This window comes from Biomphalaria glabrata, chromosome 1, assembly GCF_947242115.1.
Source record: "Biomphalaria glabrata chromosome 1, xgBioGlab47.1, whole genome shotgun sequence".
In the NCBI taxonomy this organism is placed as follows: domain Eukaryota; kingdom Metazoa; phylum Mollusca; class Gastropoda; family Planorbidae; genus Biomphalaria; species Biomphalaria glabrata.
In genome coordinates this window covers 8,458,379-8,530,467 of record NC_074711.1, presented here as the reverse complement: position 1 = coordinate 8,530,467, position 72,089 = coordinate 8,458,379, and the positions used below count along the sequence as shown (strand labels likewise).

General features: G+C 35.3%; 4 protein-coding genes across 7 annotated transcripts in view; 3 read left to right on the top strand and 1 right to left on the bottom strand.

The window, feature by feature from the left end:
* The window catches only part of LOC106077095 (uncharacterized), a 27,614-nt gene extending 746 nt beyond the window's left edge, over positions 1 to 26,868 (top strand). Inside the window, exons 2-9 of one of the 2 annotated variants that reach the window (XM_056020473.1) lie at positions 2,788 to 2,997; positions 8,764 to 8,784; positions 9,898 to 9,918; positions 11,043 to 11,063; positions 13,415 to 13,432; positions 15,828 to 15,848; positions 24,198 to 24,566; positions 26,772 to 26,868. In XM_056020473.1, coding sequence (XP_055876448.1) covers positions 2,788 to 2,997; positions 8,764 to 8,784; positions 9,898 to 9,918; positions 11,043 to 11,063; positions 13,415 to 13,432; positions 15,828 to 15,848; positions 24,198 to 24,559 — 674 coding nt within the window. In that variant the 3' untranslated portion in view covers positions 24,560 to 24,566; positions 26,772 to 26,868. The remainder of the gene's footprint in view (positions 1 to 2,787; positions 2,998 to 8,763; positions 8,785 to 9,897; positions 9,919 to 11,042; positions 11,064 to 13,414; positions 13,433 to 15,827; positions 15,849 to 24,197; positions 24,567 to 26,771) is intronic. The other variant, XM_056020479.1, reaches the window with a different exon arrangement.
* A 5,287-nt stretch (positions 26,869 to 32,155) lies between these two features.
* LOC106077094 (ankyrin repeat domain-containing protein 50-like) lies at positions 32,156 to 35,795 on the top strand. The gene is made up of 2 exons (XM_056018532.1): positions 32,156 to 32,220; positions 34,334 to 35,795. Exons 1-2 carry the CDS (start codon positions 32,156 to 32,158, stop codon positions 35,415 to 35,417), a joined length of 1,149 nt encoding a protein of 382 aa, XP_055874507.1. The 3' UTR covers positions 35,418 to 35,795.
* Positions 35,796 to 37,380: 1,585 nt separating this feature from the next.
* On the bottom strand, positions 37,381 to 51,063 carry LOC106077096 (uncharacterized). Of its 3 annotated transcripts, none has more exons than XM_056020426.1 (5): positions 51,045 to 51,063; positions 44,791 to 44,854; positions 42,969 to 43,334; positions 41,248 to 41,317; positions 37,381 to 37,994 (listed from the first exon to the last, which is right to left on the bottom strand). In XM_056020426.1, the coding sequence occupies exons 2-5, from the start codon at positions 44,810 to 44,812 to the stop codon at positions 37,946 to 37,948; spliced, it is 507 nt and encodes a 168-aa protein (XP_055876401.1). In that variant the 5' UTR covers positions 44,813 to 44,854; positions 51,045 to 51,063; the 3' UTR covers positions 37,381 to 37,945. The 3 variants fall into 3 exon arrangements, with proteins under 3 accessions (XP_055876401.1, XP_055876391.1, XP_055876394.1); XM_056020416.1 differs by lacking the exon at positions 51,045 to 51,063 and adding an exon at positions 50,874 to 51,016 and having other exon boundaries at positions 42,969 to 43,337; XM_056020419.1 differs by lacking the exon at positions 51,045 to 51,063 and adding an exon at positions 50,874 to 51,016.
* A 2,494-nt stretch (positions 51,064 to 53,557) lies between these two features.
* On the top strand, positions 53,558 to 66,995 carry LOC106055803 (uncharacterized). The gene is made up of 4 exons (XM_056020411.1): positions 53,558 to 54,047; positions 63,836 to 64,189; positions 64,862 to 64,931; positions 66,304 to 66,995. Exons 1-4 carry the CDS (start codon positions 53,975 to 53,977, stop codon positions 66,350 to 66,352), a joined length of 546 nt encoding a protein of 181 aa, XP_055876386.1. The 5' UTR covers positions 53,558 to 53,974; the 3' UTR covers positions 66,353 to 66,995.
* Positions 66,996 to 72,089: the final 5,094 nt, after the last annotated feature.

Sequence of the window (72,089 nt, the reverse complement as noted above, 5' to 3'; positions counted from 1 at the left end):
GCAGTTGGGAAAAAGTGGAACTGAATAGATCCACATGGAAGAGCGAGCATAAAAGCAGGGTCCCGGATTGCAGAAAGGATTAGGAAGTAGGATGCAATTACAACAGCGCCTGGTGATTACAGATGAATAACCTTTGACAGCAACTGTGTATCAAGGATTGGCCTCTTTAGTCAGACAAGAAGTTCCAAAGAAGATATGCATTGCACCGTTGCTCGGCTCCTGCTTCAGCATAATATCTTAGAACTGGTTTCTTCCACGTCTCCATGTAGGATCCTTTGGTGATTGGAAATAGACTATCTGTCCAGTTCACAGCTGACTCAGATTTCTTGACCTCTTATCATTAGATTTCTTTTTCGCTCATCTGACTTTTTTCTTTCTATCTCATAGAGTTCTCTTGACATGTACAAGACTTAATGTTGCTCGTTTTGTTTGGTATCAGTGTTTATCTGAGCATCTGATCTGGGCTTAAATTTGTGTTTTGATTTGGAGTATTTCTAAGTTCCAGGAGAGTTTCATAAGTAACTGATTTTGCTTCTATTGATTTCTTTATTATGTTCTTCAAAATTGTATCTGATGATTCAGCATTTCCATTGGATTTATGGTGTTCTGGGGAGTATTTCCATCAGAAATTTTGGAAAATATTTCGACTTATATGCAGTCTTATGGCACCAAATATCTTGCAAATAAAACTTTCATTTTCTTTATAATTGCGTGAGTTTTTTTCGACTGCATGTTTTCTAACTCTATGAAATTTAATTAATAGTCCACTGTAGCTAAATATTATTGGCGACACATATGAACCAAATCAATTCCATTATTTTACTATGGATTAGAACCTATTTCGTGCTGTAATATTTTTTCTCTCTGATTCGCTCGTTGTTTTTCTGACAAATGTAACATGAGTTGGCTATTTCCTTTATTCGAGCTGATAATCCAGGGCAGAAAACTGTTTCTTTTGCTCTTCTTTTCATTGAGTCTACTCCCAGATGTGCTGCATGGAGTTTTTCTTCTATTTCCTTGCGAAGTGATATCGGTATGATTGTTGTACTCCTTTCAACAAAAGTCCGTTTTTTGTATGTTAACATGTCTCTTAGTGAAAACTATTGTTTAAGCGCAGGTAGACTATTATGTTTGTCTGGACATACATTTATGATATACTGTATTAGTGTTTGCATAGTTATTTCTTTCTCTGTCTCTATTCTGACTTTCTCCAGCACTGCATCTGGTATTGCCCGTCCGACTGTATTGACACAAACATCTGGGATATCACTCTTTACTTCTGATGAGTCTCTACTCAACGTATCAGCTATGAACAAATTTTCGCCATTGACATATTGAAACTGGATATCGTAACGTTAATGGCGCATCATAAGACTTTGTAGCCTTCTCGGAGCAGAACTGTGTGGTTTTTGAAGGAACTTTTCTAGTGGTTTATAGACATTCTGGACTATAACTGTCCTGCCATATGTATACCAACAACCACTGCCAACAATTCTTTTTCAATCTGTGCCCATCTTTTCTGAGTATAAGCTAATAATCTAGAATCTTATGTTATTTGAATGTTATCTTGTAATAACGCTGCTACCAACCCATTTTGGCTAATATCTGCTTGTAATGAAAGATCTTTGCTAGGGTCAAAATATATCAGTATGCCATGAGTCATAATTGAGAAAACACTGTTTTTTTTCACAAAGGCACTGATTAGCAAGATTTTTTAGTTGTATTTTTTAATGCATATAAATGGAATATAATTTAAAATAACAATTAATAATACATATATAATTAACATATATAATAATAACATACATAAAAAAAAACAATAAACTAAAATGATTTTTCGGGGAAAACCTTATTTTTAGGTCTTTGAATGATAGTTAATCTTTAAGTAATATCTGCTAGGTCCAGGTTCACATTTAACTTTAACCAACACCTATTCCTTAGTCTGTTGAACAGTCTGGGTACTAAGGCAGATCTCTCAAAGATCTTTATTCATTGCTGACTTTAAACTTTAATATAATTTCATTCACTGACAGGCCTTTCCATTCTTTGATCTTGTCGTCCCATCGCCTTTTTCTGTCTTCCTCTTTATCTTTTTCTAGGTATTGAAGACAGGTCTTTGCAAGCCCTGAGCATCTTGTGATGTGGCCATAGCCATAGAGTTTAAGTTTATGGGAGGTGAGGGGTTGACAGTGGTTAGCAGGTAATCATGGGGTCCAATTGCTGCATTAATCCTGTTTCTAATCTTTCATTCGTGACGCGGTCTTTGTAAGTGACACCTAGGATTTAAGTGTATCTTCATAACTTTCAGTTCATTGAATACATATGAATATTAACAATGCAAAAATAATAATAAAATTAATAAATATCTATATTCAGTGGCATAAGTCTTAAGTCGAAACAACAACACAAGAGTATCGACAATACTATCGACACAATCAGGTCTCTTCTTTTTGTATCGATGGATACAGGGTTGTAGTTGTTGATAGTTTGTAGTTCTTAGTTTCTGATATTCTTTCTGAAAATATTGATACCTGGCTTTTTACCTGGGTAAGTGAACCACTTTGGGTGCCGATACTTAGTTTGTTTCCACACAAGCTGTCTTTCTAGCCTTGTGTTTTTTTAAAGATTGACGAGAAAACAGGGATTAAAATTCATGTTTTGCGCAATGGTTCCCAGCAGCTTGCGCTGATGTTGTGTCCGGTGCATTTGAATGTAATTTATTGAAATAACAAAAACCTATTTTATAGCATTAATATAACAGTAGTATTTACCTTCATCTATCATTAGTCAGTACAACAGACGGATGCGGACGAGGAGATTTGAGAATTTTGGAGAAGTATTGGTTAGACGAAGAATTGTCGGAACTGACGGATATGAAAATGGCTCCAGAAGTGCTCGATATATTTTTAGAAGTGATACATAAGAAAGAACAATACCGTAAGCTGCAAGACGAAATAGATCGATTGAGGCTTACAATGGAGAAAGAACTGGCGGAAAGTAAGATTTTTTTTTCCTTTCCAATTAAATCATTGAATACTATCAAACGCTCTGAAGTAACATTTGAATGAAAATGTGGAAGAACGTGATTTGCTATTTAAATATAGATGTGTTATGTGATATGCTTAATTTGCAAATCCTTTACGTGAAAAAGTTATTATTATTATTATTATTATTATTATTATTATTATGTTGGAAACGGACGAGTATTCATTCTCTGGCTCTGCTAGGTTTAGGTTTCACGAAAGAGAAACAAAATTCATTGTAGTCCCTTTATCATTTTCCACCTAAGAATTTCGGGTGATGTGGTAGGTCTGCAGCAGTACCGCCTTCTGACAGTCAACGAGAATTTTCCTACGAATGTTAAGGCTCTTGAAAGTATCTATGAGGACAGTTGCTATTATCCCCTCGGTTGATATAACAAGGGGGTTTGTTTTTTTTTGATAACTTCCATAAACGCTTAATCTTCCAGCCTAGGTTACATTATTTTCTTTGTTTTTCCATTTTAATTTTTCTTAAATTATGAGAAAGTAGTATGATGATATCAATAATGATAGCGTTTTTTTTTTGTTGTTGTTGTTGTCAATAAACAGAAGATCAGGGCGATAAAAATCTTCAGTTTTGTCAAAATAGGCCTATCCTAGTACAGCACATGATTAGTAGACTCAAGAACCTCTTCTGGCGAGTATTTACATAAGGAGGAGTATCCTTATCGATCAAATTGTAAAAATGAATTTATTTTTATTCTCTTGCACTGCCAGGGTTTAGCTATGTTTAAAAAAACAAAACTTATGTAGGCTTCTCAAAAGTGTCCACTGAGGAACTTTCTAATGGTAGGTCTGCAGCTATACTGCCTTCTGGGAGGTTTCGAAGATATTGTTAAGGCTTTGAATGTGTTTGTGAGTTCAGTAGTCACTATCCTCTCTGTTGATAAAACAACAAGGTTATATTATTTTAGATAACTTCCGTAGTCACCAGATATCTATGATAAATCTTCGTATTTGTCAATTTACATTTTTAGCGGCCCCCGAAAGGGGATAAGACGCAATTAGTTTTGTGCGAAATGTCTGTCCGTCTGTCCCGTTTAGATCTCGTAAACTAGAAAAGATATTGAAAAACAGACATCACAATATTTTAGACCATTCAAAGTTCTGATGCAACGGCTACTTTTTTTTTCTGAAAGCGAAAAATCTAATTTTTAAAATCAGTTATGCAAGCAGTTTTTTAAAGATAAAAATCTAATTTGTATGCATTATAAGTTGGACCTTATTGAAAACGAATAGTAATCTTGTAAATTTAATTTTCCTTTATTATTATTTATATCTCGGCAATGTTTTTATTTTGTTTTGAGGATTCGAATAAGTGATCGAGGCTTTTCAAAACAATTAGATCAATTTTAAGACATCAAGGGAGGCGCGGTGGCTGAGCGGTTAAGCGCTTGGATTCCGAACTGGTTATACCGGGTTCGAATCCTGGTGAAGACTGGGATTTTAAACTTTGGAATCTTTGGTGGCCTCTGAGTCCACTCAGCTCTAATGGGTACCTGACATTAGTTGGGGAAAAGTAAAGCCGGTTGGTCGTTGTTCTGGCTACATGACACCCTCGTTAACTGTGAACGTTAAATCATCTGCCCTATAGACCACTAGGTCTGAAAGGGGAACTAGTTAGACCAGGTTCACATCTAACTTTACATTCACTTTCACCTATCCTTTGATCTGCTGGACCGTTGGGGCACTACACACGATCTGTCAACCTTCTTTCTCCATTCTTATCTCTCATTTGTCTTTGATATAATTTCATTCGGATGTTCTTTCTGAAAATATTGAAGCCTGGGTGGACCACTTCGGGGGCCGATTTTGAGTTTGTGTTTACATAAAAACTGTCTTTTGTAACCTTGTTATATAGTGTTATTGCGATGTCGACAACTATTGCAGTGTTTTCTTTTGATCAGTAAAAAAAATATAAATTCTGGTTGGTTGAAATTCAACGTCTTCTACATCAAAATATGTCTATCTTTGTTTAAAAAATAGATCCCCCATCCTACTTTTATTATGACCAATTTTGCCCATACAAGGTGATGAGGGCTCTGCAATGGGATTTTGTGCCTTTTCGTGTGGCTGGTAAGACCTGTGTGAGCCCGGAATGTTTAGCCTCACATTGTGCAGGATATTTCTGCTGGAGCTAGTGTCATTGGCATTGCTTATTATTACACTGACGCTTTACTTTAGTCAGTGTTGTTCTCTTGTCCTCTACTGTTCTAGACATTGGCTTTGACGATACGCAAGTCAATTGCATTATCGATCTTTCTGTTTCTGGAGAGTGTGCTGCCAAGATAGAAGAATCTTCCCACTGAATTAATGTCATGTCCATTTCTTTTTATGCTTACATCCGAGTTGGCTTCCCTTGGAGCGGGCAAGTATAGGACGTTAGTCTTTTTTTTTTTTGCATTTAGAGTGAGGCTGAAGTCTGAGCATGCTCTTGAAAAGTCACTAACGATGCTCAGAGCAGGCATTTAGGGCACCTAAATCTTATTCAATCAGGTCATTTGTCAAGGCCAAGTACGGTCTATTATTTTCTTAACTTGAATATGGTGATCTAACAAGCTAGCGTTAAACAACCTGCCATTATATGTTTTATTGACTTACCTACCTTCCCACGATTTAGTCAATAACATCGTGTTTTATAATGTGCCTTTCAGAGTTTCTTTATATTGTTATAGCTATATTAACAGGCAAAATATAAAAAAATGAATATGTTAGTCATTTAATTCAATTTGTAATAGATCTAAACTTAAGATTATAAATCTATGTGATTAGAAATAATATTTTACAAATTTTTTAGCGCAATTTCTGCATTTAGCTGTCTCAAAACGCTATAAGACTTTCACTTGTCTGAACCAGTTGTAAAAAAGGGGGTGGCGAGAAAAAGAATGGAGTATCTGGATGATCTGTTTTAAATGCTTTTTTTTAAGGGAACGACCTGAATTAGACTTGTGAGCTTAACCTTGCTCAGACTCCTCAAGCCAACTTGGTAACCACGTAACCCATGGGCGTAGCCAGGATTTTTTTTCGGGGAGGGTTTTGGGGGGGATTTTTTCTCCCCCCCCCCCCCCCCACCAAGCCCCCCCCCCCCCCCGAACAAAAAAATATATTTATTTATGTGTGTGTGTGTACATCATCTTTATTACATTCTGACCATTCATTCTTTCGGAAGACGTTTATTGTGCCCTAGAATAGGTTCTTCCTGGAGTTAGTGAAAAAATTGTAGATTTCCCGCCTTAGCCAGCAAGGGTGTCTGGGGGAGCGCTAGGAGCTTCCCAATCGCGGGGCGGAGCCCCGCCGCCAAACGCGATTTCTGGTATTGAAAGCCAACAAAATGCATATTCTGAGGTATCTACCGTGTATTTTCCTGCTTTTAAAAAAGTTTTGTTTTCAAAAAACTAATTTGCTATTCTTACTGACTTAGACCCTCCCGCGCCGTTCGGCGCATTTGCAGTCAAGCTGTTTCCATACAAATCTGTCACTGGTAATGTCTGAAGCCTCTTCCCACCTGCTCTGAGGACCTCCATGAATGTGTGGCGCTAAGTTGTACTAGGATGTCATCGCAAATCTTCTTATGCGTAATTCATTTTGTCGGAGAACATGGCCCGCAAACCTTATGCGACGCTCTATCACAATCTTACTAAGGGGTCGACTCCCACTTCGGCATAGGTTTTTATTGATTTAGACCCGATCTCTATAACTGACTCCTAAAATCTGTCTTAGCCATCTTTGTTGAGCCACATTTAGTGTTTTTCAATTTCGGCAGATGACTATTCACTGCACTTTATTAAGGAGCCCCGCCACTGGTAGAAATGTGTAACTGTAGTTTGTTTTAGAATAATATTGAAGATAGAGGTTTTCCACATCAAAACACTCTGTAGAAGAATTTTAAACTCAAAAACATCAGGAGGGGTTTTAAACTTTTAAAAAACCATATGTAGGAGAGGGGTTTAAACCTAAAACCCCAATACGCTACGCTCAAATAATTTTGGTGTTTAATTTGCTTTTTTTTTATATTGAAGAGGTATTTTTTAGCATCAAACCCCTCAAGGGGGGGGGGCTAAACTCAAAACGTCTTTTGGCAACGCTCGTAGCATTTTGAGTGCTTAATTTGCTTTTTTTTCTTACACTGAAGATTTTTTTTTAGCTTCAAACCCCGCTGGCGTGGGGTTTAAACTGAAAACTCCTTTGGCTACGCTCATAGATTTTAGAGTGAGTAATTTGCTTTTTTTATATGATGTAGAGGGGAGTTTATAACTCAAAACCCCTTTGACTACACTCATAACATTTTGAGTGTATAATTTGCTTTGTTTTTATTATTAAAGAGGTATGTTTTACCTTCAAACCCCGCTGAAGGGGGGTTTAAACTCAAAACTGATTCAAAACCCATTAAGCTAAGCTCATAACATTTTGAGTGCGTAATTAGCTTTTTTTTTATATTGAAAAGGTATTTTTTTTTAACTTCAAAACCCTGCTGAAGAGAGGTGGGGGGGGGGGGGGGGTAAACTCAAAAAGCCTTTGGCTACGCTCATAGAATTTTGAGTGTGTAGTTTGCTTTTTTTTTATATTGAAGAGGGGTTTTATCGTAAATTGTAATTTTGGAATTTGGGGATTGTCGTTTGCATTTTTTGTTGGTTTTGTTTTATAGAAGAGTGGGATTTAACTGCAAAAACCCCTGGTAGGGGGTTTTAAATTCAAACCCCCCTGGTAGGGGGTTTTAAACTCAAACCCCCCTGGTAGGTGGTTTTAAACTCAAAACCCCATGGTAGGGGGTTATAAACTCGACCCCCCTGGTAAGGGGTTTTAAACTCATAATCCCCTTGGTTGTGCTGGGGCAAGTGATGGTTTAGTATTAAAATCTCACCTAAAATAAACAAAATCAAAGCAAAAAATCAGTCACTAAATTCCGATCCCCCCTCCCGCAGGGGTGGGGGGATTTCATTTCGGGGGGGGTTTGAACCCCAAGAACCCCCCCCTGGCTACGCCCATGACGTAACCACTCTACTAGCGATGATTGTATAGCTATAGTCTATTGTCTCTATTTCATGTTTAATTAATTCGTTATTTTTTAACCATTGATTTTTGTCAGGTAGAAATAATAGTGCACAATTTCAGCTTGATCCGAGATTGGGTGTCGGGCAAATAATGTGTACAAACTTTTGGCCAGACAGCCCGACATATAAGCTTTGTGGGACTAAAGGGCGTATCCTCTGTTGAACTGGATGGGCATGTCCTCCTGCAGTTAATGCTCATGACCAACTTCTCTTAGTATGACGTCAATATTTGAAAATGCCCAAAAAGCTTTTTCTTAATTATCACAGATAACTGCATAACTATGTATTGATGCAGACAAGACACAATCTAAAAAAAATTAACCAATTAGATAATTCATTACTGGTGATTCATGATTTGTTCAATAAAAAAAAAGGAAAACTATATTGTCAGTATTCACAGATATGGCTAATTAGTTGGGTTTAGACCCCTGTTTCTCTCTCACACATTCTCCTACCAAGTTGATACTGTAATGACTTAATAGTAAGAAATTGGGTATATATGAGTTAATTAGTAAATTTATTATTGGTAATTTATTACTTGTTTCATAACAAATAAAGGAATTAACTTGTACATTATTGGTAGTTATAGGTTTAAGAATGTAGTTCTTCCCCTTTATAAAAAGCCTTTTTATAATTTTTTTTTAAAATTTTGCTTGTATTTTTTTTTCTAGTTTACCTATTGGAAAAAGATGGTATGTATTTTTTAATTAAAGTAGGTATATTTTAATTAATTTATGTCTCCCAACATATATAAATACATATATAATATAAAATACAAAGGAAGGTTTAAGTAAAGTAAAGTAATGTATGCATTACCATGTGTCTACCATAGTAATAAAAGGCGTTGGACCAAACTTAATAAAACTTACAAAAAAGGTTCCTTGGATACTATTTGGAACAGTAAAATATGTAATGTAGTCATGAAAGAAACTTAAAAACCTCCAAAAAAATGTTGCCCAACCCTATATAAGTTTGACTATTTCATGGATTGAGATCATATGTTTACATGAGCTAAGACCGAAATGCCACGCATGCGCAGAAAGAAAGTCGCGAGAAGAAGAGATCTACTATTCGCAAAAACATTTTTTTTTATTTAACAGATGAACATATTTTACAATATGGTACATTCATTAAATTATTTTATCAAATCATCCTTCAAATTTGTGTTTCTAATTTATTCACTATAGCTGTGAAATGTCACTTTAGCCTTCTCTACATATATTCCAATAGCTCCATTCACTTTCTGACGCATATCTTTCATTTCATATATTGTTATTATATATTTTTAACAAATTTTATATATAAGCTCACATTGTCTGTCGGTCTGGTAAAAAGTATGTTCTCGTTATTTCTCCAACACTCATTTTTTAGATGAAACTGAAACTTTGCATAATTATGCATTGACATAGACAAGACATAAATAAATAAATAAAATAACCGATTAGATAATTAATTACTGGTAATTTATTATTTCGTTCAATAGCAAAAGGGAAACTATATTTTCAGTATTCACAGATATGGCTACTTAGTTGGCTTAAGACCCCTTAAATTAATTGTTCACGCTATTTCTCTCTCACGCATTTTCCTACCAAGTTCATACTGTAATGACTTTATAGTAAGAAATTGGGTATATATGGGTTAATTAGTAAATTTATTATTGGTAATTTATTACTTGTTTCATAACGAATAAAGGAATTAACTTGTACATTATTGGTAGTTATATGTTAAAGAATGTAGTTCTTCCCCTTTATAAAAAGCCTTTTTATAAATTATTTATTTTAATTTTGCTTGTATTTTTTTTCTAGCATACATAATTGAAAAACAAAGTATGTATTTTCTTATTAAAGTAGGTGTATTTTAATTAGCTTATGTCTACTAACTACTACATATATAATATAAAATATAAAGGAAGGTTTAAGTAAAGTAAAGTAATGTATGCATAACCATGTGACTACCATTGTAGTAAAAGGCGTTGGACCAAACTTAATAAAACTTACAAAAAAGGTTCCTTGGATACTATCTGGAACAGTAAAATATGTAATGTAGTCATGAAACAAACTTAAAAACCTCCAACAAAATGTTGCCCAACCCTATATAAGTTTTACTATTTCATGGATTGAGATCATATGTTTACATGAGCTAAGACCGAAAGCCACGCACGCGCAGAGCAAAGTCTTCACGCAAGCACAGAAAGAAAGTCCTAAGAAGGATAGATCTTCTCTTCGCAAATTTTTTTTTAATTTAACACATGAATATATACGATATAGTCCATTCATTAAATTATTTTCTTAAATCAACTTACAAATTTGTGTTTCTAATTCATTCACTATAGCTGTGAAATGTCACTTTAGCCGTCTCTACATACATTCCAATAGCTCCGTTCACTTTCTGACGCACATCTTTCATTTCATATATTGTTATTATATATTTTTAACAAATCTTATATATAAACTCACTCAGTGTGTCGGTCTGGTAAAAAGTTTGTTCTCATAATTTCTCCCACACCCATTTTTTAGATGAAACTGAAACTTTGCATAATTATGCATTGACATAGACAAGACATAAATCAATAAATAAAATAACCGATTAGATAATTAATTACTGGTAATTTATTATTTCGTTCAATATCAAAAGGGAAACAATATTTTCAGTATTCACAGATATGGCTACTTAGTTTGCTTTAGATCCCTTAAATTAATTGTTCACGCTATTTCTCTCTCACGCATTCTCCTACCAAGTTGATACTGTAATGACTTAATAGTAAGAAATTGGGTATATATGGGTTAATTAGTAAATTTATTATTGTTAATTTATTACTTGTTTCATAACGAATAAAGGAATTAACTTGTACATTATTGGTAGTTATATGTTTAAGAATGTAGTTCTTCCCCTTTTTAAAAAGCCTTTTTATAAATTATTTATTTTAATTTTGCTTGTATTTTTTTTCTAGCATTCATAATTGAAAAACAAGGTATGTATTTTCTTATTAAAGTAGGTACATTTTAATTAGCTTATGTCTACTAACTACTACATATATAATATAAAATATAAAGGAAGGTTTAAGTAAAGTAAAGTAATGTATGCATAACCATGTGTCTACCATTGTACTAAAAGGCGTTGGACCAAACTTAATAAAACTTACAAAAAAGGTTCCTTGGATACTATCTGGAACAGTAAAATATGTAATGTAGTCATGAAACAAACTTAAAAACCTCCAAAAAAATGTTGCCCAACTCTATATAAGTTTGACTATTTCATGGATTGAGATCATATGTTTACATGAGCTAAGACCGAAAGCCACGCATGCGCAGAGCAAAGTCTTCACGCAAGCACAGAAAGAAAGTCTTGAATAGGATACATCTATTCTTCGCAAAGATTTTTTTTTTATTTAACACATGAACATATACGATATAGTCCATTCATTTAATTATTTTCTTAAATCAACTTACAAATTAGTGTTTCTAATTCATTCGCTAAAGCTGCGAAATGTCACTTTAGCCGTCTCTACATACATTCCAAAAGCTCCGTTCACGTTCTCACGCACACCTTTCATTTCATATATTGTTATTACTCTTTTGTTCCCCTGGCAATCAAATCATTAAATAAGAACAATCTGGTATAAACTTTGTCACATGTAAATTATGAGTGCGTCTGGTGTGAATGTACACTTTGGTTTCTTACAGTTATAATGTTTTTGTTTGGTGTAATGCACAAATTGTAAGACAAATTTCCTTACGGATAATAAAGATTATTATTATTATTATTATTATTAAATTTTTCACAAATCTTATATAAAAACTCACTCTGTTTGTTTGTATGGTAAAAAGTTTGTTCTCGTAATTTCTCCCACACCCATTTTCAAATCAAACTGAAACTTTACATAATTATGCATTGACATAGACAAGACACAAATCAATTAAAAAATTAACCAATTAGATAATTATTTACTGGTTATTCATTTTTTTGTTCAATAGCAAAAGGGAAACTATATTTTCAGTATTCACAGATATGGCTACTTGGTTGGATTTAGACCCCTTAAATTAATTGTTCACGTTATTTCTCCTTCACGCATTCTCCTACCAAGTTAATACTGTATGTCAGGATTATTTGTATTAATTACTAAATATTAATTTATAATGTGTGTATGTGTTAAAATTACTTTAACTTGTAATATTATAGGCCCAAGTTAAGTCCGACAGAGTTGTTCATTAACTAATAAACGATATGTATGATGATTTAAAAAAAAATTATGAATTTAATTCAATAATATTTATACAATGAACTGATATATGTATAATGATAATCATATGAATACCAATAGATATATAATATGGTGTAGTATAATATAGTTCAGTTTAATTTTAATGGACTTTATAATACAAACAATATAATCACCTTAACTTATAATATTGAGCACACAATCTTTCAAGACGACAACTCCATGAAACAGCTCCTCAAACTGTATGTTCAAATGTCAGGACAATTCCGAATTATCTTTTGTCAATATACTTCTCACCGACACCTAATATCAGAGTTCAAAGTAGCACCGAAGCTCACAACTTGAAACTGTTTCACCAGGTCTGGACACAGCAACCCGTAGTCTGGAATCCAGAACCTCAGACTAGTAAATCAAACATCAGACAGAAAACCAGAGATGAAAATTTCAGTACTGTAGCCTAAAACTGATACCCTATAGAAAGATGAAGAACAGATTCTTCTAATTTTTATTTATCTATATACAAAATGCTAATACAATCGAATCCATATACAAAATTAACTAAACAATATGAAATAAAACTCACCCTAAACAGGGGTCAAGATAATCCTTTCAGAATATCTACTAGGGCCAACGATAAGGCTATCCAATATCAGATCCAAGGAGAAATCAAGAACTGACCAAAATATAGCTTGCTTCAGTCTATCAACATGGCGTGAATGCACCAGACGAGCTAAGACAATATACGTCATAAAAAATTATGACGAAGCGACAAGGGGAGATCAGTTACAACAGCCAAATAAAATAACGCAAATTGCGTCATCAAGAGTTGATGAAAGCTGCGCTATTAAAAAGGAAACGATTTTACTAAGCAACTAATTCAATAGGTGCGACACTGTAGTGACTTTATAGTAAGAAATTGGGTATATATGGGTTAATTAATCATTAAATTTTTGGTAATGTATTACTTGTTAGATATCGAATAAGGGAATAAACTTGTACATTATTGGTAGTTATAGTTTTAAGAGTGTAGTTCTTCCCCCATATAAAAAGCTTTTTTTTTAAAACCATTTTTTACATTTTGCTTGTATTTTTTTTTCCCGTAGACCCAAAGTTAAAGGAAGGTATGTATTTTCTAATTAAATTAGGTATGTTTTTAATTAGCTTATGTCTACTAACTACTACATCTATAAAAAAAAAATAGTGTAAGGCGTATGTTTGTATGTATATACATCCTGACCTGGTGTAAAGTCCTGATAAAACTTAGCATATAGGTTTCTTGGATACTAACTGGAGCAGTATGGACATATATACAGTAACCATGAAACAAACTTAAAACCGTAAAAAATTGCCGAACTCTATAAAAGTTTTACTATGTCATGGATTGAGCTTATATAGCTATGTTTAAGACTAATATAAATATCTAGGCGTTATCATCAATAACAAGCTTTCACGGGAAGACCACCTTGAAACTCAGTCAAAGAAAACAGCCCAGAGACTCGTTTTGTATACAAACTCAATAGCTTTAAACTAAACAAAAAGATCCTTGAGACTTTCTAAGGCGCGACTATACAAAATTTGCTAACATACGTTTTAACTTGTTGGATCGCCGTCTGGAAAACATCATAAAAAAGGCATCAAAAATTACACTCACAACTTTATCACATTTAAAGAAACTTTTTGAACAAAAGTGTCTAAGAAAAATCTAAAAAAAATCTTGGAAGACAACGGCCACCCATCCATCAGAACTACGCCAGGTCGTCTCGAAGTGGGCGAATGCTGTCAATCAAAACAAGAACAGAGCGGTACAAAAACTCGTTCGTACCTCACTCGGTCAGGCTATATCACCGCCACTCGTTGAACAGGGAACATGAAAAGTACCAAGATGCCTGTGTGTAGTCGCTGAATGAACTCTTTATGTTGTCTGTTGTATTTAAGTGTATGTTTCTGTTTTGTTTTCTTTATGTGAGAAAAGAGTCCTTGTAATCACAGCACATTTCCATAAGGATCACTAAAGCAGTCTTAGTCTTAGTCTTAAAAGTATAGAAGTATTACTATTTAATGGACTGAGATTATATAGCGATGTTTACGTGAGAGAAAACCGAAAGGTCACGCACGTGCAGGGCAAAGGCTTCATGCATGCGCAGAAAGAAAGTCTTGAGAAGGCTACATCTACTCCTCGCAAATAATTTTTTTTTTAATTTATCACCGAAACATATTCAATATGGTCCATTCATTTAATTATTTTATCAAATCTACCTTCAAATTTGTGTTTCAATTTTTTTTTTACATAAATTCATTCGCTATAGCTGCAAAATGTCACTTTAGCCGTCTCGACATACATTCCAATGGCTCCGTTCACATGTCATGAACACCTTTCATTTCATATATTGTTATTATATATTTTTCAAAAATCTTATATATAAACTCACTCTGTCTGTCTGTCTGTCTGTCTGGTAAAAAGTATGCAATTTTTATTTCTCCCACACCCATCCATTTTCATATCCAACTGAAACTTAACATGATTATGCAATGACATAGGCAAGACATGAAACAATAAAAATCATCAGCAGCATAAAACTCCGTTTGAGTGAGGGCTCGAGAGGCTTACATCCTTTATTGCAAAAGCCTCGGACAGAACCCGTCTGTTTTGTGTAGTGCAAAAATTTAGAGGATTTTTGGTTTCCCAGACCTGTCGAGACGGAGATCTGCAAGTCTGGGGCAGTCAAACAGACTTGTCCCAGCACTCAAACTACTGTTTCATTTCTGTTTTTTTTAATTATAGCCAGAGCCTGTTCTGTGGGTGGAATGTGCCCTCCCTGGTGGGCCAATGAGTCTGCAATAGTGTTGCTAGTCTCACCTCGGTAGCCACTGCATTATTACAGGGGTGACATAGCGTTGCTTTATGTTGCGTGAAGCCATGATGATAGTGTCGATATGGGGGGGGGGTACATGGTCAAGGGCTTTGCAAAGCCTGTAGTACAGATTTTGAGTCAGTGACCACAACAATCTGTGTTGCCATCAAAAGTACCTCGCCAAGTTGAGATTCAATGACTTTTAAGGCTTCACAGACTGTCATAGTCTCCGCATCAAAACTGCAAACACTACCACATGGTCCCAAAATTTTGACTGAGTAAGAGCCAAGAAAGTCAATGTAGGCTCCATACCCTGCTCTTCCAGAATCTATCTATGCCGACACATCAATGTATGCAAAAATAGAATAGGGCTTGAAGGTATTAATTGTCTTTAATAAAAAGCAACCATTTAGACAATTAATTGCAATTAAACGCGATTAAACGCCTTCTCTGATCAAGTTGATGACTTAACAATTAGAAGATGTGTATAGTTTGTTTACTTAGTAAATTAATTATTGGTAATATTTATTACTTGTTTGATATCAAAAGAAGAAAAATAACCTGTACATTATTGATAGTTATAGTTTTAAGAATGTAGTTTTTCCCCTACTATAAAAAGCTTGTTTTAAAACTTATTTTTTTATATTTTGCTTTTTGTTTCTAGAAAACCAACGGAAAAAAGAAAGTATGTATTATCTAATTTAAGTAGATATGTTTTTAATTAGCGTATGTCTTTGAACTACTACATCTATAATATAAAGTATAAAGTAAGGCGTGTGTATGTATGTACAGTCATCACAGCCGTGGGACCAATCTTGATAAAACTCGCTTTAAAGGTTCCTAACTGGAACAGAAACATTGAGGCATGAAACAAACTTAAAACCCTCAAAAAAAAAAAGGTGAAAGAGGTGCCCAACTTTATGAAAGTTTTACTATTTCATGGAATGAGATCATATAGCTATGTTTACATGAGAGAAGACTGAAATCTCACGGATGTGCAGATCAAAAGCATCACGCATACACATAAAGAAAATCGTGCGAAGGCTAGATCTACTATTCGCATAGATAGTTTTTTAATTCAACACATGAATATATACAATATACAAAAATTCATTTGCTATAGCTGCGAAATGCGACTTTAGTCGTCACGACAAAAAATTCAATAGTTCCATTCATATGTCTTGCACACCTTACATGCGCATTGTAAACTCACTCTGATAGGACAGGAAAGATGAGACTCTATACGGTTAACATTAAACATACTAACATTAAATCATTAACATAAACGTGCATCTTATATCTAAACTGGAAACCGGAAACTAATTCTTATCCGTGATTGATTGATTTACAGACCTATATATATATATATATGTAAGTAACTCTTTTTAAGCTCTAATGGAGGTGGCCTCAATTTTTTCTGTCTTAGAAAAGTAATGATCTTTAGTTTTCAAAGTTTAGAAATAATGCAAAATCATGTCCGGATTTTCTTTAGAATAGGCTTCCATAACATAACTATATATTCACGCTAATACATGAAACAAAGCCACTTCTTGTTAAAAAATAATTTTTCATAAATCTTAGATCGAAATAATTCATTTCTGTTGATTTAAATCAACTTATGTAAATTTAAATTGATTGATAACCTAGATCTTTCTAAATTATGGATCTAAGAATTACAAAATAATAATTATGAAACAAGAGTACTCTTATTTTTGATGTTTAATTAATATATATAGATCTAAAAAATTAATTATGTTACATAGGTTAGGGTTGAAATAAAACAAACTTACTTCTTATAACTACTTTACAAAACCACGCCTTGTTTTGCCTTTAAAAAATTTCACCACATTTTTTATAGTGTTAAAAAATCTCAATGTCCAGTCTAGATATAGGATATATAAGTCTATTTTTGTTAATAAGCTTATTGAGCCCTTGAATTCACTCTTAAATTCACTCTGAAGGCGTTCAGCATAGACCCAACCACCTGGTAGACAGAGGCACATAATAGAGAATCATGGCGTCGCGCTATGAAAACTGGCGCACAGGTTGCTGAGGAAAGGAGAACAGAGCTGGCAGAAGAAAAATGCCAGAGAAGAAAGGCAAGGCCCACGACACTAGCTCCAGCTGGAATAACCTGCCCAGTGTGCTGCAGAACATTCCGGGCTCACATAGGTCTCACCAGCTACATGAGGAGGTATAAAAACCCCAGTGCAAAGCCCTCAGCCACCTGGATGACCACGATGGACGAACTATATATAAACAGATAGATCAAGGATGTGTGTGAAAGAAGATGTATTTTACTTATTTTAAACATATGACTCTAAGTTAAATCTAAGTCTAAAACTACTTTAGACTCTAGATCTATACCAATATATATATATGTTACGTCGACCACCTTTTAGCTCACCAAAAAGGACTGCCTTTGGCATACGTTCGTCTTCCATACGAATACGTGCCCTGCCCAGCGCAACTGTCGTACTATAAAGAAGTCCCTCTATACTGTTCATACCTGCGTTCGCGTAGACATCGCTGTTTGTAGCGCGGTTTTGCCACCGTATGTTCATGATAGAGCGCAAGTATTTTTGATGAAACGCTTCAAAGATCAGCTTGTGCGTCAACTTTTCTTAGCTGACATTAAAGAGAGCACCTGGTTTCGTGCGGCCTCAGAACAAGACAACTGGAGGTCACTCACGAAGGCCGCGGGATACACATTTGAGATCAAAAGAAAATCCGCTGCCGAGGACAAACGCAGACGGCGTCAAGAAAATCTAAATCGACCACCTGCGGACAATGTTTATGCTTGCCCTGGATGTGGCAAAATATGTAGGTCACAGCTGGGGCTGCGCAGTCAGAGTAAATACTTCATTCCTCACTAATCTTTGGACTCGAAGACAATATATATATATATATATATATATATATATATATATATATATATATATATATATATATACATACATACATACATTCATACAAACATACATTCATACATACATATAGGCCTACAAGCAAATGTTTTTATAACAAAAATGGATTTAGGTCGATTAGCTATTTCAATAGCACAATTCACACTATTTTTACATTCACGCATTAGCTTTACTTATAACATTATTATTTTGTTTAATTGTTTCTTATACACTTTGTCAGAGACACGGGCCTCGGGTAATATACGACTAGTAAATTTGTTGGACTAAAAAGCATCCTAAAAATCACAAAGTCCCAAGTCCTATTTGATTCAAACACAAGACATTTCGGTTCAGAGCCTAATCGCCATACTACTTTTGGAAACATTTCGGTTCAGAGGCTAATCGCCATACTACATTTGGAAACATTTTGGTTCAGAGGCTAGTCACCATATGGAAACATTTTATGTACAAAGGCTAATCACAGTTTGGAAAAATGTGTCCAGATTCAGCGACATCTCTAAAGCAAATCAAGCTGTTGCTTCACAACAAGGTGGTGGAATAACGCAGTTCTTCAACTTCCAGACGGGTGTGAGATTAGGGTGTAATCACCATTTCTCTTTCTTCTAGCCATCAAAGATACCATTAAAAAAAAATTAAAGTTATGCATATTGGGTGCATGTTACCCAGTACTCCCGTCAATATTGGTTATACAGATCCTAATTAAATCAAAACGTCATCCTACTCAGGAAGTGTTATCTCAAGCGACAGAAATGCATATCGTGGTGTTGTAAGTTGTATTGGAAAGCAGGAGCCGTCTTTCAAAAAGTACGAACTCTCGGAACGAAAAATTAATTAGCCTGGGGTTCAAAATCCATTCTCTCAATACAAATCATTTTCCAACGACCACTTGCTACTCTGCAGTCATGGCCGAGAAGAATCCTAGGACTATCAAACCTAGATAATATCTTTACTCGCACAGGCTTTGACCGTCTAAGGCAAGTGAAGAGAGGACGAAACATATTTGCTGAAGTCAATCTTAATCGATTGTGATCGGCAAAACAAAGCCGTGCGAGTCTAACATGGCCTCACACCTTTTTAAAAATGCTAACGCAATTTATAGAAATATTAAGATAGGTCACCCAAATAATATTCTGGCTAGTATATTGTGTGCTGTTTAAAGCCAATACTATGTCATCAACTAGTCCAACATAGCTATCGAACATTACAATTTACAAGATACTATGAGTCAAGACTTCTTGCTACAATTACTCTTTTACTCCTAATTAACGATATCATCGTTGAATGGACCGCATTAAATTTAATTAATTTTTGGTTTTGTAAACTTTAATTTTGTGTTTATAAAAAGAAAAGGCATTCTTCTAAAATCTAGACCAAAGGTAAAGTTTTCTGATTTTTAACAAAGATGTTATGGAAGCTTTATCATAACAGGGTAGTATGTACTAATGTGAAAAAAAAAGACACTATTCAACCTGGAAAATTATTAGGGAGAAAAAAGAGTTAAACTCCATGGGCTTAGCCGGGCGGGGGGGGGGGGGGGGGCCCCAAAAAAAAAACGAACCCCAAATGAACCCCCCCCCCCCCCCGCATGGGGGGATTGGAATTTAGTGACTGATTTTTTGCTTTGATTTTGTTTATTTTATGTGAGATTTTAATACTAAACCAGCGCAGCCAAGGGGGTTTTATAGTTTTAAACCCCCTACCAGGGAGTTTTGCAGTTAAATCCTCATCTTTTATAAAACTATAAAAAAAAATGCGAACGACAATCTCCATATTCCAAGAGCATAGCTAAGGTAGATTTTGATTTTAAAACTACCTCCGAAATTAACGATAAAACACGCTCTACAATATAAGAATAACCATTCATCAGTCACCTTCAGTGAAGTCCAGTAGGGCGTCGGCGCCGTAGGCGCCATTATCCCGTTGGTCGTTAGGAAGGCTTTTATCCAACAACTAGGCTCTTCACCCCTGTCCTGTCTGACGGCTCCCAACGGTAGACGACCATGTTGACTGAATGGGCAAAGTCGGATCGTGCACAGCGCATCGTCCCTGATCCTGGGTCCCACTCGCTATAAGTGGCCGAGAACAGTGCTAACTGCGGGGAGCTTATCTCATATTCCTATAATGTAACCGCCACTGTTCCGCGCACTGTTCCGTGCAGGGCTCGCCACTCCAGCCACCCCAGACTTTTTGGACTGGGTTCCGGACGTTTTTTCCATCCCAATCCAGAGTGAGAAAAAAAAAAAAAGCTCACCCAGGGAAGCCCGGCCGGGCCTGTATCGCTACTCGTACTTAGCCTATCTAGTTCCACTACTAGACCGTTTCCACCGGAGGCGCCACGCTGAGGCGACAGGTAGCTGGAATCCTCTGGTTCATCAGTCACCAGATTCTATAAGCGTAGCCAAGAGTGTTATTTTTGTTTGAAACCTCCCTCCAGCGGGGTTTGCAGCTAAAATATACCTCTTCAGTATAAAAAAAAGCAAATGACACACATACAATTCTATGAGAGTAGCCAACGGGGTTTTGAGTTTAAACCCCCTCCAGCGGGGTTTGCAGCTAAAATATACCTCTTCAGTATAAAAAAAAGTAAATGGCACACACACAATTCTATGAGAGTAGCCAACGGGATTTTAAGTTTAAAACCCCTCCAGATGATTTTTAGTTTAAAATCCCCCTAAAGAGAGTTTTGAGATTGATAGCCTCTCTCTTCAATATTATTCCAAGGCACCAGATATTTCTTAGTTTAAAAACCCTTTACAAATGGTTTTGACAATAAAACTTCCCTTTTCGATATTAAATGTAAAGCAAACTACAGTCACCTAATCCCTAGAGCGTAGTCAAAAGAGTTACACTTTTCTACCAGTGGCTGGGCTCAATTAATAAAGTGCAGTGACTTGAAAAAACACTATATGTTGCTCTACAAAAATGGCTAAGACAGATTTTAGGAGTCAGTTATAGAGATCGGGTCTAAATCAAGGAAATCCTATGCCGAACTGGGAGTCGACCCCTTAGTACGGTTATGACAGAGCGTCGCATAAGTTTTGAGGAACAAAATGAATTACGCATAATAAGAGTTGCGTTGACATGCTTATACAACTTGGCGCCACACTTTCATGTAGGTCCTTAGAGCAGGTGGAAAGAGGCTTCAGACATTGGCAGTGACAGACTTATGTGGAATTAGCTTTCCGCGAAATGCACCGAACGGCGCAGGGGGGGGTGTAAGTCAGTAAGAATAGCACATTAGGTTTTTTAAATAAAACTTTTTAATTACAGGATAATGCACTGTAGGTACCTCAGAATATGCATTTTGTTGGCTTTCAACACCGGAAATAGTGCTTGGAGGCGGGGCTCCGCACCGCGCTGGGTGGGGAGCTTCCAGCGCTTCCCCAGACCCTTTTGCTGGCAAGGGCGGGGAGTCTACAATTTGTCAACTAACTCCAGGAAGAACATATTCTAGGGCACAATAAACGTCTTCCGAAAGAATGAAGGGTCAGAATGAAATAAAGATTAATTATTGACACACACACACATACATAATTTTTTGTTTGCGGGGGAGGGGGGGCTGAGGGTGAGAAAAATTCCCCAACCCCTCTCCCCCGAAAAAAAATCCTGGCTACGTCCATGAGTAAAATGATGTATTTATTAACATCTGGGATGTCTCTCTCGACTACTTATCTGTCGTTACTTATCTGTCGTTACTTATCTGTCGTTACTTATCTGTCTTTACTTATCTGTCGTTACTTATCTGTCGTTACTTATCTGTCGTTACTTATCTGTCGTTACTTATCTGTCTTTACTTATCTGTCGTTACTTATCTGTCGTTACTTATCTGTCGTTACTTATCTGTCGTTACTTATCTGCCGTTACTTATCTGCCGTTACTTATCTGTCGTTACTTATCTGTCGTTACTTATCTGTCGTTACTTATCTGTCGTTACTTATCTGTCGTTACTTATCTGTCGTTACTTATCTGCCGTTACTTATCTGCCGTTACTTATCTGTCGTTACTTATCTGTCGTTACTTATCTGTCTTTACTTATCTGTCGTTACTTATCTGTCGTTACTTATCTGTCGTTACTTATCTGTCGTTACTTATCTGTCTTTACTTATCTGTCGTTACTTATCTGTCGTTACTTATCTGTCTTTACTTATCTGTCGTTACTTATCTGTCGTTACTTATCTGTCGTTACTTATCTGTCGTTACTTATCTGTCGTTACTTATCTGTCGTTACTTATCTGTCGTTACTTATCTGTCGTTACTTATCTGTCGTTACTTATCTGTCGTTACTTATCTGTCGTTACTTATCTGCCGTTACTTATCTGTCGTTACTTATCTGTCGTTACTTATCTGTCGTTACTTATCTGCCGTTACTTATCTGTCGTTACTTATCTGTCGTTACTTATCTGTCGTTACTTATCTGCCGTTACTTATCTGTCGTTACTTATCTGTCGTTACTTATCTGTCTTTACTTATCCGTCGTTACTTATCTGTCGTTACTTATCTGTCGTTACTTATCTGTCGTTACTTATCTGCCGTTACTTATCTGTCGTTACTTATCTGTCGTTACTTATCTGTCGTTACTTATCTGTCGTTACTTATCTGTCGTTACTTATCTGTCTTTACTTATCTGTCGTTACTTATCTGTCGTTACTTATCTGTCGTTACTTATCTGTCTTTACTTATCTGTCGTTACTTATCTGTCGTTACTTATCTGTCGTTACTTATCTGTCGTTACTTATCTGCCGTTACTTATCTGTCGTTACTTATCTGTCGTTACTTATCTGTCGTTACTTATCTGTCGTTACTTATCTGTCGTTACTTATCTGTCGTTACTTATCTGTCGTTACTTATCTGTCGTTACTTATCTGTCGTTACTTATCTGTCGTTACTTATCTGCCGTTACTTATCTGTCGTTACTTATCTGTCGTTACTTATCTGTCGTTACTTATCTGTCGTTACTTATCTGCCGTTACTTATCTGTCGTTACTTATCTGTCGTTACTTATCTGTCTTTACTTATCCGTCGTTACTTATCTGTCGTGACTTATCTGTCGTTACTTATCTGTCGTTACTTATCTGTCGTTACTTATCTGTCGTTACTTATCTATCGTTACTTATCTGTCTTTACTTATCTGTCGTTACTTATCTGTCGTTACTTATCTGTCGTTACGTATCTGTCGTTACTTATCTGTCGTTACTTATTTGTCTTTACTTATCTGTCGTTACTTATCTGTCGTTACTTATCTGTCGTTACTTATCTGTCGTTACGTATCTGTCGTTACTTATCTGTCGTTACTTATTTGTCTTTACTTATCTGTCGTTACTTATCTGTCTTTACTTATCTGTCGTTACTTATCTGTCGTTACTTATCTGTCGTTACTTATCTGTTGTTACTTATCTGTCGTTACTTATCTATCGTTACGTATCTGTCTTTACTTATCTGTCGTTACTTATCTGTCGTTACTTATCTGTCGTTACTTATCTGTCGTTACTTATCTATCGTTACTTATCTATCGTTACTTATCTGTCGTTACTTATCTGTCGTTACTTATCTATCGTTACTTATCTGTTGTTATTTATCTGTCGTTACTTATCTGTCGTTACTTATCTGTCGTTACTTATCTGTCGTTACTTATCTGCCGTTACTTATCTGTCGTTACTTATCTGTCGTTACTTATCTGCCGTTACTTATCCCTCGTTACTTATCTGTCGTTACTTATCTGCCGTTACTTATCTGCCGTTACTTATCTGTCGTTACTTATCTGCCGTTACTTATCTGTCGTTACTTATCTGCCGTTACTTATCTGCCGTTACTTATCCCTCGTTACTTATCTGCCGTTACTTATCTGTCGTTACTTATCTGTCGTTACTTATCCTATCTAGCTCTATTTAACTTTTCTCTAAGCTATCTCCATGTTGCTTTTCATCTACGCCTACTCTGCTACGTCATTCGTCTGTCTGACTACGTCACTACTTTTAGCGTCGCTTAAAACAAATTAATATACAATACATTTATCTACCAAATTTAACATACTCTCTAACTCAATTAGGTCACTACATTGTCTCTTTGTTGTTTCATGGTGTAACATTTTGTTTTCTTGTTCCACTTAGAGGCGTTTTCATCTTTCAAGCTCGCTTACACCCACATGTACAATGACATGACAAAGTTCTTGCGAAAGCTTTTGAAGAAGCTGAAAAGAAGAGACCTAAGTGAGGTTCATTATCTCAAGGGCATTTCTCACATCATGTCGCCAAACGACGCCTTCTTTGATATCAAGCATACGAGCTTGGTTCTGGAGAGGTGGAAGAAGACGGTCAATACACTGAAGCTTGTGCTCATGAACGTTGATAGATATGCCTCGAAAGAAAATCTGAAAATGTTTACAAAATATAAGAAAATTCTAGACTGGTGGATTCCAGCGGTTGAAAGCAATGCAATCTTCCTGAGGCTTGAAAGTGCTTCTGTTGATTAACACACAGGTACTTATAGTTTATTTATTACAAAATTTCTATTTGAACCTTTTTTGTTGAGACACTTAGTGAAACAGGAGGCGCGGTGGCAGAGTGCTAAAGCGCTTCGATTCTGAGTCGAGGGTCCTGGGTTCGAATCCTAGTGAGTCTGGAAATTTAATTTTGGGATGATTGGACGTCTCTGTGTCCACCCTGCTCTAATGGGTACGTAAGTTGGGGAAAACCAAAGGCGGTTGGTCTTTGTGCTGGCCACATGACACCCTCGTTAACTGTAGACCACAGAAACAGATCACCTTTATATCATCTGCCCTACGAACCACAAGGTATGAAAGGGGAACTTTACTTTTATATATCAAAAGATCTTTCGGCCATCAGTGTGTTTATTAAAGGGACTTTATTAATTGATATTAGGTTATTAGCATTATATTGACAGTGTGATTCGTGCAGGCATGAAGAAAGTTCATTCTGTTTCAGTAGTAGACTGTAGCATTACACTGTCAAGTGTTCTTCTGCTGTAGTGGGTTTTTTTAAAGGATGTTTACGTTTTGATAGCCATTAAGACATGACATTTCTTGATTGTCATCTAATAGATGTCATGTTTGTGCGATTGACCTATATTAAAATGCAGGGTGTGATGTCTTAACAGCGTAGTCATATCGCATGAAAATGGGCTCTATTTATAATATGATTACATAGAGCAGGGGTTCTCAAAACCTCAGGCTGCGGTCATGGGATCAAAAACGTTATTCTTTTATTTATATCTTCATTTATATTTTAATATAGCAATGAACGTTATTATCGAAAATCTTTCGTTTGTCTAAGTGCTAAAGAACTAATAGACCACTACTTTACATTTCTACAGAACTAATAGACCACTACTTTACATTTCTACAGAACTAATAGGCCACTACTTTACATTTCTACAGAACTAATAGACCACTACTTTACATTTCTACAGAACTAATAGACCACTGGTTTACATTTCTACAGAACTAATAGACCACTACTTTACATTTCTACAAAACTAATAGAGCACTAGTTTACATTTTTACAGAGCTAACAGACCACTAGTTTAGATTATTAAAGAACTAATAGACCACTAGTTTAGATTTCTAAAGAGGTAATAGACAACCACTTAAAATTAGTACCGAACTAACAAAACACTAGTTTAGATTTCTTAAGAACTAATAGACAACTAGTTTAGATTTGTAAAGAACTAATAGACAACTATTTTAGATTTCTAAAAAAACTGATAGACCATTAGTTTTACTTTTAAATAAAGAATAGACAGCTTGTTTTTATTTCACAGAACTAACAGACCAATAGTTTAGATTTCTACACAACTAGTAGACCACTACTTTAGATTTCTTAAGTACCAATAGACCTCCAATTAAGATTTCTACATAACTAGTAAAACTGTGTGACGATAAAGCAGGTGTGGTACTCAAGTTTGTAATGTTGGGAGGAATGGCCTATAAAGCAAATTTGCCGTAATTCAAGCACAGACAATAAAAAAAACAAAAACTTAGAGGCTACCGAAAGACAACGTCATTGTATGTATCAGATAGGGCAAATTGTGTTGGTCACAACTGGGTTTCTGTGGTCACGTGAAGCACTGCACTCATCTCTAGTCTTTGAAGTCAAAGATAATGTCTTATTATGATGGTAGGATATAAATCAACAATGTCATGATGTGTATGTATAAAGCATTTATGTTATGATGTGTGTTTAAGGTGTTTATGATATGATGTGTGTGTATATAGCATTTATGTTATTATGTCTAATGTATGTGTATAACAACACTATGTTGTGATGTGTGTGTATAAAACATTTATGTTAATATATATGTGTGTGTGTATAAAGCGACATGGTTTTGATGCCTAGGTATAAAGCGACAATATTATTATTTCTTGGTATAAAGCAACAAGTTTTTGATGCCTGGGTATAAAGCGACAATATTGTTATTTCTTGGTATAAAGCGACAATATTATTATTTCTTGGTATAAAGCGACAATATTATTATTTCTTGGTATAAAGCGACAATATTATTATTTCTTGGTATAAAGCGACAATGTTATGTGTGTAAATATGTCACGTAAGTAAATGCTCTAATTTTGTGGTGATTTTGATTTGAAGTACAAATATTGTTTCTAAACAGTTGAAAATTATACAGTACATTCCATGTAATATTTCTCTCTATTTTTTTTCTTTCAGACCATGATGATTCAAGAGAAACGCGTCATTTTGTAAAATAGTTACATTGTGGCTTTGTAATAGATGTCTGACAATAAATATCGGAAAGTTTGTTTTATCCGCACTTCTATTCCCTTATTGTAGAAATGAAATTTTAGTTTGAGAGTTTATATTGTGAATATATGTTTTTTTAACGTGCATCATATAGTCGCACATATTACCCGCGGGTTATACTCGTTTTCCCAAACTGATGTCAGATTTACGGGGTATACAAAGGTATAGGAAATTTTACTCATAAACATAGCATAACGGAAACCAAGAAAATTAGTGTGGGTTTTAATCCAACTTTTAGCTTGTCGTGTGGTTGTGAAATGTGCATTGGAAAGCCTTATGAATACCTTATAAATTTCAAGAAAACAATGAGGTCAATCGTATGCCAGATGCGTAATCGTAGGGCCCAGTTCACTTGCTGCAACAGATATTTCTCCCCCATCACCAGATAACTAGGTCAAAGACTTTCGTCGAAACAACATACTACAGATTACAGATACGACCGTGGACTCAATTTCAGAAGCGTGGTGCACTCTGTGTATCGCTTGTTGGAACAAATGGAGAACGAGTGCGTCTCGAGGGAAAGACTTCTGATGAGCAACTAATATATGCACCTTAAAAGTTTAATATACGAATGTGGAGTGAGGCAGTTGACCTTTTTTTTTAGGTAACCACCAGTTTAGAGCCTAAATATTTTAATGACTTGACCGTTCACAACTCTCCAGCATAAGCTGTAGAATCTGACAGGCATAGTCTCTCCACTAGACGAGAGTGCAAGAACCCCACCAGTCAGATATCAGCATTTACCAGGGCAGAGTATCAAGGGACTGGAAAGAAGCTTATGTCACCCCCCTTCCTATTTAAAAAAGGAGAAAAATTACAGACCAGTATCACTAACCAGCATCACATGTAAAATCCTAGAACACATAATATGTAGCACATCATAAACCACTTACACCAGTGATTCCCAAAGGAGTCTATATAGACTACGAAAACTTCCAAGAAGACTTCTAAGGGGTCTATGAAAGTGAAAAAATAAATTGAGGGTCTATGACATGTCCACGGGGGTCTACGATAATGGATTTCATTTAAGCAGGTTGTGACTTTTATTTTCACATCCGATTAATGTAATTAATTCCTACACTAATATGATTTGTACCATTATTTATCCTTTCAATATTTATCCTGTTATTCAAATGGAAAAGTGTAATTAATTTCAGCACTTATTTAAATAGCTTTATCTAAACGTAACTATTGATAAACAAAATGAAATGTAGATTTTACAGTGTTGCTTATTTTAAATTGAGACTCCTTCCTTCCTTGTCAAAATATTGGTTGCTAATTCCCTTTTTATGACGATATGAAATTAATGATGCTGGATGATCATTCGAGACTATGCCACTCTGATAAAAGATATTAAAAGCTTTCCAACACTCAAAAGATAAAGTTTAGAACAAACCCAAAAAATCTCTCTTCAACATTATGTAGAGAAGATTTGGTTTGTTAGCGTCTTACAAGATCTCTTTACTTAGAGCAAAATACGAAAATCACTAGATAAAACCTTGATTTTACCAGCCGTTGTAGTTTTAAAAACTCTTACACAAACCTTCATCTGATATTACTAAATGAATTTTTGTATGCAACAATACAGTTCCAGGGCACACTGGTAGTATGAATTATAACGTTAAAAGCTTCTTTGTGTGATTTTTTGTAAATGGGTTATACAGTGTTGGATCAGCGGCGTCACAGGCTCTTCTCTGATAGAGTGTAGCGCTGTTTGTTCCTTAGTTTTCCTTAGGTTTGATCTACGAAACCTTCCCCGTGTTTGGGTACAGCTGCAAGGCATGCTGAGGTTTGAATTCAGTTTTAATTCTGCTAGGTGGGTTGCAAGACAAGGCTGATGAATCTCTCCTGCCCGAAGCTTAGCATCGGAAATTGTCCAGTAGCTTGTGCGTCGCACTTGGCTCGGGCACCTGGTACTAGTTATTAACTCTTTCTCTCCTAATCGACGATACCATCGTTGATTTTGACCTTATTAATGTTTAATTCTGTAAACTTGACTTTGTATTATATAAAAAGAGCATGCCTTTCCCTTTAATTCTATACCAAATACAACATTTTCTGATGACAAACAACAAAGCTATTGAAGCCCAATCATAACAGGGAAGTGAAATAGCAATGAGCCAAATGAAGAATTCCTTCGAAACGTGGAAAAAAAATTACGGAGAAAAAGAGTTAAATGAAGAAAAAAAAAATTTATTTATTGAACTAACAATGCTGAGGACATAATTTAGACGATAAATTGGAATTCAGAAATAGCTCGTGGTAGCCTATTCTTACTTCACTGTATTATCAAATATTTTAATACTTAGTTTATGAAAAAAATAGCTTTAGGCTCTAAGCATAATGAATATGTTTAATGACTGTATAATAAAATTATTGTCAAATCATCTCAACAAAAAAAAAATCACCGCGGTCACAACAAAACAAAAAAAAAATCACCGCGGTCACAACAAAACAAAAAAAATTCCCGCGGTCACAACAAAATAAATAAAAAATCACTGCGGTCACAACAAAACAAAAAAAATCCCCGCGGTCACAACAAAACAAAAAAAAATCACCGCGGTCACAACAATACAAAAAAAATCCCCGCGGTCACAACAAAAAAATCCCCGCGGTCACAACAAAAAACAAAAAAAATCCCCGCGGTCACAACAAAAAAAAAAAAAATCACCGCGGTCACAACAATACAAAAAAAATCCCCGCGGTCACAAAAAAAAAAAAAATCACCGCGGTCACAACAAAATAAAAAAAAAATCACCGCGGTCACAACAAAATAAAAAAAAATCACCGCGGTCACAACAAAACAAAAAAAAAATCCCCGCGGTCACAAAAAAAAAAAAAATCACCGCGGTCACAACAAAACAAAAAAAAATCACCGCGGTCACAAAAAAAAAAAAAAAATCACCGCGGTCACAACAAAATAAAAAAAAAATCACCGCGGTCACAACAAAACAAAAAAAAATCACCGCGGTCACAACAAAATTAAAAAAATCCCCGCGGTCACAACAAAAGAAACAAAAAGTCACCGCGGTCACAACAAAACAAAAAAAAAATCACCGCGGTCACAACAAAACAAAAAAAAAAATCACCGCGGTCACAACAAAACAAAAAAAAATCACCGCGGTCACAACAAAACAAAAAAAAATCACCGCGGTCACAACAAAAGAAACTATAGGCGTAAATGCGATTTTTAGCGCCCCCGAATTGGGAATAGACGCTATTAGTTTTGTGTGGTCTGTTTGTTCATTCGTCCGTCCGTCTCGTTTAGATATCGTAAATTAGAAAAGATATTGAAAATACAACTTTATGATATTTTATGCCTTTAAAAGTTCTGCTTTTTTCTTTTCTTAAAGCGATTTTTTTTTCTGTGTTTTCTCAAATGTTTGATATATCCACTCTATTGGTATAGCTGCACAAACAAGTGTCAACTTGATTAGCCCATTGTCGAGTACCATGACATGGTACAAATATTTTTTTATGCCACAATTTCTATTGTCCGTGGTGGGAGGCGTCTGTGTTTGATAAATGCGGTTTGTTTAGATAACTACATAAACAAATCTTCCCATTTTACTGGGGAGCAGGTGTTGTACATTAGAGTGGGCTGGACTTCAATGACCACCGCCATCTTTTGCTCGTTGAGGTGTGACAGCGGCGATCTATTGTTCCTAAGTTGTGACCGCGGTGATGACATAAGACACCGCTTTTGACACCTTTTGTTGTCTTCTCTTACCGCTCTCTGACATGAGGATTGGTCAGTTCGGTCAGGGGGACGGACGAAATACGGGATGTGACGTAGACATTGGACACTGCAATATAAAGCAAGAGAGACGCTTGTGGACTTCATATCGTTAAGTAGTCTTACGATACACGTATTGCTGCCTTCAATTTATGTGATTTCTGAGAGACTTGTAGATTTTATATTGTTAAGTTGCCTTTCAATACACGGATTGTTGCCTTGTGTTTTTTTTTTTTGTGATTTCTGAGAGACTTGTGGATTCTATATTGTTAAGTTGCCACGAATCGTTGCCTTGTGTTTTTTTGTGAGTTCTGCGAAACAGAAAAGTTGTTTAGTGAACATTAGGAATTTTCAGAATTTAAGATTTACTGGTAAGTAGGACAGTTTTATATTTAATAATTCATATTATTTACATTTATTGTCTGGCTACTCAACATTTGTATTTCTATAATTTTAGACTTAAACAAAATTATACACATAAGTGATAGTTAAAGTATTTCTACTACCACACCCTTCCCTTATCGTCTCAGTAAGCGTTTGGTTTACAAGCGATAAGAAAATATAACAAAGTATTCCATTCATTTCCCTTTTTTTTACATATCATATTTTTACAATTTTCGTGAGACTGTTAATTAAAATTTAAATATAAATTTAGCTTTATCGATTTTTTGTTTTCGTTTTTATAGTTGTTCCAATTGTATTAATAGCAACCTATTAATAAATTGTTTTTAATAAGAACATTTATTATTTTTGGCGGACTTATACCTTGTTACCTAAAAATGTTTTTAATTCTTTGTAATGTTTATTCTCGCGTGATTGTTTCAAAGAGATCAACCCCATGAGTTAGATCTAAATACAAAATTAAAGTATAAGGTTTAAAATATATATATATAAGAAATAGAATTCGTAATCAAGTATGTTTATATTTAGTTGCTACCAGTACTACGTTAAAATAGTTGGCATATATGTTTATTTTGCCCGGAACACGGAAATGTATAATGTATAAAATAAATAGTGTGTTTTATTGCAAGAAAAAAACATCGGTCTGGCCCATTCTTTACATTTTAACCATTTTTTTACGCTTTTCTTACTATGAGAAAAGTGAGCTGTGAAGCACTGCATGCATGGAAAACATGCCAGACCCTCTTGCAGAATGAATGGAAAACGTTCTGCTTTTTCAATACTACCTTTAAAAAGAACCTTTTTAATACACAAACCACTTAGAAACTATCCACGAAACACTATTTCTGAAAAAAAAAAAGATAAATGACTAGCTTTACTTAACATTTAAAGCATATGTTTGGATTCTTAACATACTGTAAATATTTATATTGTAAAAATTCTGTGATAATTAAGTCTTAAATTAATCTTAAGAACAAAAGTGTATCTTGTTTCTAGTGTACATTTAAAGCATATGTTTGGATTCTTAACATACTGTAAATATTTATATTGTAAAAATTCTGTGATAATTAAGTCTTAAATTAATCTTAAGAACAAAAGTGTATCTTGTTTCTAGTGTACATTTTGTTTATTTTACGTTTACAGCCAGTGTAGGATGGAGACAAGTGTCTGCTCATCACCACCCAAATCTAGGGCCAGGAAAAGAGAGTATGATTACTAGTAAGTTTTACCTTTCAAGAGTCAGTCTGATCTATTTCTCAAATTCTTCAGCCCCTATTAGTTAGTTTCATTGTTTTTTTGGTCAGACGTGTCTATTTGTTTTTTTACTATCTTTCTAAATCTCTTTCTCACATTTGTTATTAAGTTTAAAGTTTGTTATTCAATGTAGTATGATAGAAGAAAATGGTATGATAAAAGACTGCTTTTCATGTTGCGAAAAGAACAGTTCTTTCTTTCAAATAACAAACTGTGTAAGAAAAAAATACACTCTACATTTAACGTAGATTTCAAAATATCTATTTTAACAAACGTAACTGTTTATTTTTTTCTTTCTTATTTTAAATTTGTTAAGTACTTTCGAAACTGTCTTATGTCTATATATATATATACTAGACATATGTTACCCGCGACCCGCGGGTCTTTATTTGCGCATTACTGTCGATATAGTCACTGAGAGTGTTTTGTAAACATAAACAATTAAACGAAATAATAATGTAATAAGTAAAGCGAATGTGTCAATGTAAAAATAGTGTGAATGAAGCTATAGAATCAAAATAGCTAATAGGCTTAAATCCATTTTTTAAAATTAAAACATTTGCTTTTGAATAATCTAGTGGATTGGATTTAGATGTATGTTAAACGTAGCTATTGATCCTTTCACGTTATTTCTCTTTCGCTACGAAAATAAAAAATTAGTTTTGCGAGAATGGTTTACCCGAAGTCGATACATTCTTATCTATTAAAAACGAAAAGAGCGATAGCTTTGATAAATGGGATTATAAAGTGAACAATTAAACGAAATAATTTTTAGTACGCGATTCATGAATGAATATAGATCTAGGCCTATCTCAACTCGGCTTCGCAGCTTTCGTAAACGAATGTAGGCCTAGCTTTAGAAAACCAAATTTGAATGTTTATTTGATCAAAATATGAAATGAATGGACTTTAATTAATATATTTATGTGTTAAAGTATAAAACTATCTGTGCGAAGAGAAGTTTTATCATCTTAGAGTTGGATTAGAGTTTTAGATCTAGGGATGGGATTATAAAGTAAACAATTAAACGAAATAATTTTTAGTACGCGATTCATGAATGAATATAGATCTAGGCCTATCTCAACTCGGCTTCGCAGCTTTCGTAAACGAATGTAGCTTTAGAAAACCAAATTTGAATGTTTATTTGATCAAAATATGAAATGAATGGACTTTAATTAATATATTTATGTGTTAAAGTATAAAACTATCTGTGCGAAGAGAAGTTTTATCATCTTAGAGTTGAATTAGAGTTTTAGATCTAGGGATAGGATTATAAAGTAAACAATTAAACGAATTAATTTTTAGTACGCGATTCATTACGGTATTGTCTAATGAAAGAATGTTCGTCAGGAAATCTGTAGTCACAGATATCAGGAACTAATTTATGTAAAAAATGCTTTTGAAACACAAAATTGAAGGTTAATTTTATTATATAATGAAATCAATGGATCTTCTTTTGTATTTTCATGTGTCAAAGTAAAAAACTATCTGCGCAAAGTGTATTTCTTAAAATTAGATCTAGGTCTAAATCCTTTCTATCTTTTCTTATGTCAACATTGTAGACATGGCCTAGATCCATAAAATACTATAGCTGTAATAGAGTCGGACAACTTTATTTTTTTTTTGAGGGTCTTAAGTTTGTTTTAGGGCTACAATACATACACTACGGTCTAAGTTGGTACCCAAGAAACATTCCTGCCAAGTTTTATCAAGATTGGTCAAGCGGTTTTGGTGTCTATAAGTAACATACATACATACATACATACATACATACATACATACCCCTCACATTCTACTTTATAATATAGATATATGTGTATATTAAAGCGTGAAATTCTGGGTGCAGATATAATACTTGAATTAAGTGTCCTAATATTAAAAAATAACTTTTTTTTTATTAATGTTAAAAATTAGGATACATATTTTCCCAAATTTACTTTTTCTCCAATATTTTGCTTCATTTAGAATAGTGTTAATAGAACGTATGTAAAAAGAGATAAATATAAATACCAGTGGGGGGGGGGTAAAAACATTTATTTTTACTGAAATTCTAATTTTTTTTACTTATAATCTGCAGTGAAAAGAGTCACCGGAAGTACGCAAAAAAGGTGAAGAAAAGTCTATTCTCAGCCATTGAAAAAAGAGACCTTGAACATTTCGCCAAAATCGTTAATACGCGAGTCCAAGTGACAACTTGCAGTGGCAAAAAGATTATCCAGAAAGCTTTCATTAAAGCTTGTCGGGCAGGCGAAACAAACATCGTCCGATTTCTGATTCGTAACGAGGCTGAGGTCAACGAAAGATCGAAAGATGATCTCACGCCTATCATGGCCGCAGTTCTGTCTAACTCTTACGACACGGTTGAATTCTTGCTCGAATGTAGAGCTAAGATCAGAACCCGTTTAAAGCCTACACAAGACAGCGTACTCCATGTGGCTTTAAAGAGAGGATTTTATCATAGCGATATCGTAGGTTCAGAAAACTGGGACCCTAAATTTTTCATCGACACTAAAATAATCAAACTTCTAATTGACAATGGAGCTTCAGTTAACCAGAAATGTAAAGACGGTTACCTGCCCTTGTCACTTGCTGCCTCTTCCAACAGGAATGCAGTCATCACTCACCTCATTAAGAAAGGCGCTGATGTCGACAGAGTGGACAGTAGATATGAGATGACTCCCTTGATGCACGCAGCTATTGCAGGCAATGTCTACATCGTAAGACAGCTTCTGAAATACAACGTAGACATAGACATCACAGACAAGTGGGACTACTCTGCTCTCATGTTGGCTGCACATTTCAAAAAGCCTTTAGTTGTCTCAGCTTTAATTCAAGAAGGCGCTGATGTCAACATGGTCAGTGACTATAATGGAAAGAACGCCCTAATTTTGGCTACAGAGTCCAACTGTTTTGATTCCGTCAATAGTCTTCTGGAAAAAGGAGCAGACGTGAACTACGGAGAGCCAAGGCGAGGCACAACCGCCTTGATGATCGCAGCTCAAAATGGGTACATCGATGTCGTGGACACTTTACTCTACTACAATGCAGATGTTGACCTGAGAGACGAGGATGGACATACAGCAGTGTGTTTGTGTTCAGATGATGAGATTGTGGATTTGATAAATAAATCATTCCGGTATGACATGACCCATGTCTCATAAGTCAAATGATGTATAGTTTGCATGTATAAGTATACACTGGGTATAGACACATAGATGTATTAAAGTTTTATTGAAATGCATTATAAAAGCTATTTATGTATTATATTTTTATTTTTTTTTTAAATTGTAAATACTTTAATAATCAATAAATAAAATCTATGAGCAACTTAACAATCTTTTATCTTTTATGTTTAATCTTTAAGTAATTTTATTTAGTTGAAAGCTTGAACTAAATGTTCATTCCCTCCCTTTACTTAATTATCTAGCTGAGGCTCGGTCCATCTTGTGACGAGGTTTTTGTAACGCTTTAGGGATTCTCACATTTTTCTTGGTAACTTGTGCAGTTTGTTCTCTAATTTCATTTGTTTTTCACATGATGTCATCATTCTTTGTTTTTTTTTCATTTCTTTATCTTGCGCTTGAACTTGGCTACCTAGAAGGGGGCTCGAGGTTCGACACCCGACTCTGGCAGAGTTGTCTTTACTGAGCGCCTAAAGGCAGCACGGAAAACCAACTCCTAGATACCCTCTTCCCCCCCCCCCCCCCCCCACTGGTCCACTAACGATATTGGACCAAATGCGCTCTGAGCATGCTATAAGTAATAAAGTAGTGCTATAAAATAAGCTATAATAATATAACCGGTTTCCATAGAACCTTAGAACGGTAATCTATCATTTAATAAATGACCATATCAAACAGACATAAATAGGATCGCATCACATTTTGTGCCATACACATTGCCATAAAGTTATTAAACATTTAAAAAAAAACGATAATATAATCTAAAATTCAATATATAATTAGTTACAAGCTCTGGTCATATCAAATAGACATACCATATTAAAAAACGGTCACTTACCAATTTGAATCTTTTAAGTTGCTGTTAAATTATTAACCATAAAAAAAAAACGGGAAATGTAAAACAAGCAAGTAGAAAGGATATAGAACAAATAATGACAAGATGTAATGAGAACATTAAAGCTAGGTGTCACTTGTGGTCTTCCATACTTTTGTTCTAATCACAAATCAATTATTTTGGAAATCTCTTGCTTAACAACTGACACGTACACACTTTGAAGAATCAGCATAGACTTCTCATGTACTTTTATTGAATTTAAAGTACTGGTATGCTGAAAGGTTAGCCACCTGTCAAATACTATAAATAGAGAACTTTAATAACAAACCAGATAATATAAATAAAACAAAAAATCAAAAGAGGAGAGTGTCCCGGCCATAATGACTATATAGAAAAGCAATGGCTCTTGTCATATATATAGCTCCTGCTTCGTGGTCGAAGATGAGCACATTTCTCATTTCCTATGGACTCGAAGATGACTGTAAAGTCCAATCCTCGCTTTAAAAAGCCGGCCGTATACGTGGCATGGGTGGGTTAGGTCAGTTACAGATAGGCCTGTTTCTTCTCTCAGCTTTTTGTTGGTTCGGCGCTCTTGCTTAAACGAAGATAAAAGAGTGCCACGTTATAGCACTATATATCGTTATAATATGATAAAACAGAAGAGGCATATACAACACGTATACCAATGACTTAAATTCTGCCAAGTCACTAGTTTTCCTGGCTAGCTCAGGCAACCCATTCCATGCTTTAATAGCACTAGGGAGCAGGAGCATTTGTATACATTTATTCAAAATGTAATGTACCTTTATATCTTATATACGTGTTGTATATGCCTCTTTTGTTTTTATCATGACAGTATGACGAAATATTTGGATATAACGGGGCATACATTTTTATCTTCGTTTAAGCAAGAGCGCCGAACCAAGCAAATATCTGATTCGGTTTGAAATATTTACGTATGTTATCATTGACGATTTTATAAAAAAAAAATAATTTTTTTTTGTTTTTGTTGTGTTAAAAGATCTCTATGTCCAGTCTAGATATAATATATATAGGTATGTGGCACATACCTATTTTCATTAAGAAAGAAACGAAACAACACAAAGATATTTTTAGAAATTAATGTATTGTCTTTTAACTCATCAACATAACCCGATGCACATAATAATATCGTTTTTAGAACTTACCCTAAACTATACAAGGATCAGCTAAATGTTGGATAGTAGCTACACATAGAAGTACTCTCTACCCATGTTTTGAAATGTATATTTTTAGTTTTTAATCGCTATACACAAAACTGTGTCGTAATCAATCATCTGTTTATCATTATTTTAACATCACTAAGTGATCGTCTAATTAAAAATTAAATAAATTAAATAATTTATGACCTAAAATAAGCTTTAAAATGTCAATTTGTATAAACAAGCTTTGAAGAAGCAACAAAGTAGCCTATGTATACATTTAGACTTTAAATAAAAGCAGACATAAATATTTAAACAGAGGTACATTAAATAAGTATTCACGTCGCTAAATATTACACAAAAGTATCATTTCTATAATGTGCTAACGAAATGAAACCAAAAAAAAATCGAACTTTGATATATACATTTTCAAACATGTATTTACAAAGAGGCACTGAAACTGACGCGTTAGACCTTTATCACCGTTGCTTTTATGACGCGGTTAACAATGTCTTGAGTGAGTTGATGGTGTCTTGTTTTCTGTAGGAAAAAAAAGAGAAATTTAGACAATGTAACAATGTACAATGTAACGTTTTCAGCTGACAAGAGAAAGTGTTTGTACTTCACATCGAAATGGCAACAAAGTTAGAGCATCAAAAACATTCACATATACTTACTAATACTAATACATTTGAATAGTCACATATTTATAAGCAAACATTATAACGTAGTTGCTTTATACCAAGACATCATAAGATGGTGGCTTTATACCAAGACATCATAAGATAGTGGCTTTATACCCAGACATCATAAGAGGGTGACTTTATACCAAGACATCATAAGATGGTGGCTTTATACCAAGACATCATAAGATAGTGGCTTTATACCCAGACATCATAAGAGGGTGACTTTATACCAAGACATCATAAGATAGTGGCTTTATACCCAGACATCATAAGAGGGTGACTTTATACCAAGACATCATAAGATGGTGGCTTTATACCAAGACATCATAAGATAGTGGCTTTATACCCAGACATCATAAGAGGATGACTTTATACCAAGACATCATAAGATAGTGGCTTTATACCCAGACATCATAAGAGGGTGACTTTATACCAAGACATCATAAGATAGTGGCTTTATACCAAGACATCATAATCTAGTGACTTTATACCCAGAAATCATAAGAAAGTGGCTTTATACCAACACATCATAAGATAGTGGCTTTATACCAAGACATCATAAGAAATTGGCTTTATACCAAGACATCATAAGATAGTGGCTTTATACCAAGATATCATAAGATAGTAGCTTTATACCCAGACATCATAAGATAGTGGCTGTATACCAAGATACCATAATATAGTGGCTGTATACCAAGATACCATAAGATAGTGGCTGTATACCAAGATATCATAAGATAGTGGCTGTATACCAAGATACCATAAGATAGTGGCTGTATACCAAGATATCATAAGATAGTAGCTTTATACCCAGACATCATAAGATAGTGGCTGTATACCAAGATACCATAAGATAGTGGCTGTATACCAAGATACCATAAGATAGTGGCTGTATACCAAGATATCATAAGATAGTGGCTGTATACCAAGATACCATAAGATAGTGGCTGTATACCAAGATACCATAAGATAGTGGCTGTATACCAAGATATCATAAGATAGTGGCTTTAAGCACAAACCCACTCATCACAACGTTGTTGCTTTATAGACAAAAAATCATAACATAGTAAATAGTAAAATATTCCGTAGATCAGAGATGAGTGCATTGTTTCACATGACAACACAAACCCAGTAAAGACCAAAATAATTTCCCCATCTCACTTTAACAACGATGTTGTCCATCAGTGTAAGGGGGGGGGGGGCTCTGTTTAAGTTTTCTTTTTATCGTCTGTGCCTCTCTTTTGTGTATTCGTTTTATCTCCACACAGCAAAACACAATTGAGTTAACTCCACACATTAGCTTTATCGTCACACACCATAACAGTTTTGTAAGTTCTGCAAAAATCTAAACTAGTGGTCTGTTAGTTCTGTAGAAATCTAAAATAGTGGTCTATTAGTTCTGTAGAAATCTAAACTAGTGGTCTACTAGTTCTGTAGAAATCTAAACTAGTGGTCTATTAGTTCTGCAAAAATCTAAACTAGTGGTCTGTTAGTTCTGTAGAAATCTAAAATAGTGGTCTGTTAGTTCTGTAGAAATCTAAAATAGTGGTCTATTAGTTCTGTAGAAATCTAAACTAGTGGTCTGTTAGTTCTGTAGAAATCTAAACTAGTGGTCTGTTAGTTCTGTAGAAATCTAAACTAGTGGTCTACTAGTTCTGCTAAAATCTAAACTAGTGGTCTACTAGTTCTGCTAAAATCTAAACTAGTGGTCTATTAGTTCTGTAGAAATCTAAACTAGTGGTCTATTAGTTCTGTAGAAATCTAAACTAGTGGTCTGTTAGTTCTGTAGAAATCTAAACTATTGGTCTATTAGTTCTGTAGAAATCTAAACTAGTTGTCTGTTAGTTCTTTAGAATTATAAATAGTGTTTCATTGTTATTTTAAAATATAATTGAATATATAAATAAGATTAAAACTTTTTCGGTCGCCTGAGATTTTATGAAAACACTCTTTGCAATCTTATTGCAAATAGAACCCGTTGCTAAGCGATTTGATAACGCTGTTACATTTTGCATTTTAATGTATCTAAATCGGGCATACATTATACCTTTATTAGATGACAACTATAAATGACACGTCTTATTGGCCATCAGAACGTGAGACATCCTTTTCAAAACAAGTGAAGCATAAGAACACTTGACAGTGTTATAATACAATCTGCTATTGAATATGAATACAAGGCCTGGCAAGACTTGGTCAAAAAAAGGAACTGATCCATAATTGAATAGCTTAAAACTATTTTCTCTCTATGGCTTGTACCTAGCTCTGTTGTTAAAACGAACCGGTTGTGGTACAATCGCATTCAACATGGTGTCACATGAAACATTTCTTGAAGATCTAAACCACTTCGGTTGCACTTATGGAATAAACCTGGCTGCATATTTGACGCTGATATCTTCTAACAAAAAGAAATTCAATTTTGTATTAAATTACCCTGGCAGTCGGGTATAAAAATGTTGAATATTCATTTCTTATTCCTTGATATTCGACTTGCAAATCTTTATTCATGTTTCTTTTATTCTAAATTTAACAATGTATGATAAAAAAATTTATGTGGAGCACAAAAAAAAAAAAAACATGCGAAAAAAAAATCGATTAAGAGTTAAAAACAAAAAAATTCTCTATATCTCTCCATGAGTCTGTTTATCACGATAATGCTAATCACCTAATGTCAATTAACATCATCCCGTCAATATAAACATATTAATTGCTTCAGGATATTTGCAGATATGACACACTCGAAACAACTAAGAAGGAAAACTTAGATTATAAATCCCAACAGGTAGGTTTCATTCCTAGACGTTGTGATGTTAATTTAAACTAAAAGGGAAACAACTTCCAAATATTTGATCCAAGTACATTAGAAAGCTTGTAAGATGCCGGGCAAACTTTTTATATATAGTTTCCTATCTCTCTCTTTCTCTCATTCCTTTGCTGTACTAAAGACATATTTCTCTTTTTTTTTCTGTTTTCCTTCTCGCCCTCCTCAGCACCCCTTTTTATTCTTTATTATCTCTCTTTCTCTACTAACCAACAAATACACAGGCACAACTTTCAAAGGGAAAAAAAATATGTGCATATTCACTGCACCTAAATCTAAATCTTACTTTCTCATTTCAATTTTTTCTCTCAAATCAGCAGTTCCTCTGTTAGCTGAGCCTATTCCAGCACGGGCTTCTGCAAAAAAAAAAAAAACAACAAAGAAGTATTTAAGTCAAATGAGATCCTACGAACATTGCTATACATACCTACAAATGAATTGTAAAACAATAAATGACTGAAAAAAATATTTTTTTTTAATAATCTTACAACAATAATCGTCTGCACATTGGGAACTAGAAGCAGCTAAACAAAGAAGGTCAGAACAAACAAAGTAGGTTCTAGAAATGTGGTTCTCGAACTGTGATCCGCTGACCCCCCAGGTTCTGCCAGGCAATCAAGGGGGTCCGCTGAAAGACAAAAACTATATACAACTAAAATAACTTCTTCGATAAAAGCCAGTTTATCCAACAGTATAATAGTAACAACTCACCACTTGTTATATGTTTATTGCGTACTATTGTATTACGAACTAAACTCCAGATTTGAAGACATTCTTTTAATTTGGATATTCCCGACTGGGTTTTGAGTCGTATAGAGCTTGAACAAACTTAGATCACAATCACAGAAGACTCCACGGGCAGCTTATTAAAATATCCACCAACGAGGAACGTAAACCAATGTTTGAAGAAGGATACCACAAAATCTGGTTACAAAAACATTCCGAATTTTATCCTTCGTTATGGGTATAAAAATTATTGATCTTATCTTATCTTATATAATACAGACGTTACTTCAAAAAAGATTTCCAATCTTATTATTTGGTACTACGTTGAAACATTGTTGTAATGAGCCTCATCCCAAATAAAAGAAACTTGAAATTTGTGCTCGTTTAACTGTGCGGTTTAACTGTGCGGTTTCTACTTACAAACATTGAGCTGGACGTCATTGCACCTTTACAATTATTTTTTTTTTACCTTTTACCTATCCCTTAGTCTATTGGACCATTGGGGCACCATGCAAGATTTGTCAACCCTCTTTCTCCATTCCTCTCTGTCTTTTGCCTTAGTTAGAACCTCCTTCAATGACAGGCCCGTCCAATTTTTTATGGTGTCTTGCCATCGCTTTTTCTGTCTGCCTCTTCTTCTTTTTCCTGGTACTGTTCCCTGAAGGAAGTTCTTTTTGAGCCCCGAAGACTTTGTAATAGCTGGAAAGCATAGTCGTGAGGCTAAGTACGCTTGAACTTGGCTTGATTTGCCTACTTATGAAGAGGGCTTGAGGTTCGACACCCGACTCAAGCAGAGTTGTGTTTACTGAACACCTAAAGGCAGCACGGAAAACCTACTCCAAGATATCCCCCTCCCCCCACTGGTTCACAAATGAGATTGGACAATAGCGCTCTGAGCATTCTATAAGCATGAAAGTAGCACTATATAAAAACCATAATTTATTTATTTATTTAATATGGCCATAGATTTTTAGCTTGTGTTTTTTTTTTTTTTACGATACTTAGCAGGTCATGATGGGGTCTTATTGCTGCTGTAGTCCTATCTCTTTGTTTGTGATGCGGTCTTTCTGTAGCATCTCAAGTAATGGTAAATTTGGATATTTAAAATGTATTTCTTTTTTTTTTTTTGCGCTTTTATATTTGTATTCGTCTTTATTTCTAAACGACACTGACATACAAATAAGCGGACATCTTATAACCATTAGCAGCTTGTCACTAAGTGCCTCTAAGGATAAGCTCAAATACACATTTTGTAATGAGTAAGTTTTTAGCATTAAGTACCTCTTAATTTTTCAACAGTAGACGTCTCCAGTCTCAGCAGATTTGCTTGGCCGCTAAGAACGTCAAACCACCAATCTAACTTTTTCTTTTGTTCCTGAAACCATTCCTGATTGTTTTCTGTGACGTAACTGACAATGTTCAACAGCACAAACTTCGTGGCATCGACTACCTCCTGCCACTTCTTCAGAACGAGGTCCGCCTCATCGACATTGAAGAATTCGTCACTAGGCGACATGATGGTAGGGATGACCTTGACATCACTCAGCCCAGTTGGGGCTCTTCTTTTCAGCCTCCCAGGAAGCTCTTGAAAAAATCTGGTCAAATCTTGGTGCAGCTCGGTGTAGTTGGACTTGAAAGTTGTGAAAGCTGCTGAGTTTAACAAGAAAACAAAATCACACAAGGTGAAATAGCAATAGACATCAAGACATCAAGACATCTAGACATCAAGACATCTAGACATCAAGACATTTAGACATTTGATTTCGTTTGACTTTTTTTTTAGATTCTGGAAGCCTTCTATAACGAATGGCTTGTGTTGAGCCCCGAGCCCCCTAGATAGGGGTCAAGCTAAGCCCAAGTGCTCTTAGCCTCTCGGCCACTCATCCCACACCATTTGATTCTCTCTCTCTCACTCTCTCTCTCTCTCGCTCTCTCTCTCTCTCTCCTCTCTCTCTCTCTGGCTCTCTCACTCTCTCTCTCTCGCTCTCTCTCTCTCCTCTCTCTCTCTCTGGCTCTCTCGCTCTTGCTCTCTCTCTCGCTCTCTCTCTCGCTCTCTCTCTCTCTCCTCTCTCTCACTCTGGCTCTCTCACTCTCTCTCTCTCTCGCTCTCTCTCTCTCTCGCTCTCTCTCTCCTCTCTCTCTCGCTCTCTCTCTCTCGCTCTCTCTCTCCTCTCTCTCTCTCGCTCTCTCTCTCTCGCTCTCTCTCTCTCTCTCTCCTCTCTCTCTCGCTCTCTCTCTCGCTCTCTCTCTCTCGCTCTATCTCTCTCTCTCGCTCTCTCTCACACTCACGCACACACAATGTTAACTCTTACACCTACATTACGACCAAATGTAAACTTCTAAGGAAGTGATTTTCCCCCCCCCAAAAAAAAAAAAAGACTTAGAGAGACCTATTTATGACTCAGTGGAGCCACTATACACCCGTACACCTACTTAGAGATATAAGTTCTAATTAATTTGTGGATTTTTTATTAAATCCTTTAAAACATTGCAGAGGCCTCCACATATTTTCTGTCCCGGGGCCTCCAGATTCTTAAATCCGGCCCGCCCATATTTGCGTTGAACAACGGAGAATCGATCTCGGAATTTCCTTTTATCAAAACAGGTGACCTATCATGTCTGTAGCATTAGCACCAATTGTCCAATAGTCTGTGACATAAACATTTTTGATGGTCTCTTTGTGAAACCTATCAACAAAGAACTAGTAGAAGCAGCAAAGAAATTAGAAAAAAAAAGCAAAGAATGCAACACAGAAGCTGCAAAAAAAAAAGCAGCAAAGAACTTGCTAAAAACCAACAAATAACCACCAGCTAAGAACCAGCACGAACTGAAATTGGACCTGCTGCGTGAGCTTATTTGCCACAATTATATTCAGAATACGTCCTGTGTTTCTGTCATATGTCAGCTCTTCTATTATTACTAGCATTTGCCTTTTTATTGCGGAAATGTTTGCCATACGAGAACATCACACTCGAATCTTTTCTTGATAGCTCAACATAAATATTCAAGACTTTTCAGTTGCAATTAATTTAATATAAGCTTATAGAGATTTCTAAGAGTACATAGAAAGCAAAAAACCAAAACGAAAAAGTTCAATACTTGCCTCTTTCTTGTTTGTAAGACATTTTCCGAATTTAGTTTTTTCCCCTTCACTGTTGACTTAGCCACTGAAAAATTGAACAAAATAAAAATGTCTAGTCTTCGAGCGTTCATACACAACACAGCACACCGGGCGTCACATTCTTTTCAAATTAAACTCAGTGAAACATTGCAGGGAAAAAAAATCAAATCTATGTCTAGCCACCGGTATATGTTAAGAGGGGTGCTGAACAGTTGGTGGCGGGTGGGGCGTGTTCGCTGGGCCAGCAATGGAGCGTTACCCCAAGCTTATCTCTCTCTTTGGCTCTATTTTTTTTTCTTAATGTGCTGATTTATATTCCAGCGTGATTTTTGTGGACCCTTTCTTCAAATAAGGTTTTACTTCCGAGTGTAAACAAAGCCTAACTAAACTTGAGTGTTTGAGGACCAATTTACGCACACACACACACAACCTTGATGGAGAATCCAAAGATAGTGTTAATTACTCGAATACTCGCAAAAGCAAAACATGGCGATATTTTTTGGTGTGTGAGTCTAATTCTAATACCGGAACTGAAATACCAGATTATGTTTAAACCAGTGGTATACAAACTCAGTAGTAGCCTTAGTTGGCTAGGACATTCGCGCTGTTATCATTAGTAGCCTTAGCTGGCTAGGACATTCGCGCTGTTATCAGTAGTAGCCTTAGCTGGCTAGGACATGTTCCATTCATCAGTGCCTTCTTACCACTCGGTATTTGTGACGCATGTGCACCAAACCTACGACTAGAAAATTCTTCTTACAAGCTTGGATAGGAATATTAGTACATATCCACAATGGAAATCTAGTAATTTAATTGTAAAATAAAATATGATTACGCTTTATCAAGACAATATACATTGAAAACTTAAATTACTTCATCTATGTACTTTTAAATGAGAGGTGAGAACTGCAGGAGATGATCCGTAGCAAGATTTTACAACAATAAGGGGGGGGGGGGTACACCTATATTAATTAAATATCAAATATTAAATATGTCATTAATTATTCTTTTTCAGTGCGTAGAATTTTTTTTTGTAACAACGTACTTCCGCCTTTCGTGGAGCTATGACTGTAGCTGCAAGGCTGTTCATGCTTCTCTTAAAGTACAATCTGACGAAAATCCCCACACTCATATTTGCACCAAGGCGTTGCACTGTGAAAACTGGCGCAAACAGTGCAGAGGACAAAAGAACAGCTCTGGCACAAGAAAAGCCCCATAGTAAAAAAAATCAAGGCAACCGACACTAGCTCCAGCTGGAATAACCTGCCCAGTGTGAAGCCGAACATCCAGGGCTGCCATAGGTCTCACCAGCTACATGAGGAGGCACCAAAACTTCCAGTGCAAGGCCTTCAGCCCCTAGAGGATGAAAGTGGTGTTTTAATAGAACCACGATGGATGAACTATAGCCTATATTTGTTCTCAAGACAAATTACCTAATGTCTCTTCATCTAATAAATGTAATACCGAAAATCTGTGACTGCTTTAGACAAGTGTCTGGTAAACGTAGCCTTACACTTTTCATAATTGGACACATAAGAGAAAGGCATGGTGATAGGCGCGGGTTGCTGCGATTGGTCGCCCCTCCCCCACCACATATATTACACAAATATATAAATAAATGCATAAATAAAATTTTAAAGACCATATATATAGATGAATATTCATTTCCTAATATGTATCTACTCTTTCGATTATCAGAGCATGCAATAAATATGAAGAGTTGTCCTTGCTATCAACACAAAACCGCTGTCAAAAAAGTGGTAATGGAATCTTAGAATAATTTCTGTGATCGCATTGCAAACACTTTTAAAGAGACCGATGTTAGCGTTACGTTTTCTAAAGAAAGCAAATAAATATATTTAAAAAAAAAAAGACGTGTCCGCGATGTGCCCTTAGAAAACCGTTCAAGCATTTATTCATAAGAGTACTCTAAATCAAAACAGTGACAAGTTTACATACGATAAGGTTTTTTTTATTATTGTGTTTTTTGCTGTTGGACGGGCCGTTTTCTACTCGTTTAGATCAATGTTAGCTTTGTGTAAATATAAGATGGACAAGTGTCATGTCTTCCAAAATCGTTGTGGGACCTCCGGCGAATTGTGAACATTTGAAGGGAGACATTTGTATCGATGTATTTTAACTCATTATTTGTTTGTATAATAATTAAATGATGGGAATGATACTCATTTTATGAAGAAATTTAAATACAAAAGTCAATGGCTAAAGGGAAGTTCCTGTGCTAGAAACCTCATTTTAGACTAAGAGCTACTTGAGGTTGGGAAAAGTTCTGAAAACAAAATTGTACAACAAGAGATCCAAGCTAGTAAATCAGAACCCCTTAATGATGGTCTTTTTGTTTCAATGAACTAGACATTTTTTCGTCCCGACGAAATTTTTTTTTTTAGGACACCTCAGCTTTTTTAGCTTTTGACTTCAGTTGTCGAGCTGTTTACATCCTAGGAATCCTTGGGCTTTTGCCTCTTTTTTTTGCCTCTTTTTGGGGTATTTCATTCACCTCTTTTCTGGGCTTTAGCCTCTTTTTTGGGCCTCCTTTTTTTTTTTTTTTAAATGAAATTTTATTCAAAAGAAAGGACATAATATATTATTTTATATCAATAATAAGTCAATGGCTAAAGGGAAGTTCCTGTGCTAGGAACCTCATTTTAGACTAAGAGCTACTTGAGGTTGGGAAAAGTTCTGAAAATACTTTTGTACAACAAGAGATGGAAGCTCGTAAAATGTATTCTGGTGGGTCAAACAGAACCCTTTAATGATGGTCTATTTGTTTCAATGAACTAGACATTTTTTTCTTCCCGACGAAATAACAAGGGCAAAAATCGTGTCCTCGTTTATAGTAAAACTTGTCAGAAGTACAGAAAAGCGTGTACAACTTGATGTGCATCACAAAAAAGGTAAACATCGTTTGGCATGCACATTAGTACCAAACAAAAAATGCTCAAAGCGACTTACAGTTAATCATAATTATCATTTAAATCCATATAAATTAGGATGTGTGGAGGCTTATACCCTCTCATTCAAAAGCCCTGAACTCAATTGTATTTTACCTAACAGAGCAAGAGAAAGTGAATTATCATCACATTCTGGCATGAGCGTCTAGCACTATTCATTAGCTTGTAATTTATATCAGTTAAAGGATCAAAACCTGAGCTATGTGTTAGAATTGCAAAGAGCACAAAGACAAGGGAAAAGCTTAAACCATTTGGAATGATAAACAAAATATAAAGGATTTTTTTAATGAAGGGAGCGCACCATTTAATCACTGATATATATCTTAATATTGCGCGTTTTATATCCCTTATATAAAACAAAACTAATAATTACCACTAATTAATTAACTATGGTGAAAGCATATGATCTCTGAAAGGGACAGCTCAAGACCTTTCAATAGTCTCTGAACACACTACTGACACCCAAAAGCCCTTGTCGAAGACTGGTGCAGAGGACGAAAAGTTGAGCAGACCCTCATCGTACAACGGCCTTTTGTCTGAATAAACAAAATATACAGGTCAGTGTGTTCATATGAAGCAATGCCTTTTTTAATCTTCGGAATAGAAGCGTTTTATTATTAACCCTTAAAGTGCTGAGCTGTTTTACAATGAGTGCACCCAAAATGGAATTACAATTCTGATGTTTAGAGGCTAAACTACCGCACGCGTTTTAAGGGTTAATATTACTGTTGGTGTTATTAGTTCTTCTACAATTTACCGTGGAGTATTTGGCTCCATCTGTCTCGGATGACAATGGATGTGCCCAGATGAGTGACTGGTTTTAGTTTCTCCTTGAGACGGGACAGAATCTGCTGAGATAATTTAGGCTTATTCTGAAGCGGCAACGTTTGTCACAGTTTGTGCCTAGCTGATAAAGCAGCTTTCTTTCTCTTTCTTTTGACTGAGGCCCCTTTGTTTCCTTTGCTTTCGGCAAGGATCGTACCAGCACGCACAGTCTGTCTCCATGCTGTTCAATCTTAAGCTATTTCCTCCCACATACTTTTATTGATGCCTGTACTTCTCATTTCTCACTTGCAGACATATCTGTAGGTTAGTCTTGGGCGGCCTTTGGATCTAACTCCTTCCGCGAGCTAAGCATAGAGGATGTCTTTAGGAAATTTTCCATCTGGCACTAAGGTGACATGTCCGAGCCAACGTAGTCTTCTCTGTGTCAAAAGAGCATAGAAATACATTGGTAATTTTCAAAATCTCCTTATCGGAGACACGATCCCAACAGGAGAATCACATTATGTGTCGTACGTAGCACAAGTGAAAACTGTTAAATCTAATCTCTTGATGTATGCATGTTGACCAGCTATCACTACAAGAAAGAGCAGTTGCTCCGTTTAAATTATATAGACAAAGACAATGTGCTAACCAAACCATTGTTATATTAACCGAAGGAATAATAACAACTGAACTCACAGATACCTTCAAGGCCCTTAGTATTTCTAGGAACATTCTCGTTGTCTGTCGACCGCCTTTACTTTTCCCCAACCAAGGTCAGAGCTGGGTGGAATCAGAGGCGCCCAAAGATCCCGAAATTAAAATTCCCAGTCTTTACCAGAATTCGAACCCGGGACCCCCGGCTCAGAAGTTAAGCGCTTTACCGCTCAGCCACCGCACCTCTCGAAGATTAATGAGGAATGCAATATTTCCCGTGGTTACGCAGCCCCAGCTGTGACCTACATATTTTGCCACATCCATGGCAAGCATAACCATTGTCCGCCGGTGGTCGATTAATATTTCCTGTTCGCCGTCCACGTCTGTCCTCGGCAGCGGATTTTCGTTTGTTCTCAAATGCCCAACACATTCGTCCACTACAGATGACCTTACTAGTCTTGTGATGGCATCATCGAGAGATGATTTCTGATAGTAAATTTTTTTACTTTATATAATAAGTTATGGTCGTATTCTCTACTATCCTCTTGGAAGACTATCACTAGATAATACCAAAGTTCTAAAAAAATCCTGGGTGTGTTACATTTTAGGTCAACAGAACATGATCTACTACTTTATCATTAGAGTTGGATTATCCCGGACTAGATACCTTGTACACAGAACATAGTCCCGCTATCAGAGAGCTAAAAAAAAAACAAAATTTGTTCGCGAGTGTATATATGAGTGTGTGTGTGTGTGTTTATGAGTTTGTGTGTGTGTGTGTGTGTAAGAAAGAAAGAAGTGGAAATGAGATATTACTGTCAGAGATACATGATGAAATACAACAGACAAGGGGTTTGTGTGATATATCCATTATATTTTTTTAAAGCCTTAACTATAAATAAGTTTTCCGACCTTTCTCATGTCTGAATTCCCCATATTTACACCTGTTCTGTATGCCAAAATAAAAAAATATCCGTGTACAATAACACACTAGTCCCTTGTCAACTTCGAAACTAAATTTTTTTTTTTTTTTGGTATTATCTCTTACGCCTAAAATATTCAAATATGTTGAATAAAAAGGAAGATCGTACAGAGCTTTTATCAACTCTGTCTGTCTGTCTGTCTGTCTGTCTGTCTGTCTGGTAAAAAGTACGTACACGTTATTTCTCCACACCCAATCTTGGATCAAGTTGAAATTTTGCATAATTATTTTTTGTAACTGACAAAGCAAGAATCAATTTTTAAAAAATTAACCAGTTAGTTCATTAACTTTTTTTTTTTGCCATCGAACAAACGTAAGAAATTGTACTGGACAGATGTAGTGTTATAAGTTGAATTAGTCCCCTTTATACTTTATGTTTACAAATTCTCCCAGGTCAAAAAATAATTCAATAATTAATGAAATTATCGTTTTGAGATTTTAATAAAATGTCTAGTCACGAAGCACGAGATTATGTGCGAGATTTCATCTCGATAGGATAAGGAAAAGTTGTCGAAATAAATGATTCAAAATTTGTACAATGACGAATTTGACTACGACTATAGTTAATAGTTGTACATGAAACATTAGTAGTCTGACGAGCTTACGGAACATAAACAAAAGCTCTTTAAGCTAGTCACGCCAACTAGGAGATAATTCATACACCGCTAAACTACGACTAACAAAATCATTACCTAATAAACAATCAAGAAGATACCAGAATTAAAACATGTTGCATGCGTTTGAGCTGATACAAAGTCTATAGGAGTATCCAGCATGAAGCGGTTGCCTAAACAAGTCCGGAAAACAAATATCTGAACACGGTATATAAATTTATAGATACCAAAACATTCGTACTCCCTTACTGAATCCAGTCATTTGTTTCCTTTTAGGACCGGTTCACCGGCTGTTCATTTTTTATTTTGACCCAAATTGTACACTATTAGGCCTACCTGGGGGAGGACGGGAGTCTAAATATAGATGAGGTTTACCAATGACCAACTCTCGCCTAGTTTTATGATTATTTTGGGACCCACCACGCGGAAGTCTCTCAAATCTCTGTAACGCTCTAATACTTACAGTCGAATTCGTGTGTGCAGATAATGTGTACAGCTGACAAAACGACTGTGTATTTATTTAAAGAAGCACATCGGTGGCCTATTTAGCTTCTATCGGAATACAACACATTTGATTGAAATATTAATGAAACCAGGGTATGCCTACTTGTTTAAAGGGGACGTCTCAGCTAGACGGCAAACTTGTCAGGCACTTGATAATATTTGACAGAGGCCATCAGAGGCCTACTGAAGTAAGGTCAAGTTATTAGGATTCTATTAAAACTACGCTACGATTTTAACAAACCTTCACATAGATCTGATCCTTATGCAAGTCTCAGTTGAGCGAAACTCTATTTAAAAAGAAATAAAAAGAACTAGCTGCTTACCTTACCTGTTTGATTTGTAGAAACACAGCGTGTTTTTTTTTTTGTAATGTAACCGGTATTTTTTATGTCTGAAGTAGACATTGAATGAATACATGAGTTGATTGATAAGGAATTTTTAACGGGTCAATTCATACATAACTATATAGTGTATAGGTGCATGCGTCGTGATCGAATATTGAATAAAAAGGGGGGGGGGAGTCTAAAAAGCCAATGTATTCATTTAAGATGTAAAACAACTTTCGGAAGATGTGCATATTTCTTCCTGCTTATGTTAGATGAATGGGAAAAACTGACAGCATTCTCATGTCTCAACACAGACACATGCACACCTTTTCAACCCACAATGCAAATTTAAAAAAAAAAGCGTTACAATCCTATTGAATGAGAATATAGAAGTCGTGTTCTTGAAATTTGAATGCGCACTACAACGCTATTTTGTTTGGGACCCAATCAACAAAGTCCTCAATACTTGAGTGGAGGCATCGTTTGATGCACAATGAGAACGCAGAGTGTCCAATAAGTAGAAGACTCATGAACAACACATGGAAAACTACCTTATGCAGCAGACCAAAAAGACGTACTTTTTAAAATAGCCAACATATGTATCGCCTGAACATATACGCTAGTATGTTGAAGGAGTTTAGTCATCTTCTGGCCACCCGACCTGTGTAAATCAATACAAAGAACAACAGGTGGGCATAAGGGAGATTACGATTTTACCGTGTAGCTTTTTAAAATAAGCAGTCTTGCTAGTTGATTGGGATTCTCTATTTTGGTGGGCTTGTTTGACCACCATGCTAATTGATGGGTTTAGTTTGATTGTCTTGCTGATGTGATGAGCAACTTTGATTGTGCTGTTATTAAGAGCTTGACTTGCTAGTTACATTTACTGACTAAAGTTAGAGGCTAGAGTTGTCTGTAAGGATTAGTAAGAATATGATTGGGGTTCTTCGAAGAACTCGGTCTGCGGCCTTACCATGCAGAGAGAATGGACAATGCCTCCAGCAGCTGTGATATCCCCTCCCCCCAGCCCAAAAAGATGTAAGTGAATGATTATATAATCATTTTTTTCTAGAGGAAATCATATTTTTGTTTGATATCTCATGATCTAAATCAGGGGTTCTCAACAGGCGGTCTGTGGACGACCTGAGTCTCCAAATAAAGAAAATTATATAGTATGCCTACTTTTTAAAAAAATTGGAAAAAATAACATATCACATAAACAAATAACTATTATAAACGAGCCATGATTATATACTGCTTTTTTTTTTTTATTATTTATTTTTGTCGTCAGATGCAATTCTGTCAAATTTCCAAGTAACATTTTTAAAAGTCATTTGCATATCTGAACAATAACACCGTGAACACACAACGTATTCGAGAAATGGAGAAGAACATCACAGCTGTGTAGCAGTAGGACGTCATGTGACCTGGACCTGTTTGTTTCCTGTTATTAAAATGAAATATAGCTTCGCAGAGAGACGTACTTAGACTTGGATCCTCTCGCGCCGTTTGGCGCATCGGGCTACAAGCTGTCTCCATAGAGATCTGTCATTGGAAACTTCTGCAGCCTCTTCCCAGTCTGCGTCCACAACTCAGAGAAGTCCTCCATGAAGATGTAAAGTTATTCGAACACGCCCCTGTTTGCGCTTTTCTCGTACCGCCTCCGTTCCATTGCAACTCTTTGGAGCGTAATTCATTCAGTCGCTGGACATGTTCCGAAAATCTCATGCTACACTTGGTCACTACCTCATTAAGTGGTCGAGTTACAATTGGGCATAGGATTTCTTTGTCTCAAGAACAAACAAAACAATAATGACATCAATAAAGTTTTCCTAGTGACTTCCGGTGTGCACTGAGTAAACTTAATGTTATTCTTTAAGGACGACAATTTGTGTGGCCTGTCATGGAACTTACACAATTTGCGTAGCCCACCAAGCCAATGTGGTAGCCGACCCCTATTTAAAATAGTCTTAATCCCCATAAGCAGTTGAAGCCCCAGAGCGCTTCTAGAGGGCTTACTACTTACACAAAGCGTGTTGTGTTTCCTAAATAGAAATGTTAAATTCGTCGAGATCAGACAGATACACCGAGAGAAAGGCTGAATACAAAAACTTAGAGGAATGAAAAGATCCTACTAAAGAAATGATTATATTTTAAGAGAAAGGTTGAGGGTGGAGGTTTTCAGACGCCTCGAAGCCCCCATTCATCGATCTTGTCAGTTACTTCTTTACAAAGTCAACCATTACTAATACATCGTTCAAAGTATTGGTCTAACTTTAGCCTTTGTAGCAAGTTGTAGTGAATAGTACTAGAAAAAAAAGTTGTAGTATAATTTTGTTTTTAAGTACCATGGACAGGGGACGCAAGTCCGTTGTTCACAAAACAAAATTCGGCTCAAGGCGACAACTCTCTAATTCTGAAGGTTTGTTTATTTTTCATTTACCAATGTGTTTGTGTCCGTCTCCAAAATGTTAATTAGAAATAACCGGTTTCATAACTATACATCTAAACAGAGACAATCAGATAGACAGCTCAGTTATAGGCTTTAGAGTTTAACGATCTAGATATTATCAAATTCATAGAAAAAATAATCTAGACAAGAGCTATAACAATATATTAAATGAAACACTCACTTTACATATGGGTAAAGAGTTCTTGGAAATTTAAAGATTGGAGAAAACTAATAGTTCATCTTAAACCACTTTTTAAAGCAATGAAGTGAACTATCAACGGACCTCACTCACCAATCTAAGCAAACAACATTGAGCCACGTGCTTCTCTATCTCTTCTATACATATAACGATCTAATTTTAATCAACAATGGTTATCACGTGACAGCTGTTTTTTCGTTGTTTTATCAATATTATTACGTCACCGTTTGTTTAGGTGAATGAGGTCCATTTAGAAAAAAAGATTTCATGCATTTACCCGCAGCTTCAATCTATTAAATATTTCTAAGGATAATCTCCGTTGATGTCGGGAACAAATATCAGTGTATACTTAAAGGCATACTTTGTCTTTGAAAGTTTTAAATCCTGGGAGTAAATTTCATAATGTCATCCCTTCTTCAGCCTCAGGTTCTTAGCCACTCTACAGTTGTCTTAGTAACGAGTGTAACTGCAAGACCACCCAAGAAACGCTTTCCACTCCCCAGGAACAACACCCGCAACACAGCATTCTTTTTCGTGATTTCACAATTAAAGATTTTTTAATATTTTCTCTTTTACTAGCCTGCCCTCTGGCGGGAACAAGTTTCACATTTTTCCTTTTATTTTAGTTAGTCTGAGAGAACATCGAAAAACTCTCTCACTGCTAGGCGGAAGTCGCGTATTTCTTTTTGTAATATTTTGTTTCGGCTCTGTTGAGAATTTCGCGCTGGTGCGCATTTAAATAATATATGGAAATATTTTATGTCTAATCAAAATCATCCTATCCTACCTGGTATGTATTGACGTGGCAATTTCCATGAGAAATAATAGATTTCTATATTTATATGTCCCCAGGAAACAGATTCATCCAATATTTAAATAAAATGAGATTAAATTATTGCTTTTATATAACGCTACTTTCATGCTTATAGCATGCTCAGAGCGCTATGGGGGAGAAGTCTTTTCCGTGCTGCCCTTAGGCGTTCAGTAAACAAAACAACTCTGCTCGAGTTGGGTATCGAACCTAGGTTGCCAAGACAAGTTCAAGCTTACATGGCCTCTGGACGTATCCCATCTACAAATAAGGTGACTTTTTTCTACTCAAACATATAAAACCACTGCAGTAAACTAATATTCTTCTTCTTCTTGGACCACTGGCAGACAATGGCTTTTCTTAGGATGACATGGCAATATGTATGTGAAATAATAAATTTCTATATTTATAGGTCCCCAGAGAACACGCCCACCCAATATTTAAATAATATATAAATGATAATCTTGAGAAAGAGGTGACTTATATCTACGCAAACATATAAAACCACTGCATTAAACTTTAATTAACTAATATTTATTCTGCTAGGCCCACTGGTAGACATTACCTCTTCTTAGGATGTCGCAGAATATGTAGGTCAAATTGGGTCTGCTATCTATGTGAATTACTGCACTCTTCTTTAAGCTTAGGACCTGAATACAAGCCTTTAGCATTCTACTTGATTTTGTGTTTTTCACTAGGAAAAAGAGTTTATTGAGAACACATTATAATATTAAGACTCACGTTACCCCTTTATTCTTCTTTGGTCTTATTAAATTAAGTTTTAAAGACCTTGCCAACATTTATCTGGCTATGTTGAGAGGATGCTTTGAAACTTTATTACCTGCACCTCACGTGTGCTTAGTGAACAGACGCTCCAAAATAGGCCAACTTGAAGACCATCGTTAAGTGATTCTCTTATCTTTTACGACTTCCTAGCATATAACTCATATTCTTTATTAACAGTCTATCACTCAGCTATTCTTAAACTGTTTAAGCCAAACTTTTTTTCTTGAGTCTAGTCTTATATTCTTCATTTACAGTCTATCATTCAGCTATTCTTCAACTGTTCAAGCCAAACTTTTTTTCTTAAGTCTATTCTTAATATTCTTCATTTGCAGTCTATCATTTAGCTGTCCTTAAACTGTTCAAACCAACCCTTTTTTCTTGAGTCTATTTGCATTTAGTGAATTAAGGCCTACAAATAACTCGAAAATATTTCTAGTACAGAAACAAACTAGTCTAGATATCTTAGAAATAGATATAGACTTAATGTAGAAATTATTTAGATTATAGAACTATAGATATAAAGATCTAGCTTGATTAGTTTGAGAACTCCCTCTAGCTAGATTTTAGTAGCCTTTAACTTTGTATAGATCTAGATGTATCGCGAAATTGTTTGGCAAAAGAAATACTTTTGTAAGTATACACTCGAACCTGTGATTCTAATCTTGTCCTGTTTTTTTTTTTTTAACCATTCAATTTCATATTATTTTTTGGTCTAGATTTTTTAAAGAGTCGAGTTAAACAAAAATATCTAGGAACAAGTCTACTGCTGTAAATATCCCTTGGAGTAAATATATTAAATGTAAATATAATTTTTAATTTATGGGTTTAACGAAAACCATTTTTTTACTTTATCACTTTTTCTTAAACTTTGACACAAATATTTACATAAACACAAAATATCATTCTCGAAAATAAACCTAAAGGGAGAGCTTTCTTTTGTACATTTTGTGTTAATAGTTAGATCACGGTTTAAGTTATAGACGCTTCTTATCCATATGTAAACACTTATTCTTATATTGCGCCAACCACCACCTCCAATCCTTCTTCTGTTTAACCAAAGAAATAAAAAAAAAAGGTCTACAAGTATTTATGGAATCATTTGTACTTGTAAATTATCAGAGGATGGTGGTATCAGCTTCAGCAGTAACAGTCGAGCTAGACAACTTTAACTGCTCCCATCTTCTTTTTTTTTTTAATTCAGTTCCCTGCGCATCTACTTCCAAATTGTTTTATATCTTTTCACAGCTTCCAATATTCCTACGCCAAATATTAAGATTCTAATACAATTAAAGATGCTTTTTTTTTTTGGTGTTAATAAAGGAAAAATCTGGAGCGAGGGTTTTTCTAAAAAATATTTTATATGCGCTTTTTTTTTTGTTGTCATTATTGTTGTTGTTGTTGTTGTTTTCATTCGCCGTTGATCAGGAGCCGATATGATATGATATAAGAAAGTAGCACATACACATAGGTTGTATGTATATCATGCCTCGTACAATATGAGACATGATGTATAGACAGGTTGGCTCTCTCTGTTAAGATTTTCCGAAAGTGGCAACATTCTCTTGTGTCTGGAACAAAACAGCTGGCAGTAAAACTCAAAACGCATTAACTCCAAGTTATAAAAATATAACTATTGGTCTGTGGCAGACTCTGTGCTTTAAGTGTCTAGTGAAAGCAAGAATTACAGTTCCTTAATTTCCATATCTTTGACTACATATTAGTAGACATGCATACTTACTCTGTGAATTAGTGTTACTAAAATAATCTGAAAAAAAATCTATGCTGAGTTACAAAATAGCGATTCCATATCTTGTATACTATACATACAACTAAAGCATAAAGCAACACAAAGAGGTAAAAGCTTTTTATACAGTTTAATAATGTAGCAATATATACTGCATAAAGGTGAAGACTGGGATTTGCTGAGTCCACCTAGCTCTAATGGGTACCTAACGTTAGTTGGGAAAAGTAAAGTCAGTTGGTAGTTGTGCTGGCCACATGACACCCTCGTTAACCGTAGGCCACAGAAACAGATGACCTTTACATCATCTGCCCTATAGAGGATAAATCACAAGGTCTGAAAGGGGAACTTATATACTGCATAGAAATTTCACTTCAGAGCTTGAAAGAACTACTTGCTCAGTGTACGAGCTAGTCTAACATTGTCATAAATAAGCAGTAAATCAATGTCTGAAGTTGAAAAAAAAATGTTTCAATAGAAAGTAATATTACCTTGACGTACTAGCTTGATCTAGTTTTATGGCAGGTAAAAAAAGGTGTTTAAAAGTTACCTGACTGTCTGTGCCTACACAAAGTGTTTCTATACTAAGATATGTCCTCATACATCAGGCTACTTTGAATTTTTTAAAGTTTTGCTTGGCAAGAAGTCAGCGATATTCCCTGAGTTGTTTTCAGTGACTACATAGGAGAGTTTGTAAAGGGAAGAAACCCCTGTTATTGTGCTTTGCAACGAATTGAAAAGAATATTTGAATCTATTTGAGCTCTCAACAGAGAACTTCAGAACATGAATGGGCTATGCAAAAAAAAAAGTGAATATATTTGTAACGAGGACATGATTACCTTGACAGACAAGGTTCTTTTTTTTTTAGTAATACTAATGTCTTTTTTTTCACCCATGACATTGAGTTTATGACTTGTGGCTAACACGTTCAAGACCTTCCTTCAGGAAAAGACACACACACACACACACACACTTTAATTCTTTAAGCAATATTATTATTGTTTAAAGCAATAGGTTTAATTAAACTACCTATCGAAAGCAAGCTGTCAATTTATTTTTTACTATAATTGATTTTCAAAAATCAGAAGCCCAAAACATGTTGTACTTCTAACATATCATATCTTTATAATGGCTTCTTTAATTCTTTCAAAAGCCAGAAACTGAACAGGATGTACTCTTGACATAGTTTACGGAAAAGGCTAAAACATATCTATATTTTTTTAAAACGCCGATTTCTTCAAAAATATTATTATACCCTAGACCAGTGATGGGCAAACTACGGCCCGCGAGCCAACTCCGGTTCTCGTAAATGTTTAATTTGCCGAGACATTTTTGCAAAGAAAAGATTAAAAATATTTGTAAAATCCTTATTTATGTAAAAATTAAAATCAAGCTTTTAATACGCTTTGAAGCTTAAGATTAATATTAATTTAGATTTTATCACTTAAGACTTGATGCGTCTGCTGATTCGACATTCGTACAAAGCACAGTCAACAATAGAATAATTACGTCCCAATTGGAACTAACCTAAGTCAATTGTTAACAAAAACATCAGCATCTTCATGTATCGCATTTCTATATCAATTAAATCTATTAGTAAAATTTTGTATTTTTCATTTAAAATGTTATGGCCCGCTAAAATGTTTTTTCTTTGGCCCGCTACTAAAAAAAAGTTTGCCAATCACTATCCTAGACCTATTGCATGACGACATGGTATGACAGCTTTGCGACACTGCCAAGCACATACCACACGAACAGACAGCAATACTCAGATTCCTTCCCAGTGGTTGAAGCAAAGGTATAATCAGCATAATTAGGGAAAAAAAAACTAAACCCCAAACTCACTATTATGGCTTTAAGTTTAGAATTTAAACTGTCTTTCGCTCACTCCCAGGCCAGCTAGAGAAAGTGTACCGATTGGTCATTAACGAACTCATTAATAACAACTATCTTTCAACTATTTATCAAATCATCGATCTTGTTTTTTATCCCCTTGTGTCGGAGTAATGTAACTCAACTTGTATTGTAAATGTTTATATAAGTGTCGTTATTTGGTCGTTTATTTGCAGTTCAATTCAGGTAGTACAAGTGAACCGATGTAAGCGTTTTAAATTGATAATAAAATAAACTTGAACATGCTTCATTTTAAACATGCTTGAATGTATTCTTTTTATATAAATGTACATGGATTCAACATGAAATGAAAGTAGTAATAACACAAATGAAATGATAATAATAATAATAATTTTATTTATAAAGCGCTGTTAACAAACAAAATGTAGGCGAAGCAAAATCTAACTCCCTACAAATAAACATCGTCTCATCCCTCCGCTTCAACTCCTTTTGTTTCACTTGAATTACGACAGACCACCTCGTGGTTTCATCAGAAATTCCTCAGCCTACGCAACCAAAACCATCCGCTCCCCTTTTCACGTGGTTGCAGCATATACGTGCACAAAGACTTCATAACAATAAGGCAGAATCATAATTAAGTTATGGGGGAGGGGCGTGGTGACTGGGTGGTGAATGCTGGGATTTTAAATTACGGGAACGTTCTCAGTCCACTCAACTTTGATGGGTACCTGCAGGGCCGGCCCTAGCATTTGCGGGGCCCTATGCGAAACGGATCGCGCGGGGCCTAGTCTGGGTAGGGATAAGCATAATGTCAAAATTATTTTTTTTTGAATTAGAAAATCGGCCTACTTTTGTCTTAGCAATAAATTTTTATCACATGAAAGCTCGCAATGCCACTTTTTATTTATTGGCACCCCAAAATGTCAATTTGGTCTATTCTTCAGGAGATTTGAAAAAATTGAAAAAAACACTTTATCGTATATTTTACCTTTTCATGAGATTTCCTGGAGGCCCTGGAAAATCATGAGGTCGCGAAAATCCTGTTATTTCATATACGCTATAATGGTTAAATTTCATAATGTACACTTAGAATTAGCGCGGGTCCTATGAAAGCGCGGGGCCCACTGCGACCGCATAGGCTGCAGTGGCCTAAGGCCGGCCCTGGGTACCTGACATATGTTTGGAAAAAATAAAGGCGGTTGGTCATTGTGCTGGCCACATGACACCCTCGTTAACAGTTGGCCATAGTAACTGTTCTGTAGTCACAGATTAATAATAAATTGCTGTAGACGTTACTATTTAATAATGATAATAACGAGACTGTCTTGATCAAGGTAGACATATATAACTAACTTTTATTTCCGTCCGATTCTTTGCTTTCGCATAAAACATAGACAACAAACAATGACGTAATATCTTCTAATATTAACACATCCTTCCTTTTGAAGCTATTATCACATCCTTCCTTTTAAAGTTCTTAATACTTATATTTACAAGGAATTTTGACAACTCGACCACTTCTGGTTGTCTTGACCGGCACAGCAAGTTCTCTAGATGTTGGTTCATAATTGTCTGTTTCTTTTGTTCTAACAGTTTGCTGTTCATTGTCTTCGTCGGTGTCATAGTACCCAGAGATGTCTTCTTCGTAGCTCTTGTTTAAAAACCGTTGATTTCGTCTGTATGTTTTCCCATCATTTGTCTTTATGATGTAAGATCTGGGTGACGGATGTTTCTTAATGACGACTGCTTTCTGCCATGTTTGTCCTAGACGAACTCTCACCTTCTCCCCGACAGAGTAGTCTTTAGGTAACCTAACTTTTGCATCGTACCTCACTTTGCTTTTCCTCTGTCGTTCGTTGAGTAATGTCTCTGCATTTTCAGCTACCGATGGTTTCAATAGTTTGGGATCAGTTGGAATGATGTCCCTGAGTCTTCTACTCATCAGCAGTTGTGATGGCGAATAAAGCAGTCCGCTTATCGGAGTATTTCTATACTCGAGCATAGCGAGATATGGATCTTTCCCACTTTTGTATGCTTTGTTGAATATCTGCTTTACGATACCAACATACACCTCACTTTGTCCATTTGATTGAGGGTATCTGGGACTTGATGTTGTTATCTTGAAACCCCATTCAGAAGCAAACTCTCTATATCGATAGCTATTGAATGGCATATTGTCGCTCACTATTTCTTCTGGTATGCCATGTCTAGCAAAAATACCTTTCATTGCCCTGATAACACATTCTGCTGTTTTGTTCTCTAGTCGTTTTATTTCAGGATATTTGGAGAAATAGTCCACAACTAGCAAGTAGTCATTGTTTCGCCATTCAAACAAATCTGTCGCAATCTTTTTCCATGGTCTGTCTGGTACAGCATGAGGTAGCAATTTTTCCTTCACATTATTTCTTTTGAACGTTGCACATGTTGCGCACTTCATTATTGTCGAAAAAATATCTTTGGACAATCCTGGCCAAAACACACTCTGTTTTGCCTTGGATCTGGTTTTCTCAAGACCAAAATGACCTATGTGCAACTTGTCGAGAATTTCATTTCTCATACTTGAAGGATTTATAATTCTGTTCTCATAAAACAATATTCCATTCTCTTCATGAATACTGCCTTTAAATGACCAATACACTTTCACTGTTTCATGAACTTGAGTTTTTATCTTTGGCCAACCTTCTCTGACATAATTCATTACAAGTTTTAATTTAGCATCAGATTCAGTTTTCCTTCTAATTTCAATAATCTTCTGATCACTTCCATCAACCATCCAAACTTTGACATTGTTATCTGTACCAATTGCCTCAAACCACAACTCATTTACTTGGCTTGACTGACTTTCATCATCCAGTGAATCAACAGCTTTGAAGTGTTTCGAACGACAGTTTACAGCGAAATGATTTCTCTTTTTTTACATTTTCGGCATGTCTGTCCGAATGCTGGGCAATTGTATTTTCTGTGAGATCCACCACAAGATCTGCAATCTCTAATGAAACTTGTTACATGATTCTTTGCCATATTTTCCTGTGAGGTTTTGACTGGCTTTCTATCTTCTGTCTTCTTTAATTTATTAGCAGCATCCACATGTAGTCCTTTCATATCTATCATTTGGTTCTGGGTATGCTCGTCAGCACGAATTATGCTTGCTGCTTTCTCTAAAGTTAAGCCTACATCTCTCAGAAGTCTCTCTCTCACTCGATCCGACTGTATGCCACATACCAATCGATCTCTGATGAGTTCATCTCGAAGGTTGTCAAACTTGCATTCTTTTGCCAAATTCTTTAACTCAGTAAAATACTGTTCAAACGTTTCTCCGTCTTTCTGCTTTCTTGAAAAGAATTTAAATCTGTCATACACAGTGTTGGACTTAGGCAAAAAATAATTCTGAAACCTTTCAATGAGTTTGTCTACAGTCTCATCTTCACATACTTGAAAAGTATTGTAGATGTCTCGAGCGGGTTCACCGATCAGGTGTAACAATAAAGCTTTCTTCACTGGCTCGGGCTTCGTATTCTTTTCAGTGGCGACCATAAACAGTTCAAAACTTTGTCTCCATTTTTTCCATCTTTCAGATAGATTACCGTCTAGTGACAACGGTTTAGGAGGATCCAATAATTCCATTATTCGTACAGATTCTAGATTCTAGGTCTAGATCTAGATCTAACAATATGAACTAACGACACCACAAATAAAATGTAGCCTACTTTTAGCAATTTAGAAACCACTAGATCTAGAGATCTACCTGTTACCAGCACTTTAAAGCAATGTGACACTAGATTTGACACCTAATCTAACACCAGATCTGACACAAGATCTGAAAACAAATCTGACACCATGTTCTGTAGTCACAGATTAATAATAAATTACTGTAGACGTTACTATTTAATAATGATAATAACGAGACTGTCTTGATCAAGGTAGACATATATAACTAACTTTTATTTCCGTCCGATTCTTTGCTTTCGCATAAAACATAGACAACAAACAATGACGTAATATCTTCTAATATTAACACAGTAACCTTCAATAAAGTTCCGTAGGGAATCGGCGCCGAAGCGCCATTATCCCGTTTGACTACCGGAAAGGATTTCTTCCGATAGTCAGGCATGTCATAGATCATAAAACTATCCGGACCGGCCGTGACATTTACATAGCGCACAGCCAACAGAAAATGGGCTCACTATTAGCGGCTGAAGACTGAGTGGGCTACGGGAGAATGATCTCATACAGATAGTAACATAGTAACAGATTAGCTTTACATCATCTGCTCCCATTGATCTCTAAGTCTGGTTGAGGTACTATACTTACTATAATTAAGTTATTTTTAATTGTATATTACTGGTCATATTTTTTTTGTCGCCAGTCTTTGAAAATTTGCGCATCAACTACTCCGAGTTTCACAAAGATCTCAGCAAGTTTATTGAGCAGCTTCCAGGTAACTACAGAGCAGGGGTTCAAGCCCAGCTCTATAATATCAAAGTCCTGCCAACAGTTCTGAGCCCTTCAGACTTTAACAAGGACGAGGTCGAGTCTGTGTTGAAAAAATTGAACTATGTACTTAAAGTCGCCGAGAAAGTTATGGATAAAATTTATTCGTTCATGAAACGCAACGATTGGTTCGACGATCAAAAGGTCAAGCTGCAGTGGTGGATCTCATTGGTGAAAATGAGCGCCAAAATCGTGAAACAGGACACAGAAAATAATGGCCTAATCAGACGTAAGTTTTTAATTTTATTTGGGGGGGGGGGGGATGTCAGTGTTCACAAATGTCCTACGCTATGTATTAGAGCAGTGTTTCACAAACAGTATGCGCACGATCTTCTTCGCAGGGGACCCAACGCGCTGACAAATGTGGGTTAAAGAGTATTTGAATAGTACATATAGTAATAAGGCTTGTCTTTGAGTCTGAAGATAAATGAGGAGTGCGGTATTTCACGTGGCCCCAACTTCGACACACACACATTATGGTCATGTCTGCGATGGGTGATACCTATCTATAGATATTTTTAAAAAGATCAAGTAAAACAAAATTAATATCCCTGTTTACAAAATTTAAAAGTAAATTATAAAACATCATAATGTTTACGCTAGAGACGCATGCAAAAAGACAGACTCAAAAAAGTTCATTTGAAGAAGAAATCTCCCTACATCTCTGCAAAGGCAAGTCTACCGTCACCATTCGATATCGAGGGGCTCAACATCTGCAACGTCACAAGCTGTGGGCATTTTAGACCAACAGCTCGTTGTCACGTCGTACAGACCTGTGATTTGTTCTTATAGTTGTGAATTCAAATATTGAGCAAGTCAGAATAAGAAATACTTGCGGTCTATTTCATAGAGAACACGGCGCATTGATATTAGCTCAGTTATTTTTTTTATTTATTTAAAGGAAATTCTTCTGGAATTGGAGGATTTACTAAAGGATTGCAGAATACTGATAAAGGGACTCAAATGAAACAGTGAGTATATATGTTCTGTGGGGTTCCATTTTTTTAAATTATAACAAGGTTTGGCCTAGAAAAATATTGTATAAAATAGGTGTGTTATGTTATGCATTGCCTTTATTTAAATTCTTTTTTAAATTATTTATTTATTTATTTCGTTATATTTTTTAAATATCAAATAAAGAACCTTAACTGTGATGGATTTCCCTATGAAACATTATAGGCAAGTTTTTAAAATGTGAATAGCGGAGTAATTTAGAGATGTTTCATATACGATGATGAATCAAACAATTTTGCCGTTATATAGTTAATTAATCCTATCTTTTTCTGCTCTAAAATTGGTGTACGTGCTCTTAACTTTCATTACTCTCGACATGGAAGAGTTCTGCCTAAACTCCATTATGTCTTCTCTGCCAATCTTTTAATGACTCTGGTCAATAGAAAAACAGAATTAATTTTATTCAACGTTTACAATTAACTCCTTACATTGGACTTAGAGTGACTATAGCGACACACACCTAAACACTGACCTGCAACGACGTGGCAACGGACTATTGGTTTCCACTGTCAACAGGTTGCTGGCCAATGCTGAGGTCTACTGCAACAATTGGTCCCGACCTAAGGGAACACGACAAAAATGACCTTAACATCATTTGCCCTATAGGTCGCAAGGTCTGAAAGGGAAACTTTACTTGTATTGAATTTTATGAAGTTGATTTTGTCATGCTAAATTAATCAAACTCTTGTATATGTCCTGTTCGTTTGTCGATGAAATCAAACTCAACACTAGCAATAATACAATCCCACAGCAAACTTCTGATCGTCAATCACTCAACAAGTTCAAACACGATATAATAATAATAATAATAATAATAATAATCTTTATTATCCGTAAGGAAATTTGTCTTACAATTTGTGCATTACACCAAACAAAAAACATTATAACTATAAGAAACCAAAGTGTACATTCACACCAGACTCACTCATAATTTACATGTGACAAAGTTTATACCAGATTGTTCTTATTTAATGATTTGATTGCCAGGGGAACAAAAGAGTGTTTGTGTCTGTTTGTCTTTGCTATCGGTGTCTTGTATCTCTTTTGTGATGGTAAAATCACGAAATCCTGACACAAAGGGTGATTCTTTATTTCGAGGATCTTGTTAGCTTTCTTATAGATGTTCGTCTCAAACAACTGCCCAAATGGGGTTTGTTTTTTGCCAATGATTTTGCCAGCAGCATTGAGGATTCTATTAAGTTTATTCCTATTTTTAATGCTCAGATTGCCATACCAGGCAGTGATATTACACTAAATAAATTGATAAGTTATATCATTGTTTTAGTTCACTGTTGAAGTAATTGAAACCTCTTTCTCTTTTGTCCACAGGAAAGAAATCATACTAGATGGACTGTTGAAAGTCTTAGATTCGAAATGAAGTGAGATGGTTATGAGATAGTTATGAGATAGTTATGAGATAGTTATGAGATAGTTATGAGATGGTTATGAGATAGTTATGAGATAGTTATGAGATAGTTATGAGATAGTTATGAGATAGTTATGAGATAGTTATGAGATAGTTATGAGATAGTTATGAGATAGTTATGAGAAAGTTATGAGATAGTTATGAGATGGTTATGAGATAGTTATGAGATAGTTATGAGATAGTTATGAGATAGTTATGAGATAGTTATGAGATAGTTATGTCTCGCTATGGTATTCGTCTTTATGTATGCATAGACTAGATGCTGCACATTGGAATGTTAAGTGTTATTGCAAACATTTTTTGGACAGAGAAATACCAAGTTTTGCTTTTTTTTTTAGGGTGTATTTTTCTAGACAAATTTTCGCTGAAGATCTTAATTCTCTTTTGCAGTGTGTGCCATTGAAAGTTAGCGCGCTTCTCGTGTGGCATACGCGTCCCAAGAGAAGTGTTAACAGGAAGTTTATTTATGCATTAATTTCTTGAAGTTTTTAAGTTTCTACACATAAAAGTTAATTATTGAAAGGGAAATAATTCGTTTCCGGCAGGAGTACATTTGTGAACTTTCGGTTTTAAAACCTATTTAAAAAGGAGATGATCTAGTTTCAGAGTTCATAGAAATCAGTCTGGTTTATGTCAATACGTTTCAAGCTTTGTGTATCAAGTATCTTATGTTATCTCAACAATTTGGATAATATGTGTTATTACTTGATACGTAGTTTGTGTTCAATATATTTGTGGTTTCTCATGGAGGAATAAAATATTTTATTTCGTAAAGAGAAATTCTATTCAACCTAAAGAAGGCACCATGGCAAATACCTGAATATTGTTTGACTGCATACGTTTAGGTTTAAAGATTTAGACTACACTGATCATATTATTAAACTCAACCGACTATGGTCTTCTGTCAATAGTTAACCTTGTTAGTCAAAAGTGGGTAAGGTAGACAACTCATGCCATTCAAGTAATAATAACAATTTAATATATATATATATATATATATTGCTTTGTTATAAACATAATGTAGGCTCAAGGGAAGTTCACAGACATCCCCGAGTTGTTTACAATTAAAAACAGAACAAGTAAATATAAACAAAAACAAAAAAAAATACTTTTTTAAAAAGTTTATGTTAAGCGTAGTTGTATCAATTAGTTTGGATCGCTCGTGTCATTCAATTTGTAATAGATCAAGATTAACAATAAAAAAGTATTTATAAAAAAAACATTTAAAAAGGGGGAACAACCTGAATATGAGCTTATACATCAATGCGTCTTGGGCTTCGCAATCCAACACGGTAACCACTCCACCAGTGGAGAGCTTATGAACATAGTTCTCTATTGTTTCTATAGTCTCCTATTTGTCATGGTCGTGTTCATTATGAATAAAGGGGACTAATTCATCTTATACCACCACTTCATTCAAGTACAATTTCTTTCCCTTGTTTGAGATACCAAACAAAATAATTAATTACCGTTAGTTGATTAGCTAATTGGTTAATTTTTAAAATTGATTCTTGTATTGTCAAGTAAAAGAAATAATTGTGCACAATTTCAATTACCAATAAATAAAAAATAGGTGAAAAAAAAAAAAACAACATAGACGCTTCTTTATCGTCTGATTCTGACGAGTGACTTTTTAAAGCTAATCAAAAACTGTCGTTGAGAGAGACCGTCACGGGTGAATGTGTGTATGCATGTATAATCTATTTTTTACAAAGGAGCGAATCACCGGAAGTGAGTTAGTTGTCAAAAGTAGAGTGTGCATTGTGTGATATGCCGGAAAAGTTCATTAAAGTTGATGTGTTTTGAAAAAAAAACAACAACATAGACGCTTCTTTATCGTCTGATTCTGACGAGTGACTTGTTGTTGAGTTATTTTACTCGTTAACTACAGCGGAACCTCAAGACGTATCGTGAAGGTAGTTGCTAGAGAGTTATAAATAAATATATTATTAGGAAATCTGTAACAGAGACAATGCTGAAAGCATAAAGTCATAGAGGACACGAGGGAGAACGGTAGGTGGACAATGCGATGAGGGGCGCGATACGAACTTTCTTTATTAAAATCTGAAAATATGCATGAAAAGGTATCATATATCCAGTGAGTCCTGGTCAAGCCGTAACTGGGACATGTTTAATATGTGCGCTAAATGTGATATCGATTGAGGTGTAGCAAACTATGTCTCCCCATCATACCTTTATAACCAACGGGTCATCATCACAATAGAATTGAGAACCCCTGTTAAGCCCTACATAGTATCAAATGCTTATAGTAGTTAGATGCGATGATCGAATCGTCCTTAATACTAGATAAATATTTAGTTATTGATAACTTGAAAGTAGAATCTATTAGCAGTTGCGGATTCAAATTCATATTGTTTCGTTATTGACATTCTCACTATGACATATAAAGCCTTTATATTTATCGTTAGTTTATATTTGTACACTATAGATAGATATGTAAATATATATACATATTTATATATTTATTTATTCGCAGCTATATTTGTTGTTCAATATTTATGTATACAGATCTTTTGTTAAATTATATAATTTTTTATCTTGTAAGATGATTAAAGATTATCAAATGAACTGTTTGTTTTATTATATTTTTTCATAAAAAAGGAAAACTCTATTATTATTGCGATATTTGTAAAGTATACACAATATATACATTTCATAAATCCTATTTTAATTGAAAAAAATGTTATATTTGCTGTACAATAAATGACATTCTTGAGAATACTAGACACTATCTGAGGTCATTGTTAATGAATATCTTTACTTTGTTTAAAGCTGTGATGCCCGACCAAATTCGACCTGCGGGCCATTTTAATTTCCGACACTCGTGTCGCGGGCCATATGAACGAAAAGTTACAGAAACGAAATGAAACTGGCCTGAAACTATTTGACTAGAAGCCCGTGGATCTAGTACTTACATTCATTAATGGGATATTTTCACGTTCATCTTTTTTATATGCGCAAAAAAAGAGTTTCATTTATCTACTTAAATACTACCGACTCATTTTCTGGTTTCTTTTTGGTAAACATTTCCATGCAAACGCGACATAAAGCTCTTCGAAATCGACACTGGCAGCTGGGAAGAGGTGGCACTGGATAGATCTACATGGAGAGAGAGCATAAAGGAAGGGTCGCGGATTGCAGATGTCATACACAACAGAAGCAGAAAGAAGGCTGAAAATGCAACGGCCCTGGTGATTATATATGCCCAACCTGCGATCGCAGCTGTGTATTAAGGATTGGCCTCTTTAGTCACACAAGAAGTTGCAAAGGGAAAAGATCGTCTCTCGAGACGTAAAATGCCACAGAGATTTCCATCGACCTTCCAATTTCTAGGCTTAGTTTAACAATCTTTTATTCACTGTTCAAATCAAGAATGCCGTCATATTTGTTGTATAATGCGGTTTATACGTTGATCTTTTTAAAAAAAAAACATCTCGTTTGATCATTTCGTTAGACAAGACTAGCTGACATAATCATCATTCAAGATAAAGAAGTAATAAAATTACAAAGTATCCTAGCGAACATCTTGAAGTAATAATTCTATCTTTCTCTTCATTTGAAGCTAACAATATAGGCCTATATTTATTCAAACATTTTTTTTTTATTTTTTAGGTTATCGTAGTACAGATGCTCATATATTTAAACACACACAAAAGAAAAAAATATTTAAAAAATGCATCTTTTGGACTTTGAACCAAGTACCTTTGGCTCTACATAATAACACGCAGCGTACATGCCACGGGAACGATATAATTAATGCTAATTCAGGTTATATAAACATACTTTGAGTTTAATTTTTTTTTAAAGATAAATCTACTAATTTTTTCTATACTATTTTACAAAATATTTGTTCAATATTTCTTCAAAACAATTAAATTTTAAAAAATTAGATTGAATTTAGATCAGTTTAGTAAAAGAAAAGATTCTTTTTTTTTATGTTGTTTACATTTAAAATTGAAAAACTAGTAGTTTTTATATAAATTAAAAATAGATGACATCTTTTTCCAACAGTTATCAGCCTTTGACGATGACCTTTCGGTAGATTATTTTCGTAGTACAATGATATAGAGAACTCTATAGACTTTTTAATAGCAAAAGTGTGCACTTTTTGTGCAAAAAAAATATTTATTTAAAGTAAGTAGAAAAAATATTATAACATATATAAATTATATTTTAGCACTACATATTATAAAATTTTAACAAACAAATTATATAATACTTATCTATTTAAAACTCAATAATAAAATGTTTAAACATGTACTTTTTAAATATAAACCACTTTTATATTACATATCTTTCTTATAAAACTTTGCAGAAATCAAACCTTTAATTGTCGGGAGCATGAAAGCCAAAACTGTACCACAAAACTTCACTCTCTAGTTCACGCGCACAGGGAAAAAAACAGTGGCGTAGCAAGGTACCCGTGATCCCCCTCCAGCCAATAAGACAAATTTAGTGTGTGACGAAAATGAGTAATCTAATAATAAAATATGCATCTTTTTCTTAAAAAAATAAATAAAGGGGCCAACCAATAGCCCAAAAAAGAGGCAAAGGCCCAAGGATTCTTAGGATGTAAACAGCTCGACAACTGAAGTCAAAAGCTAAAAAGCTGAGGTATCCTAAAAAAAATATAAAAAAAATGAGTAACCTAAATGCAAAGACATTCCAATGTAAAGATCGTAACTTTTTACAAAAATTAAGTTATTCGAATTTATGGTCTTAAGGTCATACGATGTGAATGAGTGGGCATTGGCATCGTATTGGTTTCAAAATCAACCACCGCAAGAAAACAAAGTAACAAACTTCGAATGGATGGTTTTGAGGTCATACGATGAGAATGTATGGGCATTGGCATCGTATTGGTTTCAAAATCAACCACCGCAAGAAAACAAAGAAACAAACTTCGAATGGATGGTTTTGAGGTCATACGATGAGAATGTATGGGCATTGGCATCGTATTGGTTTCAAAATCAACCACCGCTGGAATCCGCTATCGGAATAACTTAAATACGCAATCGCTGAACCTCCAAGAAAACATTTAACATCTATATTTCATTTAGTATGGGGATCCAACCCAGGACTTGTGTGACAGGCTCGAGCTAAATGGGAGATGGCATAAACACGGCTTGGACTATTAGTGTTAAGTTAAATTTTAATTTAGGTGATGGGCCAGAGACTGTAGATGTATACGACGTAACCACTGCCTTCTATACAAGTAAATATCACACCATTACTGCGAGGACTATAGGACGTAATCACTGCCTTCTATACAAGTAAATATCACACCATTACTGCGAGGACTATAGGACGTAATCACTGCCTGCTACACAAGTAAATATCACACCATTACTGCGAGGACTATAGGACGTAATCACTGCCTGCTACACAAGTAAATATCACACTAGTACTCCGGGTTCAAGAACATCTTGATGGGCTCCTCTCCAGCCAATAAGACAAAGTTAGTGTGTGACAAAAAATGAGTAAGCTAAATGTAAAGACATTTCAATGTAAAGATCGTAACTTTATCTTAGAAAAGTAATTATGTCATAACGTTTGATTCAGTTAAGACTGAATATAAGTAATAGTGTCTTAAAAGTCAATGTTGTTACAACTTTTTAACAGAGTTAAACTACTTAAAAGTGTTTCAAATGAACAAACAAATGTTCTT

Bases quoted from the DNA above. Each gene is read 5' to 3' on its own strand.
- LOC106077094 (XM_056018532.1), top strand. From the start codon at position 32,156: ATGGAGACAAGTGTCTGCTCATCACCACCCAAATCTAGGGCCAGGAAA. The intron at 32,221-34,333 runs GTAAGTTTTACC...TATAATCTGCAG, and splicing joins AAAAGAGAGTATGATTACTA to TGAAAAGAGTCACCGGAAGT.
- LOC106077096 (XM_056020416.1), bottom strand. From the start codon at position 44,812: ATGTCTTACAAACAAGAAAGAG. The intron at 43,338-44,790 runs GCAAGTATTGAA...TGTTAAACTCAG, and splicing joins GTCTTACAAACAAGAAAGAG to CAGCTTTCACAACTTTCAAG. The intron at 41,318-42,968 runs GTACTTAATGCT...TTTTTTTTGCAG, and splicing joins TACTGTTGAAAAATTAAGAG to AAGCCCGTGCTGGAATAGGC.
- LOC106055803 (XM_056020411.1), top strand. From the start codon at position 53,975: ATGGACAGGGGACGCAAGTCCGTTGTTCACAAAACAAAATTCGGCTCA. The intron at 54,048-63,835 runs GTTTGTTTATTT...TTTTGTCGCCAG, and splicing joins ACAACTCTCTAATTCTGAAG to TCTTTGAAAATTTGCGCATC. The intron at 64,190-64,861 runs GTAAGTTTTTAA...ATTTATTTAAAG, and splicing joins AAATAATGGCCTAATCAGAC to GAAATTCTTCTGGAATTGGA.